This window comes from Pelmatolapia mariae, linkage group LG6 (assembly GCF_036321145.2).
Source record: "Pelmatolapia mariae isolate MD_Pm_ZW linkage group LG6, Pm_UMD_F_2, whole genome shotgun sequence".
NCBI classification, from domain to species: Eukaryota; Metazoa; Chordata; class Actinopteri; order Cichliformes; family Cichlidae; genus Pelmatolapia; species Pelmatolapia mariae.
In genome coordinates this window covers 13,648,696-13,720,784 of record NC_086232.1, presented here as the reverse complement: position 1 = coordinate 13,720,784, position 72,089 = coordinate 13,648,696, and the positions used below count along the sequence as shown (strand labels likewise).

General features: G+C 40.5%; 1 protein-coding gene and 2 long non-coding RNA genes across 5 annotated transcripts; 2 read left to right on the top strand and 1 right to left on the bottom strand.

Moving 5' to 3' along the window:
* Positions 1–13,432: 13,432 nt before the first annotated feature.
* Positions 13,433–22,252, top strand: LOC134628480 (uncharacterized). 2 transcript variants are annotated; one of them, XM_063475160.1, is made up of 13 exons: positions 13,433–13,526; positions 15,790–16,059; positions 16,224–16,553; positions 16,849–17,118; positions 17,283–17,612; positions 17,919–18,200; positions 18,365–18,694; positions 19,022–19,291; positions 19,455–19,787; positions 20,084–20,365; positions 20,529–20,858; positions 21,506–21,760; positions 21,934–22,252. In XM_063475160.1, the coding sequence occupies exons 1-13, from the start codon at positions 13,454–13,456 to the stop codon at positions 22,023–22,025; spliced, it is 3,447 nt and encodes a 1,148-aa protein (XP_063331230.1). In that variant the 5' UTR covers positions 13,433–13,453; the 3' UTR covers positions 22,026–22,252. The 2 variants fall into 2 exon arrangements, with proteins under 2 accessions (XP_063331230.1, XP_063331231.1); XM_063475161.1 differs by lacking the exons at positions 21,506–21,760; positions 21,934–22,252 and having other exon boundaries at positions 20,084–20,369; positions 20,529–20,704.
* A 15,863-nt stretch (positions 22,253–38,115) lies between these two features.
* LOC134628993 (uncharacterized) lies at positions 38,116–40,219 on the bottom strand. Its single transcript, XR_010094042.1, has 3 exons — positions 40,109–40,219; positions 38,806–39,144; positions 38,116–38,563 (listed from the first exon to the last, which is right to left on the bottom strand). It is a non-coding gene; the product is annotated as an uncharacterized LOC134628993 (long non-coding RNA).
* Positions 40,188–62,111, top strand: LOC134628992 (uncharacterized). 2 transcript variants are annotated; one of them, XR_010094041.1, is made up of 6 exons: positions 40,188–40,375; positions 57,016–57,091; positions 57,811–57,932; positions 59,880–59,953; positions 61,623–61,868; positions 62,004–62,111. It is a non-coding gene; the product is annotated as an uncharacterized LOC134628992 (long non-coding RNA). The 2 variants fall into 2 exon arrangements; XR_010094040.1 differs by lacking the exons at positions 59,880–59,953; positions 61,623–61,868; positions 62,004–62,111 and having other exon boundaries at positions 40,236–40,375; positions 57,811–58,091.
* Positions 62,112–72,089: the final 9,978 nt, after the last annotated feature.

The window sequence follows — 72,089 nt, the reverse complement described above, 5'->3', positions numbered from 1 at the left end:
TAAAGAATCTAGAAGTTTCCAAATTCTTTTTACTTGATGCTGAACGTTCGGTAGCTGCGAACAAACTGACGTATGGAGAGACAATGGGTGACTTGAAGTTTCTCTTGCCTATTTATGAGTTATGAAGCTGAGGATTTTATTTTATTTTATTTAGGTAGAAGAATTACCAGTAAAGTTTAAATCTCTTTGCTACCTTTTTGAAATTTATTATTGTTATTATTATTATTATTACAATAATAATGTCTGTCTGTCTTGTGTGAAAAATACATGAAATTTTAAAAGCTGTCTAGCAGTCTTCTTGAAAAAAAAATGACACAGCCACATAACAGAAAATTGAGTCATTGAAAGTCACAGCACATTCGAGCAAAACAGCCATTAAATTCTCACATTGTGAAGGACTTTAAATACCTCAGAGTACACAACGATAATAAACTGGACTGGGTTAAAAACACCACTGCACTCTGCAGGAAGGGCCAGAGTCGTCTCTATTTTCTGAGGCAGCTGAGGTTTTTCAACATCTGTTGGACAATGCTCAGGATTTTTTATGAGTCTCTTGTGGTCAGTGCTATCCTCTAAGCTGTTGCATGCTGGGGCAGCAGGTTGAGGGTCGCAGACTCAATAAACTGATCCGCAAGGCCAGTAATGTTGTGGGGACGGAGCTGGATCCCCTGAAGTTGGGTTCGGAGAGGCAGATATTGCCCAAGATAAGGAAAATATTGGACAATACATTCCACCCACTTCATGACGTGCTGGCCAGTCACAGGAACATATCCAGAACGACACAGGAAATCACTCCTGTACAGCTCCTCCATCTAATGCACAGTACACACTGCAATAGTCACATTAGTTTTGCTTCTTAAATTCCTGAGCATAAATTCCCTTTATCCATGAGCAACACTGGCACCTCATTCACAGTTTCACCCAACACTTCCCCTTTTTAAACCCCCAAGAGCTGCCGATTCGAGAGACCGGGAACTGATACAATCAGATACACTTAAGATATAACATCAGTCGTACTGCACGCTGCCTGGAGCTTTTGTTATCATATGTTTGAAGTGAGAAAATGTACCATAAAAAGGGTCAATTTGAATTTGATAGCTGTGGTCTGTGCGATAAGTATAATGATGTCCTCATCTTGTGGTGACAGATCCGGTGGGCATTACCCTCTGTCTCTCGTTTCCTTTTTTCAATTTGGTCTGTGACTTTTGGGATAAATAAAGTGTATATTAATGCTGTCCTGCCATGCTTAGCACTCTGCTTTGTCTCCAAGAGACTGATTCTAGATACAGAGCTGTGCATTTGAGCGTAGCCTGATTCTATCTATCCAATACTTCTCTAGCCAATAAAACATAGTGCCAATAAAGAAATTTCCAAAATATCAGTGCCTGAACAAATGGGGGTTGAGTGAACATAACATACAAAAAATTAAATAGCCTTATCCTTTTAGTAGGCATCCTTTCCTGTGTTTCCTGTGTTTCCTGTGTTCATGTTCGGTGCCTCATGTGGAGACAGTCTGGCTCTGTAAATTGAAATGGCAGAGCACAATGTACACCCTTGATGTCTTTGTCTGTGTGGAAATCTGTTTAACCCTTTGTGTTGTTATTGTGGTTCTGGAATCCTCTTTGCAATGGCTGACATGGATCCAAGTGGCGCAATCTTTGACCTTAACTGCTGTCTGGGTTTAAAGTAGAACCTGGAATGATCCCTACAACTGTTTCTGCTTACAGATGGTTCTCCAGAGAACTCTTTTCAGCACCCAGTCACCTGTTTTGAAAGCATGTAGATTTGTGTGGTCGTGTTGTAGAAGGGCTGCTTTAACTAGGGATGGGTATTGATAAGATTTTCATGATTCTGATTCCATTTTCGATTCTGTATAACGATTCGATTCTTTATCGATTCTTTTATCGATTCCTTTTTTTTTAAAAGGAGAACACTAAGGTGGATTAGCTTAGAACTTTGTTTTATATCTTCTCTTTGAACAAGATAGAAATTTAGGAGTAGCATGGCCTTACAAACCCAACAGTGAGATCTTAAGAGATCCAGCCTATGGCTCTTCAATGGGGTGTCACAGGGTCCCCAGGAAAAAAAATTGTAAATGTAAAATAATAAAATAAATATTCTTCTGTAGCAATAATAAAGTATAACATAAATTATTCTGTAGCAATTACACAAGAATATCCAGAAATCTCCCTGCCTACAATTAAACACATTCACTTACCGAAAATCGGGGGCATCTGCTGTGGCAAATGGGTCCAAGCCTTTTACCACAAACTAAGTCACTGCTCGGTGACATTCTGGCCTGAAAGGAGACGCTACCGGTAGACTGCAGTGAGAACTGCCAGCATCTGAGCCAGCCAGACTGTCTGTCTCTCTCATCATGGTCACCTAAATGCAGCGCACAGTAATGGCAGGTTTTGTAATAAGGCAGATCGCGCTAACATAATATGCACTGTTCGTTGATTATTTACCTGCCGCATTAACGGGAGAGGACGTGCAAACGTTACCGCTGCTGCTGGGTTGAGATTCACGAGTCCGGAGCGGAATTAAAAACACGACATTCATTTGAGGTTATCGCGTGTTTTGTGAGCAAATGCTTTTGCATATTCGTAGTGTTTCCTCCCTTAAATGAAATATCTACTTTGCAAGTATTGCAAGTTGCCCTGTTGTCTTCCGTTCTCGTAAAGTATGACCAAACTTTTTAGCGTTTGGGCCGCCATGTTTCCTACCAGGTAAATGACACTCCGCAACGCGGTGACGTCATTCGGGGTGACTGGAATCGATAAGGGAATCGTTTGCAAAAATGGCAAACAATTCCAAGGAATTGAAACAGTGGGAACCGGTTCTCAAAAAGAACCGGTTTTCGATACCCATCCCTAGCTTTAACTGTCTTGAATTCCTGGTATGTAGAATGATTTCATTTAATCCGACAAATTCATCAAGCGGTGCGGCTTCATAGCTTACAAAAGCCGTACTAAACCACTTTTTGACAGATTTTTGAGCGCCGTGTACCACATAAAATTGGTTCAAGGTCATTAAGCACAACCAGAATTCATACATAAAGTGCACCGGATTATAAGGCGCACTGTCAATTTTTGAAACAATTAAAGGATTTTAAGTGCGCCTTATAATGTGGAAAATACAGTAAATTAATTGAAATACAGTTTGTTTTCTACTACAATGATCTGCCCTCATATGCGTGTACATGGGTTGAACCAGAGAATGGGGGGTGAAAAGAGGAAGTGCAGAACTGATACAGTTGTCCGTGAAGGTTCTCAGTCATCCAGGTTATTGTAGTCTAAGGAGCTTGGAAAGAAAAGCGTCTGGACCTCTTTAAATTTCTTGAAGACGTTTCACCTCTCATCCGAGAAGCTTCTTCACTTCTAAGCGCAATTGGTGGAGAGTTCCAGATTTTAAGCCCTATGGGAGTGTCCGCAAGACGGTCATGGAGCCCCTATAAAGAAGTCCAGACGCTTTTCTTTCCAAGCTCCTTAGACAACTGATACGGTTGTTACTGAATGCATAAATACAAGGCTGGTACTTGGTACTTACAATAGGCAGCATTCGAGGAGTGTTAGGAAACAGTGATAAAGGTCTCAGGGAAGGGAAGAGGAAAGGAATGTACCACCCATTCATTTTTACTGTGACTTATGAGCACAAAACTTTCTTCTTTAAGCCTGAACTACCAAACATTCAGTATTGTTGCCTCTAAATCTGGACTACCTCTAATCATACAGACATGATATACATAAATGTATTTTGTAGCTGTATTTTTCAGCCAAGCGGTCAGAGTATACAAAGGAGCTGCAAAGTGATTTAATGTTCTAACTAAGGCCTGTAGAGTCTAACATATAGCATAAAGCTTCTGCTTTTATACAGGTGATCCCACTTGTTGATGATCAATTATTCAGGTGCATTTGATTAGCACCTCCTGGCTGCCTGTTACGTCTGTTGCCGTAATTATAACATGCAAATTTAACATGCAAATTTGAGTGTGCAGGTGCTCCTCCGTGGTTGGTGCATCCAGGGTGGATGGCTTGCACCGATTGGCTGAGGACTGGGAGGCAGCGGATAAGAAGAGACCGCCAGGGATTGCCAGGTCATTCATCCTCTGCCCAACCCAGCCGGCAGACCGTTCACTATGTCACTATGTTAATTTGATGTAAGAGCATGTAGGGGTGGACCGCCTTTTTGTTTGATCAGTTTTCTCCTGTTTTTGTTAGGCAGGGAGGAAAGTGATTGTCGTTTGGTTTAGTTCTTTTGAGTAGGTAAGTTGTGTTTATTCCTGGGATAGGCTACCTTTTGTTTGTTGTTTTGGCCTTGGGTTCACCCTGAAGTTATGATATGCTCCCTTCCTTTGTTTAATTGCACTTATTGTAAATAAATCACTGTCACAAAATAGTAAGTGTGTGACGTGCTGCTTGGGGTTGGACGGGGATGGATCACCCTTTATGTTGTGGTCTGGCCGCGCCTAGACGGGCCATAACACTGCCTCTCACACTTGATTCTTATGGAAGTAGTCAGGATGTTGTTAAATGAATAATGACTTGTTAATCTTTCTTTTATTATTGAAGATTATTTTTATATTTGCTGTGTATGTCAGGGGGAGATTTCTGAGTTGACTGTAAGCAATCAACATTTACCTTCAAAAGTAAAAGCAAATATATTCACTGTTAAAAAGGCCTACAGCACTCTGCACTTGTTCACATTATGTTCTGTAAAGTCAATTTAAAATGAACTGTGGGTGGAAATATAAATGGGAACCCCATTAGGAGACAGGCTTGACCTGCTTCTTTCAGGCTCCCTGACCGGTGACTCGCTACACTTTGGCTTTCACAGTTTGCAAGATTAAGAAAAGAGAGAGGGTGTGTCGTTGATAAAAAGGCCCGACTGCTGAATATTGTTCTTCTGCAACAGAAAAACAAAACAGGGAACTCACAGAGCCCATTCCCTCTCTGACCACCTTTGGACTTTGTGTTTGAACATTTTCATCATGACATTTGACCATTTTTTTTCTTCTGGTTTCCTCCTCAGTTACTTTTCTGTGCATCCACCAAGTGTCCAGCTGTGGTAAGGATTGATCTCACTTTTATTTCAGGTGTCAGTGTCTGGTGAACAAAATAAGCAGTTAAATTGCAAAGTGCACATTATTTTTTTTATCTCCAAGAAAATCTGTAATAAATGACAAAAAAATAACAACATGGTGCGCGTTGGCAGCATTTCGGTTTGATATTAATTGTGCTGTCTCAAACGTGTGTTTCTTACAGATTCTAGCTGCACAGACAATCCTGTGTTCACTCCACCTGCACTGATAGTGAAGTATGGTGACCCAGCCAATGCTACATGTGTTGTATGTGAGGTGGGATGCCATGGAAATCTTTTTGGTTTGGAGCACGCTGTGGGAAAAGTCACAGAATATGGAACCATCTTGTTCTGGACAGTTGACAAACTGACTGAATGGGAAATATCTGTCATGTGCTATTATAACACTGATGCTGGTGATCAGTGTTGTAGCACTCTCAGTATAAATGTGTATCGTAAGTATGTTCATGTGACACTTGCTAGTGAGTTTATACTCATAATCGGAATTTGATTTCTGTTTTATGTGTAAATAAAAAGGCATTCTGCTGATGTTTTCAAGCCTCTAGCTTGCATTCTGTGTTCTTTACATTTTTGTTTCTTTCCCTGTCTTCTCAGAGCCTCCAGAAAGTGTCTCCATCAGCTTTGTAAACCACACTGGGATGATGTTTGAGAATCAGCAGTACACCCTGCAGTGTAGCGTACAGAACGTAGCTCCTGTTCAAAGCCTCACTGTGACCTTCTACAGAGGAAACACAGCACTGGGTCACCTACAGTCCAACAGTGAACATAAGAAACCTGTGAATGAAACCTTCACTCTGAACATCACTCCCAGTAGAGAAGATAATGGAGCCCAGTACTGGTGTGAAGCCAAGCTGGAGCTGGGACCAGCTGGACCACAGCGCCCTCCAGTGGTGACATCAGAAAGTGTCAATCTTACAGTCTACTGTGAGCATAAAATAATGAACATTTTCTTTTTAGAATGTTGTACCTCACTGGTTTAGATTTCTTTACATTAATTTGCCATTCTGGTTGTTTTCTCAAGGACAGAGTGGAAATTCTCTAAAATCCACACCAAACAGCTGACAAAAAGAATCAGCTGATGGTTAACTCAATACATTTTTTTTTTTTTTTTTTTTTGCCAGAAATTCAGAAAACCTGGATTATATTTGTGTCATTTTTTTTTTCATTAAAAAAAAAAAGACTTTTCCATTATAAATTGATTCAGATATGGTACAGAGTTCAGCAGACATTAAATAAATGATGTCATGATGTTTAAAAAAGAACAAATATGTGCATAAATTAGTAATCTATGTTAATTTTGCTAATATATTGTCTTCTGTTTCTTCTTCAATCATCACACAGATGGGCCTGAGCTAAAGGAGCCACCAAATCCAGATGTGATCACAATCACAGAAGGAGACACTCTACACCTGAACTGCTCCTCTGTGGGAAACCCCAGCCCCTCATACACCTGGACACTTCCAACAAATAGTCCTTCCTACAGTGGCAGCGTTCTCACTATTAAATCTGTCGGCTTTGAGCATGAAGGACAGTATATCTGCACTGTGAGCAACACAGTAGGGACTGTCACCAAGGAATTTAACATTGATGTACAAGGTGAGTGTTGTCAGATACTTCCTGGAAAATGAATCACTGAAGTTCAATCACAATATTACTTCACAAATTAAGTTCATTGTGAGTGTTTTGGTGTTTTTAATTTGCCTGGTATAAATGATTCTCCTTTCCTTTCTTTACCCAACCCCTGACCCCACCTCAACCCAATTCTACAGTCAACTCCATCCCATATATAATATCTGGGTCAATACTGGGAGCTCTGGTCCTTGTCGGACTGTCAGTGGGATGCTACTGCAAACTCAGTAAAATTATTGTCACTGTCAGCTGAAGAAATGACTGAATGGTTAAAATATATTTTTGATTCTGATTCTGATGAGCAGCTTGTAACTGTCTGGCTTCTAAGTAAACTTGTTTGGAAAAAGCACATTTCCAAGGGAAGGTCTCCACATTTTTCCATCTCTTTGTTTAAATGTTACAGGTGTTGTGGAATTTTGTAAATAAAGGCTGCAACACGGAAAAAAGCTGTGGTCAAGCTATTTATTACTGCCGCAGGAGAGCCAACACACACATCAAACATTACAGTTCACAGTCATGCCAGCTCTGCCCTTGGGATGTCTCAGCTCCTCTTTTATACCCCCGACACACAACTCTGTATCTTTTAGTTACAACAGGTTTCTGTCCCACGGGCTGTGGCTGGACAGAGAACAACTCCCACAGTCTTTTACCAGGAAGCTCCTGCACTTGCGCTGAGTTTCATTCTTCTGAGCAAAACAGTGAAACATCGTTACACCTAGCTAAGCAGTTTTGACGAGGTCTTACTGACGCATGCACACTTTATCTAAGCATACAAAGGTTATACCAAATCATACAGTGAGATTCTAAACACACAAAGAAAATGTGAGGATGAACTAGAATTTTTCCATAACACAGACATTCATGTTCTATTGGCTGTTGATGAGCAGTTGGTGTTCAAACTGGGCCCATGGGATCTTTGAGGGTCTCTGCTAGATAAATGTCCCCTCTGTTCTTCACCTGTTGGCTGACTCTATCCTTTATCATTCTCTGCTTGATAATGCAGGCTATTTTCACTCTAACCTAAAATATTTAATACATCTCATAGGCATTCTTGCAATCTCTTACTTGACACCTCACAATGTCTGCACATTTTCCAAGGATTAGTCAGTTCCATTTTTCCTCTTGAGTTGAATTAGATAAGGGTTGTTCTTGGAATTAAATGTCCTCACTGCTCAGTATCTTGAATTTTGTCCTTTTCTATTCAAGATGCAACATAAAAGGGACTTTTAGTCATTATAGCTCACAAAGTTTGCTTTGTTTGTGCTGTTCCATTGTCAAGTTTCAAAAGCTCTTAAATGAGTAACGTTGGTGCTTTGCAAAGTGTTTCCACTTCTTCTCATCTGCAAATGTAATGTCGATAAACAGCAGATTAATCTTCATGTATCCGATTCAATTCCATCATACTTCTGTATCCATGTGTATCCACCCTCAAGCCTTGTCCTCTGTTCTGTTTTGCTTCTGGTCACTTGCTTCACTTCCCTCGTCTCACTGTCATTCAGTTCAGTTGGTGTTATGCCTATATTCTGTGTCTCTGGAAATATTGTGTTACGTTCCCCTAAAAGGGGAAAGGCGATGAGGGAAAGTAACAAAAAGTGTCCGGGTCAGAAAAAGGAAACAAGGAGGCAAAAGGGTTCAATTAAAGAGTTTTATTAAGGTTTCTATTAATAGCTCAACTAAAACAGACGGACAAGCTGCCATCACAATTTAAGGAAACAAACAAAACTTAAGTGTTGGTCAATAAACTGAAAAGTCAAAAAAGAGTTTAGTCACTGAACGCAATTCACTACCTGCAAACACCAAACACGCAGCTCACTAACTGCAACCACTCACATGGCACTCAGGCACCAGAGCTCACCTTTCTCTGGGCTTAAATACCTTTAATTGCTGATGTGAGTCAGCTGTACAAAAGAAAAAGGTGGCACCTAAGGCAGGAGAGCTGGTAAGACAGGCCCACACGGGCAACTTCAGGAGGAGGCCCTGCTGGGGCCGTAACATATTGCTGTTAATAATTCATGTGTTTTATATTCTATACAGTCAGACTTCATTGAAACGGTAAGATTGATCTTATTCACTTTTTGGGGATCCTGTTCTAACTCCTGTCACTGCTAGGATCTCCTTCCTCTATAATGGGTCATCAGATACTTTTTCTTACTGTGGACCCATTGTAATTTTTTATAGTAGATAGTAAATAAAGAGAACTTTTCTGTCATTTAGTTGTTTATCTTTCACTTAATTACATTACTAAAGCATGAACAGCCATAAGAGAAGGTCATGCTGTAACACTTAAGAAACAAAAGTCGAAAAATGTTTCTCTCCTGGCATTCAACAGCTGTCAAACCTTTTTGTAAACCTCAAAGTCATTTTCATCTTTATTCACATTTCTGCTCTTATTCACAAGCACTTTGTTATTTAGTTTCCAGTCTCTGTAATAGATCTGTCCTTCTGATGGCCTTGTGAGGATTATCACCACTTCTGGTTTAACTCTCCTTGCCTCTGATGGCCCTCAGGCTTTTATTCGAGGCTTTGTCTTGTCTCTCCTGACATCTTAAAGTCTTCCTCAAGCCTTTTTGCCATCAGTTTCAATCTCAGTAACTTTTCCTCACCATATTCTGTTCATGTATTATGTCAGTCTGTGTCTTTAACGTTCAGCTGCAGCTAATGTCATATGACTTATTTTTCTTAGAGGTGTTTCTCCCTGCCACGGTATGACTGGTCTTATTTTTTGGTGGGGGGGACTCCACTTTGCTCTGTAGCTTCATCAGAGTTCAATCAACAGCTGCTTCCTTCTTCCTTACATCTTTTCCTTTCTTTTCAACTCTCGTCAATCACTCAGTGTTTAAATTCTTAGTATTTTTTAAAAAAGTGCTTCTCAGGTGGGGTATCAGCCCCTGAATTATGCTCAGGTCACACTTTTGGAATAGGTGCTGCTATTTCTGCAACCAGATTTCCTCATCCAATCTTTAATAACTGAGCTGCTGGTCATCATCAAGCTATTTGGCGTACATCAGTTTTGACTCTGATGTCATCTTTTTACCTCAAAAAAGTCCTGGTAAGCCATGACATAGAGCTGGTGGTGGTAACAAACCATTTTTATTCTCATTTCTGTTCGTCTTTACAAAAAACTTTGTTCTCTAAACGTCTTGATGCATTCTCAATCATCCAGGAAAGTAAATCTCCAAAAGTTGATTCTGTTCATCTGGACGTAGCGTTTTGTGGGAGAAACGTTTCGTCACTCATCCAAGTGACTTCTTCAGTCTCAGCTGACTGCAGGTTTCCAATCTTATAAACAGTACATTTGCATAATGACTGAAACCAGCCCACTGAAGGAACAATGGGCTGGGAGGTCAGTTCCTTAATCATAATTATGCAAATTCTCATGACCATTGATCAACAACCACTGACCAAAACCCACTGATCAAAGACCACTGATCAAAGAGCACTGATCAATGGCCATGAGTACCATTCACAGAGAGTTGGGGAATGGCTGCAATCACAGCATTGTAAGATGGCGAAAGATGTACCCTTAGGCCCCATCCTCGATTCAGAGATGGTCTTTCCCTTTTCACGTAAATGGCCTTCTTGACTCCGCGCTCAAACCAGCGTTCCTCCCTGTCCAGGACTCTCAGCTGAAGAAGTGTCTTAGAATACATCCCTTGACAATCATCAAACTGCATATCTCTGTATCTTTGCCTCAATAAATGTCTTGCTGATGCTTTTGGTTTATTTTGTTTAGCTTAAGTACAAATTTCAAATTTCTAGTTTAGTTATTTCATTTCAGATTCTCGTGTTTGCTTGTGATGGGCACTATGTTTAAACAGTGTCAACCTTTGGTTAGAATGGATGATACATATTTTCCACTGGTAGTTACATCATTTTAAACAAACCAGCAAAATGCACAGTCCTTTAAATCTATGCAACAAGGTTTCTAGAGACCATCTAAAGCAGAGTCGGGCAATTAATTTAACATGACAAACTAGATCGCATCACTAAGCTGAACTCAGTTCTGTTTAATATTAATTTGATCTTTTTTCAAAGTGTTGGTGAGAGTAGAGGCCACAGTTAGGCAATTAAAAGATAAAACAGGCAGTGTTAACCAATATTCACCCAAATAACTGTGAACAACATTTGCACATTGTTATTACATTTCAAAGACTTAACTTTTTACAAAGTGTTGTGACTATTTTTTATATAGAGCCTTTTGTCAACCCTAACTGAGCCAGCAAGGGTTCAGCTGATGTTTTCCACCTATTTGATTAGAGCTCAAAGCCTTTCCACTACCAGGCCAGCTCACCTGAGTGTCATCAACCCTATGAGCTACAGTATAAATGGACCAGCTCTGCTATATTATCTGCCTCTCAAGAGTGGTAACCAGACTCAGTTGTACATGTACAATAACAATAATGGGCTATTCTATTGTACTTGAAAGATTGCCACCCTTAGGAGGAAGCTCATTTCCACCACTTGTATCCATAATCTCGTTCTTTTGGTCACAACCTACAGCCCGTGACCATAGGTGAGGGTAGGGATGTAGCTTGACCAATATATTGATATGATCTGGTGCAGAGTCCACATCACTGCACCACTCCATTTGTCGATCTCCCGCTCCCTTCTCCCGTCACTCGTGAACACGACCATGATATACAAAAACACTTCTCCACTTGGGGCAGGAACTCGTCCCTGACCTGGAGTGGGCACTGCACCCTTTTCCAGTTGCAGACCATGGCCTCAGATTTGGAGGTGCCGATTCTCATTCCCAGTGCTTTGCACTCAGCTGCAAACCACTCCAGTGTGAGCTGGAGGCCGTCACCTGATGAAGCCAATAGAACCACAACATCTGTGAAAAGCTGAGATGAAATTCTGAGACCACCCAAGTGGAAGCTTTCCTGGCCTAGAGTGTTCTGGTGCCACGTGCACTTATGGACACCCTTATGTTACAACATAGTGTTTGCACAGAAGTCCAGTAACAGAACACCGCTCGGCTTCAGATCTGGGAGGCCGTTCCTCTCAATCACGCCCCTCCAGTCTCACTCTTGTTTCCCACATGAGCATTGAAGTCTCTAAGTAGGACGACAGAGTCCTCAAGTGGACCCTCAAGAACCCCGTCCAGGGAGTCCAAGAAAGCCAGGTACTCTGGCACAAACGACAGTCACAACCTGTTTCCCAAGGCGCAGGAAACAGACCCACTCAAAACCCCAACGTACAGGGAGCAAGCCGAGGAGATACTCAGATAAACACCCCAGCCCACCGCCTTTCATCATTGCAATAAGATCATGATGGTGTAGGCATTTGATTACTAAAGGGAGGTGTTGAAAGGAGAAGAATTTATTCAAAAAGTAAGTTCAGGGCTCAAAACACAAGTGTACTTTTTTTTTCTTAGTCCTGCTGTGAAAATATACAGTTGAGACATCAGGTCATATACCAACTTCAAATTCTTTCCTTTTTGTTACTATATTTTACCTTTTCAACTGTGTAAAGTATAAAACAAAGCTTTTAATTAAATTGTGACCATGTGCATCTTGTTTCTCTACCTGATTAGTTCTTTTATAATGTGAGAAAAACAAAATACAGTACACAGGCAACAGATTTATTCAATAAAACAGACAAAACATGATCCTGGTACTAAATGCTATATAATGCAATATGTAAATTACTTTTTCCAAAAACATTTGCTTCAGTTGCATGCTGTGTGAAAAGCTCTGCCGGTTTTAAATGTGAATACTGGACAGAGAGAGAGGTGGTGTTTATGATGTCCAAGATAACAGGACCTATAGCTTCTCGTGCCAGTGAAGGCTGCTCAGTCTGAGCAATTCAGGTGAACCTTGGAAATGACCAGAAATCTTCATTTTCTGATCTTTGGTGTCAGCAGACCTGAGTCAAAGTGGTTCGGGATTCATCTCCCAAACTGACTCTCTAGTCAGAGTTTCCAGAACATACGGCTCTGTCTCTACACATCCAGCTGAGCGCATGCTGTGTATGTCTAATTTTAAGATTTACTTTTTTAACAGTCAGATTACTTTCATAAATGCTTTGTATGTCAGAGGGAAAACATGGATTTCAGTGAAGCTTAAAAGAAGAGATATAAGTGATACGTCTGCAAATCTGCATATTCACTGTGAACCCACTGTTTGTTAAATTTATCTTGTGTTTTTGTTTTATTGTTCTTCATTTTGTCATTTTTCCATTACGTGTTTTATCCTATTGTAAAGTGTCCTTGGGTGTCTTGAAAGGCGCTTTATGAATAAAATTGTTTATTATAATAATTATTATTATTATTATTATGTGAGAGTCTGTCTATCCTAGTAGTGTCAGCATCTGAACAGACTATAACCAGTCAAGGGCTGACTTACAAAACTGCTATTTTTACTTTTTCCCTAGTGCCTTGTTAAAAAGGTGTAATGCTCCATACTTACTCAGATTATGTAAAGTCAGTTGCAAAAAAAATTCTGCAGTGGGATACATGGGAATCACCCCAGGAAGTAGACCTGACCTGCCTCTGTCGGCCTTCCTGTTTGGTGATTTTACAACACTCACTTTCACTGAAGGCATGGTTGTTATAACAAAATGAGCGGATGCACTGCTGGAAAAAAAACAGCCTTTACTGCCAGCATTGTTCTCTGCAACAGAAAAGCAAAGCAGGAAACTCATTTCCTTTCCAGCGACCTTTAGACTTCATATTTGATCATTTTCTTCAACATATTTGATTTCCAAAAATCTAGCTGGGACAATGTTTTTTCATTTTATTCTTCTGGTTTCCTACTCACTTACTTTTCTGTGCACCCACCAAGTGTCCAGCTCTGGTAAGTGAAATGTTTTCCAGATATAAAAAGATATACAGACTGTTTATGGCATAAACAATTTATTGCTTGGTTTGTTATTTTCATATCATACAGCTGCTAAATGTTAGCCTGATGAACTCAGAGGCATTTTTACAAGTAATCTAATGCAGAAGGATTAAATATTTATTTGAAGGCAACATGAGAAACTGGATCTGTTGTGGAGGGCAGCACCAATAATCTGAATTCAGTTATGATCAGGATTAATTTACTCTATGTATAAAGTGCTGCTGGTAAGAGCAGATGTTACAGTTAGAAAATCAAAAGGTGAAATAGATAGCATTAGTAGTAGTAATATAATGGCAATTATTAATGGTAATAACAGTAATTTTATCAGTATTTAGCCAATATTGCCCAAAACAGCTAACAACAATATGAGCACATTTTTGTCAAATTTCAAAGACTTTTCATTTTTTACAAAGTGATGTTGCTATTGTTGTTAGGTCTGCGCTTCGCAGGCCCCGCTGGTTTAGAGACTTATTCCCGTGAACAAAGCAAGACAGAGCTCGATCCATTTTAACTTGCAAGCGGAGCCGATCGGACCAGGGTCTTGGAGCTGCAAGCTCCTCACCTGATCCCAGACAACTCCAAACTCCGGTCCCCTCTCGCAGCTCTTTTATTAACTCAGTGGTCACACAAACATCTCATTAATTGTGCAACAGATAAATCACTCACATGTGAACATGTGTCGTTTGTGTCTGCAACAGTGAACTGTGATGTGTGTGTCTATGAGCATGTGATGTGATCAGTGATATGTGTATGTGTGTCTGTGTAGAAAACAGAAGTCAGCATTCATGCTAAAGATCTAATCATCTTGTTAAAGATCTAATCATCTTGCACAATGACAATCATATTGATCCACAATTCTCTAACAAATGTGTTTGCAGTTTAATTTATCTGCAGTTTTTCACCTGTTTTCTTGTTCAGTCTGTTTTGGGCTTGAACAACTGCATTAAAGTCAGATTGAACACTGTCAAACACTGGAAATTCTGTATCTGGATTTGTTAAACTTCATACTGAGAGTGTTTGTTCACATATGAAGGTAGATCCAAAAAGAACAAAGAATAAAAATCCAGCAGCGATGGGGAAGGAAAGAACTAAATGGTAGCGATGCACCCCAGGAAATATCACATTTACCAATACAAAGGTTTTACCAGTTGCCAAGGCACACAGGCTTATTATTGACAGGCAAATCAATTTAAATAATTTTATTAAACAAAATATGGAGCTGCAGCAAGGAAAACAGCAAATTAAGTGGCAGGACCAAAAACAATTAAAAGATGACCCTTTATTACCATACACGGCTTATAAGATTCAACGATTCACTGCCACTATAATGCCTTTGTGAAAATAGCAGCTCAACAAACTACATAACAGACCTCAAGGTGGGATCCAACTCACCACCCTTTAACAGCCAAACGATTGCCAGGGGAAAATGAATCCGATCAGCATCGCTGTGGTGTGGCTGTGAACGTCGCTACCGTCTATCCATCCATCATGATGGGAATGAGAACCAAATGTCAGGAGCCTTTGAATAGGCTACAGCTGCTCCTTATAACCAACCTCTGATTATAAAAGCTAGTCGAGGGGTTCGTGCAGCTTATACAGCTCTAACCCAGTATATTATTTGTTTATTTAATTAAGTAAGTAAATAAATACAAATTAAAATTACAATGCATTTTTATCTCAACTATAAGATTGTTTATCTTTTTTAGCAATGCCACACTTTGGGACTTGATGCTTTTATTATTCATCTTAGATATTTAATTATTTCCTGATATCTCATTTTATCAAATTAATCCACAAAGTTTCAGTAGAACAGCTTAAGTCATTCTTGGAATTGGATCTCCAAAATCGCTGGACCTCTTCCGGAGCGATGGAAAAAAATTCTTCCTAAAGATGTTTCTTCATTTGGTGTTTTGCTGATGGCCCAGAAATCAGACAGTAAGGTTTCTGCAAACAGGTTCATGTTGAGGAGATGTTTTGCTTACGTTCATTTCCCTCTTTAGGTAACTTTTCTTTTCAAAGTTTTCTTTTGGTTTGCTTTTTTTGTTTAAAAAAAAAAAAAGCGAACCTTGAATCTTCCCGGACTTTCAGTTTCCAGTTTCACTATTCTGATCAATTAATTTCTCCTCTTGTTTATCAACTTTCTGAAGATATAAAATACACCCCATGAAAATGTTTATGCTGATCTACCAAATAACAACATTTGATGTGTTTGTTACAGATCCTAGCTGCACAGATTATCCTGTGTTCACTCCATCTGCACTGGTAGTGAAGTACGGTGACCCAGCCAATGTTACATGTGTTGTATGTCAGAAGGACTGCAGTGGAGATGTTTTTGGTTTGGAGCACGCTGTGGGAAAAGATACACAAAATGGAACCACGATGTTCTGGACGGTCGACAGACTGACTGAATGGGACACATCACTCCTGTGCTATTATACCACTGATGTTGGTGATCAATGTTCTAGCATTCTGGATATAACCATCTATCGTAAGTATGCTTACTTTAGAACATCAGACTTTCTACTGAATTTTGCATCATTTATTATCAGAATTTGATCTCTTTGTGTAAATACACAGTTAGATGGATTCATGCTCTCAGCAGTTACTGACTAACATCTACCTGTGTTACTCTTTCTTTCCCTGTCTTCTCAGAGCCTCCAGAAAGTGTCTCCATCAGCTTTGTAAACCACACTGGGATGATGTTTGAGAATCAGCAGTACACCCTGCAGTGTAGCGTACAGAACGTAGCTCCTGTTCAAAGCCTCACTGTGACCTTCTACAGAGGAAACACAGCACTGGGTCACCTACAGTCCAACAGTGAACAGAAGAAACCAGTGAATGAGACCTTCACTCTGAACATCACTCCCAGTAGAGAAGATGATGGAGCCCAGTACTGGTGCAAAACCAAGTTGGAGCTGGGACCAGCTGGACCACAGCGCCCTCCAGTGGTGACATCAGAAAGACTCCGTGCTATAGTTCACTGTGAGTCTGACTGAAAAAAAAAACAAACATCAAAGTTAAAATTACAAGTTACTTGTATCTGTGCTTCAAATCTTTTTTAAGTTGGATTATCACGAGAATACGATTTCTATCCTTATCTAATATAACTACTTGTATTATACTGTATACTGTACATTATGTTTTGTATAAAGAGCATTACCCTGCAAGGTAACTGCAGCAGTTAAATATAATGAAGTGGAATAAGTGGTAAAATATTACCCACTGAAAAATAAATATCAAGTATACTACAGGGGTTTTTTTTGCTTTGTTTTTACAGATCCTAGCTGCACAGAGTATCCTGTGTTCACTCCATCTGCACTGATAGTGAAGTACGGTGACCCAGCCAATGTTACATGTGTTGTATGTCAGAAGGACTGCAGGGGAGTTTTTTTTGGTTTGGAGCACGCTGTGGGAAAAGATACAAAAAATAGAACCACGATGTTCTGGACGGTTGACAGACTGACTGAATGGGACACATTTGTCGACTGCTATTATATCACTGATGTTGGTGATGATTGTAGTAGCATTTTGAATATAACCATCTATCGTAAGTATGCTTACTTTAGAACATCAGACTTTCTACTGAATTTTGTATAATTTATAATCAGAATTTGATCTCTTTGTGTAAATACACAGTTAGATGGATTCATGCTCTCAGCAGTTACTGACTAACATCTACCTGTGTTACTCTTTCTTTCCCTGTCTTCTCAGAGTCTCCAGAAAGTGTCTCCATCAGCTTTGTAAACCACACTGGGATGATGTTTGAGAATCAGCAGTACACCCTGCAGTGTAGCGTACAGAACGTAGCTCCTGTTCAAAACCTCACTGTGACCTTCTACAGAGGAAACACAGCACTGGGTCACCTACAGTCCAACAGTGAACAGAAGAAACCAGTGAATGAATCCTTCACTCTGAACATCACTCCCAGGAGAGAAGATGATGGAGCCCAGTACTGGTGTGAAGCCAAGCTGGAGCTGGGACCAGCTGGACCACAGCCCCCTCCAGTGGTGACATCAGAAAAGCTCACTGCTATAGTTCACTGTGAGTCTGAGGGAAAAAAAAACATAAAACTTACATTTACAACTTACTTGTATCTGCGCTTCAAATCATTTACAAATCAATTTTTAAATTTTCCATTGGGTTATGACGAGAATACGATTTCTATCCTTATCTCTGACCAGTGAGACTGATCTTTTAATATAACTACTTGTAATATACTGTATACTGTACATTATGTTTTGTATAAAGAGCATTATCCTGCAAGGTAACTGCAGCAGTTAAATATAATGAAGTGGAATAAGTGGTAAAATATTACCCACTGAAAAATAAATATCATGTATACTACAGGGTGTTTTACAGATCCTAGCTGCACAGAGTATCCTGTGTTCACTCCATCTGCACTGGTAGTGAAGTACGGTGACCCAGCCAACGCTACATGTGTTGTATGTCAGAAGGACTGCAGTGGAGATGTTTTTGGTTTGGAGCACGCTGTGGGAAAAGTTACACAAAATGGAACCACGATGTTCTGGACGGTCGACAGACTGACTGAATGGGACACATTTGCCATGTGTTACTATAACACTGATGCTGGTGATCAGTGTACTCACATTCTGGATATAACCATCTATCGTAAGTATGCTTACTTTAGAACATCAGACTTTCTACTGAATTTTGCATCATTTATTATCAGAATTTGATCTCTTTGTGTAAATACATAGTTAGATGGATTCATGCTCTCAGCAGTTACTGACTGACATCTACCTGTGTTACTCTTTCTTTCCCTGTCTTCTCAGAGCTTCCAGAAAGTGTCTCCATCAGCTTTGTAAACCACACTGGGATGATGTTTGAGAATCAGCAGTACACCCTGCAGTGTAGCGTACAGAACGTAGCTCCTGTTCAAAGCCTCACTGTGACCTTCTACAGAGGAAACACAGCACTGGGTCACCTACAGTCCAACAGTGAACAGAAGAAACCAGTGAATGAATCCTTCACTCTGAACATCACTCTCAGGAGAGAAGATGATGGAGCCCAGTACTGGTGTAAAACCAAGCTGGAGCTGGGACCAGCTGGACCACAGCCCCCTCCAGTGGTGACATCAGAAAAGCTCACTGCTATAGTTCACTGTGAGTCTCAGGGAAAAAAAAACATAAAACTTACATTTACAAGTTACTTGTATCTGTGCTTCAAATCATTTTTTAAATTCTCCATTGGGTTATGATGAGAATATGATTTCTATCCTTATCTCTGACCAGTGAGACTGATCTTTTAATATAACTACTTGTAATATACTGTATACTGTACATTATGTTTTGTATAAAGAGCATTACCCTGCAAGGTAACTGCAGCAGTTAAATATAATGAAGTGGAATAAGTGGTAAAATATTACCCACTGAAAAATAAATATCATGTATACTACAGGGTTTTTTTTTTGTTTGTTTTTGTTTTTACAGATCCTAGGTGCACAGAGTATCCTGTGTTCACTCCATCTGCACTGGTAGTGAAGTACGGTGACCCAGCCAATGTTACATGTGTTGTATGTCAGAAGGACTGCAGTGGAGTCTTTTGTGGTTTGGAGCACGCTGTGGGAAAAGTTACAAAAAATAGAACCACGATGTTCTGGACGGTTGACAGACTGACTGAATGGGACACATTTGTCGACTGCTATTATATCACTAATGTTGGTGATCACTGTAGTAGCACTCTGAATATAACCATCTATCGTAAGTATGCTTACTTTAGAACATCAGACTTTTACTGAATTTTGCATCATTTATAATCAGAATTTGATCTCTTTGTGTAAATACACAGTTAGATGGATTCATACTCTCAGCAGTTACTGACTAACATCTACCTGTGTTACTCTTTCTTTCCCTGTCTTCTCAGAGCCTCCAGAAAGTGTCTCCATCAGCTTTGTAAACCACACTGGGATGATGTTTGAGAATCAGCAGTACACCCTGCAGTGTAGCGTACAGAACGTAGCTCCTGTTCAAAACCTCACTGTGACCTTCTACAGAGGAAACACAGCACTGGGTCACCTACAGTCCAACCACAGTGAACAGAAGAAACCCGCGAATGAATCCTTCACTCTGAACATCACTCCCAGGAGAGAAGATAATGGAGCCCAGTACTGGTGTGAAGCCAAGCTGGAGCTGGGACCAGCTGGAACACAGCGCCCTCCAGTGGAGACATCAGAAAAACTCCCTGCTATAGTTCACTGTGAGTCTAAAGGGGGAAAAAAACATCAAACTTACATTTACAAGTTACTTGTATCTGTGCTTCAAATCATTTTTTAAATTCTCCATTGGGTTATGATGAGAATATGATTTCTATCCTTATCTCTGACCAGTGAGACTGATCTTTTAATATAACTACTTGTAATATACTGTATACTGTACATTATGTTTTGTATAAAGAGGATTACCCTGCAAGGTAACTGCAGCAGTTAAATATAATGAAGTGGAATAAGTGGTAAAATATTACCCACTGAAAAATAAATATCAAGTATACTACAGGGTGTTTTACAGATCCTAGCTGCACAGAGTATCCTGTGTTCACTCCATCTGCACTGGTAGTGAAGTACGGTGACCCAGCCAATGTTACATGCGATGTATGTCAGAAGGACTGCAGTGGGGATGAGTTTGGTTTGGAGCACGCTGTGGGAAAAGTTACAAAACATGGAACCACGATGTTCTGGACGGTGGACAGACTGACTGAATGGGACACATTTGCCATGTGCTATTATTTCAATGATGCTGGTGATCCGTGTACTCACATTCTGGATATAACCATCTATCGTAAGTATGCTTACTTTAGAACATCAGACTTTTACTGAATTTTGCATCATTTATAATCAGAATTTGATCTCTTTGTGTAAATACACAGTTAGATGGATTCATGCTCTCAGCAGTTACTGACAAGCATTTATCTGTGTTACTCTTTCTTTCCCTGTCTTCTCAGAGCCTCCAGAAAGTGTCTCCATCAGCTTTGTAAACCACACTGGGATGATGTTTGAGAATCAGCAGTACACCCTGCAGTGTAGCGTACAGAACGTAGCTCCTGTTCAAAGCCTCACTGTGACCTTCTACAGAGGAAACACAGCACTGGGTCACCTACAGTCCAACAGTGAACAGAAGAAACCAGTGAATGAAACCTTCACTCTGAACATCACTCCCAGTAGAGAAGATGATGGAGCCCAGTACTGGTGCCAAACCAAGCTGGAGCTGGGACCAGCTGGACCACAGCGCCCTCCAGTGGTGACATCAGAAAAACTCCCTGCTATAGTTCACTGTGAGTCTGAGAGAAATAAAGACGTTCTTTGTTCTGTTCCTCAGAGTTTAACATTTTGAGCATGTTTCATGTCACTGGTTTGGTTTTCTGTCCTTGTGAGCACTTTGAGGAAGAATCGAAACAGTAAAGAAATTGTGTTTTAATTCTTCCTCATAGTGCTCATCACTGTTAATGAACAGGCTCTAAAAAGCATCATCAACAAACTGCTGACTGACACAAGCTGATGAACATAGTGGAGGATTTAGCTGTTTACCTGTAAAATGTTTCCCTCAGAAGTTTGTGGAAAGCCAGAATAGAAGTAAACTTTGTTTGTGGACATTAAAAAAATAATAATAGTAATTGTGTTTAATTCCTAAATGATAAAAGGTCGGCTTTACTATTTGTTTAAATGTGGAATCAATACAGAGTATTAAGAGAATTAACCTGTAAAGTAAGCAGAGCAGTTAAACATCATGAAGTGGATAAACTGACAACAGAGTATAGCAGCACGGAGTGAAAATAAAGTACAGTGGGCTGAACTGTCAACAATACCTTCTGTTGTATATTACACCAGAAATGTCTTTTAATTTATAAGTTATTTCGATATTGCTGAAATTTTGCTTGTATTTGTATGCTTTGTATTTTTCCCTCTATCAATCATCACACAGATGGGCCTGAGCTAAAGGAGCCACCAAACCCAGATGTGATCACAATCACAGAAGGAGACACTCTACACCTGAACTGCTCCTCTGTGGGAAACCCCAGCCCTTCATACACCTGGACACTTCCAACAAATAGTCCTTCCTACTGTGGCAGCGTTCTCACTATTAAATCTGTCGGCTTGGAGGATGAAGGACAGTATATCTGCACTGTGAGCAACACAGTAGGGACTGTCACCAAGGAGTTTAACGTTGATGTACAAGGTGAGTGTTGTCAGATACTTCCTGGAAAATGAATCACTGAAGTTCAATCACAATATTACTTCACAAATTAAGTTCATTGTGAGTGTTTTGGTGTTTTTAATTTGCCTGGTATAAATGATTCTCCTTTCCTTTCTTTACCCAACCCCTGACCCCACCTCAACCCAATTCTACAGTCAACTCCATCCCATATATAATATCTGGGACAATACTGGGAGCTCTGGTCCTTGTCGGACTGTCAGTGGGATGCTACTGCAAACACAACTGAATGGGACACAGCAAACCCAGTAAAATTATTGTCACTGTCAGCTGAAGAAATGACTGAATGGTTAAAATATATTTTTGATTCTGATTCTGATGAGCAGCTTGTAACTGTCTGGCTTCTAAGTAAACTTGTTGTTTGGAAAAAGCACATTTCCAAGGGAAGGTCTCCACATTTTTCCATCTCTTTGTTTAAATGTTACAGGTGTTGTGGAATTTTGTAAATAAAGTCTGCAAAATGGTAAAAAGCTGTGGTCAAGCTATTTATTACTGTCGCAGGAGAGCCAACACACACATCAAACATTACAGTTCACAGTCATGCCAGCTCTGCCCTTGGGACGTCTCAGCTCCTCTTTTATACCCCCGACACACAACTCTGTATCTTTTAGTTACAACAGGTTTCTGTCCCATGTGCTGTGGCTGGACAGAGAACAACTCCCACTTTTCCTACAAAGCTCCTGGCACTGAACTTCCTTCTTCTGAGCAAAACCATAACACAGACATTCATGTTCTATTGGTAGTTGATGAGCAGTGGTGTTCAAACTGGGCCCATGGGATCTTCGAGGGTCTCTGCTAGATAAATGTCCCCTCTGTTCTTCACCTGTTGGCTGATTCTCTCCTTTATCATTCTACTATTTTGCTTCTGGTCACTTGCTTCACTTCCCTCGTCTCACTGTCATTCAGTTCAGTTGGTGTTATGCCTATATTCTGTGTCTCTGGAAATATTGTGTTACGTTCCCCTAAAAGGGGAAAGGCGATGAGGGAAAGTAACAAAAAGTGTCCGGGTCAGAAAAAGGAAACAAGGAGGCAAAAGGGTTCAATTAAAGAGTTTTATTAAGGTTTCTATTAATAGCTCAACTAAAACAGACGGACAAGCTGCCATCACCATTTAAGGAAACAAACAAAACTTAAGTGTTGGTCAATAAACTGAAAAGTCAAAAAAGAGTTTAGTCACTGAACGCAATTCACTACCTGCAAACACCAAACACGCAGCTCACTAACTGCAACCACTCACATGGCATTCAGGCACCAGAGCTCACCTTTCTCTGGGCTTAAATACCTTTAATTGCTGATGTGAGTCAGCTGTACAAAAGAAAAAGGTGGCACCTAAGGCAGGAGAGCTGGTAAGACAGGCCCACACGGGCAACTTCAGGAGGAGGCCCTGCTGGGGCCGTAACATATTGCTGTTAATAATTCATGTGTTTTCTATTCTATACAGTCAGACTTCATTGAAACGGTAAGATTGATCTTATTCACTTTTTGGGGATCCTGTTCTAACTCCTGTCACTGCTAGGATCTCCTTCCTCTATAATGGGTCATCAGATACTTTTTCTTACTGTGGACCCATTGTAATTTTTTATAGTAGATAGTAAATAAAGAGAACTTTTCTGTCATTTAGTTGTTTATCTTTCACTTAATTACATTACTAAAGCATGAACAGCCATAAGAGAAGGTCATGCTGTAACACTTAAGAAACAAAAGTCGAAAAATGTTTCTCTCCTGGCATTCAACAGCTGTCAAACCTTTTTGTAAACCTCAAAGTTATTTTCATCTTTCGCATTTCTGCTCTTATTCACAAGCACTTTGTTATTTAGTTTCCAGTCTCTGTAATAGATCTGTCCTTCTGATGGCCTTGTGAGGATTATCACCACTTCTGGTTTAACTCTCCTTGCCTCTGATGGCCCTCAGGCTTTTATTCGAGGCTTTGTCTTGTCTCTCCTGACATCTTAAAGTCTTCCTCAAGCCTTTTTGCCATCAGTTTCAATCTCAGTAACTTTTCCTCATCATATTCTGTTCATGTATTATGTCAGTCTGTGTCTTTAACGTTCAGCTGCAGCTAATGTCATATGACTTATTTTTCTTAGAGGTGTTTCTCCCTGCCACGGTATGACTGGTCTTATTTTTTGGTGGGGGGGGGACTCCACTTTGCTCTGTAGCTTCATCAGAGTTCAATCAACAGCTACTTCCTTCTTCCTTACATCTTTTCCTTTCTTTTCAACTCTTGTCAGTCACTCAATGTTTAAATTCTTAGTCTTTTTAAAAAAGTGCTTCTCAGGTGGGGTATCAGCCCCTGAATTATGCTCAGGTCACACTTTTGGAATAGGTGCTGCTATTTCTGCAACCAGATGACCTCATCCAATATTTAATGACTGAGCTGCTGGTTATCATCAAGCTATTTGGTGTACATCAGTTTTGACTCTGATGTCATCTTTTTACCTCAAAATCCCTCAAGCCTTAAAGTCCTGGTAAGCCATGACATAGAGCTGCTGGTGGTAACAAACCATTTTTATCCACATTTCTGTTCGTCTTTACAAAAACTTTGTTCTCTAAACTTTGTATAATAGCCTCTCCTGGCCTCCAATTACCTCTGAGCCTTATTATAGGCTCTCTTCTTACCTCTCATTATGGACTGATAGCTCTCAAGCCTTTGTTTCATTGCTGACTTCATTAATATATTCCAGTCATTTTCTTGCCCACCTTGTGTGAGCCAATCAGCTCCCATTCCATATACTTTAAATCTCGTTGCTCTTCTGTCATCCTGCCGGTCAGACTCTCATTTGTGTAACCTTTGTCTCACCGTTTTCTCTCAGAGCTCCATCCAAGCCTCCATCTTCATCTCTGGGGGAGTCCCATCCAAACTCCTGTCACTGCTGCGATCCTGTTGTGATTTGATGGGTCATTGGCATTTAATCATCAAACTGCGTATCTCTGTATCTTTGCCTCAATAAATGTCTTGCTGATGCTTTTGGTTTATTTTGTTTAGCTTAAGTACAAATTTCAAATTTCTAGTTTAGTTATTTCATTTCAGATTCTGGTGTTTGCACGTGGTGGGCATTATGTTTAAACAATGTCAACCTTTGGTTATAATGGACGATAACCAATATCCACTGGTAGTTACATCATTTTAAACAAACCAGCAAAAGTGCACAGTCCTTTAAATCCATGCAACAAGGTTTCTAGAGACCATCTAAAGCAGAGTTGGGCAATTAATTTAACATGACAAACTAGATCGCATCACTAAGCTGAACTCAGTTCTGTTTAATATTAATTTGATCTTTTTTCAAAGTGTTGGTGAGAGTAGAGGCCACAGTTAGGCAATTAAAAGATAAAACAGGCAGTGTTAACCAATATTCACCCAAATAACTGTGAACAACATTTGCACATTGTTATTACATTTCAAAGACTCAACTTTTTACAAAGTGTTGTGACTATTTTTTATATAGAGCCTTTTGTCAACCCTAACTGAGCCAGCAAGGGTTCAGCTGATGTTTTCCACCTATTTGACTAGAGCTCAAAGCCTTTCCACTACCAGGCCAGCTCACCTGAGTGTCATCAACCCTATGAGCTACAGTATAAATGGACCAGCTCTGCTATATTATCTGCCTCTCAAGAGTGGTAACCAGACTCAGTTGTACATGTACAATAACAATAATGGGCTATTCTATTGTACTTGAAAGATTGCCACCCTTAGGAGGAAGCTCATTTCCACCACTTGTATCCATAATCTCGTTCTTTTGGTCACAACCTACAGCCCGTGACCATAGGTGAGGGTAGGGATGTAGCTTGACCAATATATTGATATGATCTGGTGCAGAGTCCACATCACTGCACCACTCCATTTGTCGATCTCCCGCTCCCTTCTCCCGTCACTCGTGAACACGACCATGATATACAAAAACACTTCTCCACTTGGGGCAGGAACTCGTCCCTGACCTGGAGTGGGCACTGCACCCTTTTCCAGTTGCAGACCATGGCCTCAGATTTGGAGGTGCCGATTCTCATTCCCAGTGCTTTGTACTCAGCTGCAAACCACTCCAGTGTGAGCTGGAGGCCGACACCTGATGAAGCCAATAGAACCACAACATCTGTGAAAAGCTGAGATGAAATTCTGAGACCACCCAAGTGGAAGCTTTCCTGGCCTAGAGTGTTCTGGTGCCACGTGCACTTATGGACACCCTTATGTTACAACATAGTGTTTGCACAGAAGTCCAGTAACAGACCACCAGATCTGGGAGGCCGTTCCTCTCAATCACGCCCCTCCAGTCTCACTCTTGTTTCCCACATGAGCATTGAAGTCTCTAAGTAGGACGACAGAGTCCTCAAGTGGACCCTCAAGAACCCCGTCCAGGGAGTCCAAGAAAGCCAGGTACTCTGGCACAAACGACAGTCACAACCTGTTTCCCAAGGCGCAGGAAACAGACCCACTCAAAACCCCAACGTACAGGGAGCAAGCCGAGGAGATACTCAGATAAACACCCCAGCCCACCGCCTTTCATCATTGCAATAAGATCATGATGATGTAGGCATTTGATTACTAAAGGGAGGTGTTGAAAGGAGAAGAATTTATTCAAAAAGTAAGTTCAGGGCTCAAAACACAAGTGTACTTTTTTTTCTTAGTCCTGCTGTGAAAATATACAGTTGAGACATCAGGTCATATACCAACTTCAAATTCTTTCCTTTTTGTTACTATATTTTACCTTTTCAACTGTGTAAAGTATAAAACAAAGCTTTTAATTAAATTGTGACCATGTGCATCTTGTTTCTCTACCTGATTAGTTCTTTTATAATGTGAGAAAAACAAAATACAGTACACAGGCAACAGATTTATTCAATAAAACAGACAAAACATGATCCTGGTACTAAATGCTATATAATGCAATATGTAAATTACTTTTTCCAAAAACATTTGCTTCAGTTGCATGCTGTGTGAAAAGCTCTGCTGGTTTTAAATGTGAATACTGGACAGAGAGAGAGGTGGTGAGAGAGATAACAGGACCTATAGCTTTTCGTGCCAGTGAAGGCTGCTCAGTCTGAGCAATTCAGGTGAACCTTGGAAATGACCAGAAATCTTCATTATTCTGATCTTTGGTGTCAGCAGACCTGAGTCAAAGTGGTTCGGGATTCGGGATTCAAACGGGATTCTGTTCTGTGTTGGTGAGAGTAGAGGCCACAGATAGGCAATTAAAGATAAAACAGACAGTGTTAACCAATATTCACCCAAATAACTGTGAACAACATTTGCCCATGAAATACACTATATTATGCTATACAGGTCCTTCTCAAAAAATTAGCATATTGTGATAAAGTTCATTATTTCCTGTAATGTACTGATAAACATTAGACTTTCATATATTTTAGATTCATTACACACAACTGAAGTAGTTCAAGCCTTTCAGTGTTTTAATATTGATGATTTTGGCATACAAAACTCATGAAAACCCAAAATTCCTATCTCAAAAATTAGCTTTCATTATCAAATCTGTATTAAATAGTTGTTGTTTACATGTGAAGAGATCCTTTTTCAAAGGCTATTTCACTGGATCATCTTTTCTAAAGAATCTAACAGGTTAAATTAGGATAAAATTATTGTCAGCAGTGACTGAGTCTGCCATCTCACCTACCAGACAAGAAGGTTAATATGAATGTCCATGAGATCAGTCTCACTGTGATTAGCACTGGATTAAGTTACTGCTACTAAACACTGAGCATGCGTGTCAACAAAAAACAGAGATTTATAGCAATTTTTCCTCTTCACACAGTTAGCTGGTAGGTGGCCGGCATCTGACTGTGGGGTAAACTGCTGTATATGTGTCACGGTACTGGATCTGCGACCCATTGTTTTGTCTATTTTAGGGGTTTTTTTGTTAACTGTATTTTTCTCCATGTTTCTGTTTTATTTTGAAAGAGTCTGATGCGTTCTTGTTCGTTGGTGTTAGTTTGACTTTCTCTGTGACGTCATGTTTCATTTCAGTCAGCTGTTTTCCTCATGTGTTTTCACTTCCCCTGAACACATCCAGTGTGTTCATAGTTGATTATAGTTTTTCACAGTCTGTCTTGGTTGTACCTAGTTTTTCATAGTTTCATGTTACCTGCCGTGACACATCAACATGTGGCCATGCAATAAAAGCCTTCCTTAGCCATATCAGTAAAGGGTTCTGTAACTTCATGATTAGTTTGCGGTTTTTCTTCCTTCACTTTGATTTGTGTTTGTGGACATATAATGTGTGTAGCAGGGCGTGGTTTGTGGCCCGGTTGCGGGGGAGGCTGACACAGCGGAGCTCCATCAGTTCATCACCCCTCCCCTGCATAAGACGTGCCGGGACCTGAGGTTGTGTTGTTGTATGTAGGTGTAGCTGGCAGCTGCGGCCGAGGGTTGGAAGAGACATAAACTGAATAAAAAGTGTAGTAAAGTGCGATCTGTGTGGTCGGGTCCATCATTCATTGTCACTATGTGCAATGTACACTTTCCATTAATCTCACAGTGGAAAATTCCTGGAAATCGAAGCCAAATGTTTATCAATTGAAGAATCAGACTCCTTTTAAACATTATATTTGTACTAAATGTGTATGTAAATATGGTGTCTGTATATTTATGGCCTATATTTGTGACTGTGTTTCTGTTGTAGTTTATTCCTGTATGAATATTAAAAACTTGACTGAAAGTATTAAAAATGTATTTACATTACTTTACAGAAAAAGGGAAAAATCGTAGGACTGTGGGGGAAAGAGTGATTACCTCAGTTAAACAACTCATGTTAATTATATTAGGTTCATCTTTAAGGAACTCTGCATGTCTCCAAATAGCTTTGAATGTCTTTGAAATGAGAATAATACAAATAGAAAAAGAAAAAAGTGGACACGTGCAGACAAAGTAAAGAGATGAATATTCAGTAAGCTATAAAGATTCAAAGGTCTCTCAGTTTTTCTCAAATGTGTGTGAGGACTGCTTGTTTGTATTCTTGGATGCACTTAGTAAATCTAGCAGCTCAGCTATTTGTTGTTTTTAAAAGTTGCAGGAAGAGTGAACTTCTTAAACAGTAAATGAAACAAAGCACAAATTCAAAAAACTTTTTTCTTTTTTTTTTTTTTATTTGTGTTTTTTTTTTATTTTTTAAACTCAAAATGTCCTGTTGTAATTGGACTTTTTGAGTTAAGAAACAGCACCAAATCCAAACAACACTTCCCTCATGGTGCTTTATATTGTAAAGTCAAGACCCTACAATATTGCACAAAGACCCCTAGAGCAAGCACTCTGGCGACAGTGGGAAGGAAAAACTCACTTTTAAAAGAGAGAAACCTCCGGCAGACCCAGGCTCTGGGATGGGGTGGCCATCTGCCTCGGCCAGTTGGTGATGAGGGAAGGAAGTTGGGAGAAGAAGAGTAGTTATTTTTAACCACTCCAGTTTCAAAATTAAATTTTGGAAAGCCCAATTGAAATGAATATTTGAAGCCAATTTAAGAGTTTTCTCACATAATCACATGCACGTGTCAGTTAGATTTTAGCGTGCACATGAGAAAGCCCTAAAGATGATGTTTTGGCTCCTCAATTTTGCATGTTTTTTGAAGCTGCTGACGATTGCTTCATCCATCACTGGGTTTCTTGACCACATTAAAAGTATTGGAGAATCCCACCTGTCATGGAGTTCATTGTATATTGTCAGGGCGAGTAGTTCAATGTTCTCCAAGGACATTTTGTACTTTTTTGACAAAATTTTGTTCCAGATCTTCTGGAAAAGCCTCTCTACAATAAACTCGGATGCTACTGGATTCATTGTCATCGTCTCATTTCCTTCGCTCATGGCGTGCATTACCAGATCTTTGGTCACATTTTTTACAACTTCCTTGTACTCTTGCCTGTCTTTAGACACACTGAGTACTCTTGCTGGTAATGCTAACAGGTGTTTGGTGAAGATTGAGATGGTAATATTGTCGAGCTGTTCCCTCAGATTAAAAATCAAAAGGTTTTCTTTGCAGTTGTGTGTTTTGCAAAGATCCTTGAGAATGGCCTTGCCCACACTAAAAATGCTGTCGTGGGATAAATTCAAGTGTTTCTCCTCAACTTCAGGCCAGATTTTCTCAATCAGACGATGGCTGATGCAGTCAGGAGTGAGGCGCTCTGTGAAGATCTTGTATTTGGAGGAGACTTTTTCTTTGGCCAGTAAAACCACCAACTGAATAACCCAGTTGACGCGCACCTTTTTCTGCAGCTTCAGTGTCTTTTCCAAAGCTGATATTTCAGCCTGGTTGGTCTCATCTTTAAATACAAACTGCACTTCTTCTAACACTTGTTTTTCCTGTTCAGTTTGTTTCTTTGCGTCCTCTACCACGGTCTTCTCCTCTGACAGTGCTGCCTGCACTTCATTCACTGCTTTTTTGGCCTCTTCACACTCTTTCTTTGCCAGTTTGGTCGTTTCTTCAAGTGCATTTTTCACTTGGTTCAGTTCAGCTTTTTCTGTGGCGTTTGAAACCATCAACTGAACAACTTTGTTGACACACAACTTTGAGGAGGAATCTGGGGTTGCCGTGTCTTTTGTCTCGGTCTCAGCCTCCGCTAATGGTTCTGTCTGCTCGTCCACTTTTTTCTGCATTTCTTTTCTGTCCTTCACCACTTTCTGCTCTTGCAGGACTTTCTTATTTTCTTCCTCCTCGACCTCCAGGTCGCCCAGTGTACTCTTTGGCAGAGTGCACACTAATTCTGGTTTTGGTTTTTGGTCGCTCATTTTTGACATTTAAGCTACGATGTTACAGTGACTCATACATTCAGATATGACTGAGGGTAGCAGAACAAAATCTCATCCAGTGAATCGCTCGTGACTATAAGTAAGAAACGTGCTGGTCCAGTGTGGGTTTCACCTGCTATTTAAGGACTTGAGTTGACTGTGATGTCACGGCCTGGTTCTCTTGCCTTTCATCGTTGAAACAGGCCCCGCCCACAACAACGTTCCCTATTGGCTCATTGAAAATATGTAAAGCCCACAAAGAACGGGCTTTCAGAGATTCTGACGTCATGGCCCATTCTCTCTCCTTTAATGTTTGAAACAGGCCCGAAAACCATTTTCACCACTTACGCAAAAGCTCTTATCTGTGGTAGAAAACCTTTATTTTCCACGCTCTCTTCACATCCATCCGCCTCTATCACGTCTTTTTGCCCACTCCGAGATTATTGCCTGTGGTCCTGTGGCTTACTCATAATGTTTCAAACAAGCGGGCGAACTGATCTATTAATGTTTCCGACACACAGTTTACGCGCTGATTTTCAACAATGAATAAATGAAGTCTTCATTTTCTGTGTGTTATACATATAATGAAAAAAGCTGAACTCTCCTCTGTTTAGAAAATAATGCAATTTTTTAAATAACCTTAAAGACGATTTGAAAATAAGTTATTACACTTTAAATAAGTAAATGTCACAAAAACAAAATCACAATTTAACTTTATCTCATCAGTGAGTCTCACTGGCTCAACAGCACATACGCACAAACCTGTCTTTATTATTATCATCATCAAGATTATTGGTACTATTTTTGTCACCTTTTGGTCATTCTTTACAATTCTCACATAATATGTGGGTGAGATAAATACGGGAAAAGTCTGCTATGTCAACATCCCATGAAATATCCCTGCTCAGCAACAACTATTCAGTACTTCCTTCTTTCCCTCCTTCTATCAGCAAACCAAAAGTGCTATAAGGAGGGAACATGGTGTAAATGAGATTTTTAATTATTTTGAATTTAATAATCTAAATTGTATATGTATACACAGTGACAATGAAAGCAATTCAGTTCCCAGCAGTAGACACAGTGATACCTGCTGGTCTCACCTGCATATGCAGCCAGTGAAAAGCAGACGACCAGAATCCAGCAGAATGTCACAGATTTGCCAGCATCCATCTCAGGTTGTCCTGCAGATCCCAAATTCAGAGTGTTACATATTTTGAAAGAGAAGCTGAGTCGACTGAAAATACACAAGAAGTTTGTTTTACCAAAGCTTCCAATATGATCCACAAACATAAACCAAGATTTACAAATGTGTTCGTCTAACAGTGAATAGTGATTATTTACCCTCGAAAATGTTTATGTTCAGCAAATATGTGAAGGAATTACCTGATATGACAGGATATCACATGTTAGATGAGAGCACAAAGTGCTAACAGTAGCATAAATGTGGGTATGTGACGTGACCTCTATGGAGCGCCGTTTCTAAAGTGAAACATGCTGAAATTAACGGCAACATTTTTCCACATTTAACTCAAAACTCTACAAAAACATGTTTTTTCAGGCCATTGTTTACAACATTTAGTAAAATATTTCTAAATTTTCATATTTAAAACAGAATTTAAAATGTTAAATCTAAATGTTAAATGTTAAATCTAAATATTATATTAAATCTAAATGTTAAATCTAAATATCATATTTAAAGCTAAATGTTAAATGTAAATGTTACAGGAAACTAAATATTTAGATAACATGCAAATTTATTGTACGGATCAATGGAAATACCAAAATAAAAGCCGGCATTTTTCAGGTGGGAAGATATCTCCCATTCAGAAGATGCCTGCAGATGCTGGTATTAATGGCGTCTTCACTAGCGATCATTCCACTAGGCAGACTGCATATGAAGGAGTTTCAGCAATGACTAGCATCACTGAGACTGAATCGAAAGCACCATATTCACCGCCATATCAGAGTCACAGCAGACTGTGCTGTGGCACTCCACTGTTGGAGAAATCCCAGATTTCTCACTCAGGGGGTGTCACTGGGGCCTGTCACAGCCAGAAAGATGGTGACCACGCACGCGAGTCTCACGGGCTGGGGTGCCACAGCGACAACTGGGGGTGCTCACATAAACTGGCTAGAATTGCTAGTAGCGTTTCTAGCACTGAGACACTTTCTTCCCCTTTAAGAAGCCGCCATGTTCTGAACAGAACAGACAACACCACTGTTGTGGCGTACATCAACAGAAAGAGAGTCCTGTCCTTTGCACATGCTGGCTCGCAGACTGATCATGTGGAGCAGCATCAATCTGTTGCCACTGAGCGATACACACATTCCAGGAGCTCTGAACTTGAGAGCAGACTTAATGTCCAGGGGAAACCCGCAGTACGGGGACTGAACCCTGCACCCACATGTGGTGACCCAAATCTGGACCCGCTTTGGCCAGGCACAGGTCAACCTGTTTGACTCAATGGAGAACTCTCAGTGTCCACTGTATTTCTCCCCGAGGGACCAGGAGGCTCTGCTAGAGGTAGATGCATTAGCTCACAACTGGCCACATGCTCTGCTTTATGCATTTCCTCCACTGGCCTTAATTTCTCCCACTCTAACCAGAGTGACGAGGTCCCATTGGTTAGCGGAGATTATGCCCCTCTTGTGGAGCGAACCTTGGCTTCTCCCTCTCCGACGAGACCTAGTCTCCCAGGCCAGGGTATGAATCTGAGTATGGCAGGACTCCCCTGCTGGTGGACGATGCCGAGGTCAGCTGCGAAGCTATGTTATCTAGGGGACTCTCAGCAGCTGCAGTCTCAACTTTACAATCGCTGCAGCACATATGCAGCTAAATCGCTGGACATGCTTGTAGGCAAGAAGTGAAGCAGCTCATGGCGGTGAGAAGTGAGGGGGAGGGCAGACACAATCTGACCATGTTTAACATTTAGATTTATATTTAAATTTAACATTTAGATTTAACATTTAACATTTAGATTTCACATTTAAAATTGTGTTTTAAATATGAAAAGTTACAAATATTTTACTAAATGTTGTAAAAAATGACTAAAAAAACATTTTTTTGTAGGGTTTTGAGCTAAATGTGGAAAAAATTTTCAGTTAATTTCAGCATGTCTCACTTTACAAATGCCGCCCCATAGATCTCTGCGTCTTGGGCATTTAAAAATAGTACACATATTTTTAGACATCTGTGCTCACAGGAAGCAAAATAAGAATCAGACTTGTGAAACAGAAAGTAAATTGTGTGTAGATTACTTAGAAATCAGTACAATGGTTTTGCTTGTGGTCGAATTGCTTTGGATTTTAAAACACTGCATAGATTGAAATACATATTTATGAGTCAAAAGTTACACATCTGAAGTAAAGTCTGTAGTGAGTTCAGCACACCTACAGTAACCAACACTGGTGATCAGAATAAGCAGTCACACAAAGCACAACTTGGCAAGTTTAACCAGGGTTTACTGAGTAAGTAACGTTAAAGTATATGTTGTGTATTTTATATAAAATCAGCAGCGTGAGAGAAAAAGCTAAACTACAGTATTGTTGATCTCCAATCTGATTAAGTTACCGTGGTGATTTACCCCAGCAGTACAGAGACCCTGAAGTTACCTGGATCAGATGAAATCCTGGTTGGTAGCACAGCCTCAGGACTCACTGCTCCTCCTGCTTGAAGGTGATCAGGTGGAGATTGTAAAAGCATAACTGTTAACAGACGTATTTCAATGTTGTTCACATGTAAACAAGCACTTCAAGTGGGAACTATGGGTCAGATTCTTACAATGAAAAAATGTAATGCATGTTGTTATTTTGTTTGTTCGCTTAAATGGGAAATATTCTAGCTAGAAATAATCTAGGTAAGACATGTGAACAGACAACCCACAAAAACACACACAGATACACACACTAGTATTACTAGAGCCTGTTCTTTAAGAAAGAAACACTTGTGATCTTCTAAATCCTTTGTCTTGTTTGCCTAAAACTACACGGGTCGTTTACTTTACATTCAGAATGAAAGTGTGCACACGTGTAATGAAAACAAAATCCATTAAATCATTATTGTCATCTCCAGTCTTTCCCTTGTGCAGTAATACAAGGAACGATTCGCTGTCAGCTCATTTTAATCTCAAGTGTTTGAAAGTTTAGTGTCTGATGACACTTTGTTTATAGACAGGATTTTAATCACTATTTCAAAGGCTGTGGGCTACAGCCATTGCTCTAACACTGTGTATGAATGCAACAGGCCTCAGTGTCTGACAGCATTAGCATTGTTAGTTACCTTAAACACGCTGAATCCACCGCTGCACTGTGAGGATAAGGGCTCTGTGTCGCTCCAGTGTTACTTCTTATTCTTCATATGTCACAGCTGAAGACTTTACAAGGATAAATAACAAGCGACGTGCAGGAACAAGACGCGCACAGCAAAAGGAACCAGAGCCTTTATGATAGGTTTCTGCTGGAATGGCCAGTGACTCAGCAGAACCAGTAAAATGAAGGTAAACTGCAAAGACAGAAGGAGTAAAGAAATTTTCATTGCAAAGAATAAATAAAAATATGATCCCAAATTTGATTTTGAATCATTTCACTTCTTTTCTTTTTAAAACGACATTAAAGAAGATTTAGTACATCACAAAAAAAAAAAAAAATCTGAATTAATTTTTTTAATGGTGTTTTTTGTGGACTGTAAAGATTTACAAATGGTGTCACATTTCTTGTGAACTGGGCATCTTAACAGCTGCAGGGCTTGAGGAGAACACACCCCATGCGCGCGCACACACACACACACACACACACACACACACACACACACACACACACACACACACACACACACTCACAAAACTCTGCAAGAGTGGCATGCAGCAAGAGAATAAACACACGCACACAGGCGTGCACACACACACACACATGTCGGGTCTTGCTATCTTCGTGGGGACATCTCATTGACATAATGCATTCCCTAGCCACTTGCCCTAACTTTAATATTTAAAAATGAATGCCTAAACCTAACCACAGGACATGTACAGACATGCCTGTGCCTCCTTAGTACCAATACAAGTTGGTATTGATGTTTATAACATGTTTATGACAGATTTTTTCAATGTGAGGTTTTTTCAAACTGTAGACACAGATCTGTCTGTTTAAATGCAGAATAAGAAGAAACTGTGTGACAAACCTGGCTAAAGAAAGATCCACTATCAACTATGCAGTAATTTTCACATAGTTTTCAGCTGCCAATCAGAGGCAGCCAATCACTCAAACATGTTTTAATATCAAACTAAACAGAGAAAATTCACTCACTCAAACAATCATCAGGGTGGAGTCCACAGCTGTGCTGCAGCTGTAGTGCTCACACCTGAACATAGTCCTTGTTCTTAGCCAGGCTCCTTCTTTCTGCCTTCCTCAACTCCTCTTCCTGGATCTGCTCTTCTCTTCCTGAATGAAGGTGAGAGGACAGACTGCAGGTTTCTCATCTTTGCTCAGAAACCCAGGAAACACAGCAAGCAGGCTTTAACTGTGAGATTTACAGAATCCAGACAGTTCTTTAAACTCTAACAACTGTGACAAATGATCACAAGTCATTATGTTGTTATTATGTTTTGTTGGGCGACCTTTACAATGAATGATGGTGTGTTGTTGTTTTTGTTTTTCACAACAATCCTCTCAAATTCAAAGTCTAAGCTCAATTCCTTGAGTCAGGCCAAGCAGAAGCCATGTTTGTACAGTTTTTGGCTTTTCTGCTACTGTAGAGAAATTAAACTAGTGTTTGACAGACGGATCCAAGAAATCGTTGTTAAAAATCCCTGAATCAGAAAAGGCATCAACTACTAGGGTGATCGTGGCTCAAAGAGTTAGCAGTTTGCCTTGTAACCGGAAGGTTGCCGGTTCGAGCCCTGGCTCAGACAGTCTCGGTCGTTGTGTCCTTGGGCAAGACACTTCACCTACCTACCCTACCCCCTACTGGTGATGGCCAGAGGGTCCGATGGCGCAATATGGCAGCCTCGCTTCTGTCAGTCTGCCCCAGGGCAGCTGTGGCTACAACTGTAGCTTGCCTCCGCCAGTGTATGAATGTGAGAGTGAATGAATAGTGGAATTGCAAAGCGCTATATAAATGCAAAGTTTCAACATAACTGTTCTTTATAAATTATTTGTAGATGTTTTGTTGTCTGCAGCAACAACCTGATGTTTTTATGCTGTAAATGTTCTCTTTGAATAGTAAAAAAAAAAAAAAATCTATAATTAATGTGATTTCTTTTGCCTGCTCTCTGCATTTTACCGTGCAGACAGTGATCCTGCAGCGAGAGAGGCCTCAGTTATGGATGACATCATCACTAAAGAGAAGGAGGTGGATCCAGTTTACACATCTGCTCAGTAAAGTTTGTTTGAGTCCAGCTCAGATTATTCATCTTCAGTTCAAAATTATTCATGAAGCACCAGGAAACAACAACAACCATCTGAAGGTTCTTTTACAGGAAAAATTTGTAAACAGAAAATCCCTGAAAACTGCATGAACTGAGTCAACAGGTCAGAAAGTTTCTGATAAAACAGAAAGAAAACTAAACAACATTCATACTCATAGAAATAAATCTATTAAATACAGTGTGCTGTAACAAAGTTAAGAAGTGTGTGCAGTGCTTAAAGCTGTATATAATAAACATTAGAAGCTTCTGTGACATAAACATGAGTGTTTTATCTGTTTAAAGTGAAGCAGAAGGTAGTTTGATATTAAAAGCAAAGTTAAAGAGATGTTAGCTCAGCAGGAGGTCGAGAGCAGGAAGTAGCAGCTACAGCTCACAGTATAAAGACAAGTTTAGTCTGATATAAAACTAAACTTCTTATGAAGACTTCAGCTGGTGTTCATTGAGGTTGATGAGCAGACAGTGAGGAGCTAAAGGGACAACTTTCACTTTGGGCCAGTTTTCTACTTCTTTAAAACTATAATGGGCGTTTAAACATGAAATATGAAAATATCTGCTGGTCTGTTTGTTGATGTCACATCACAGAAAAAGAAAATTAAAGAAATTCATAAAATTTTTCTTTTGGCACTTCTTGATGGCACATGTGACATTTCAGTCTGCTCCCGTTTTAATTACATGATTGAAAAAAAAATAACACTCTTAACTTAAGCACAAAAAAATCTATTTGGAATAAATAAATGTTTTGTCTGAGTTCAGTCAGTGCGCCCCAGGGTGGCTGTGGCTACAATGTAGCTTGCCATCACCAGTGTGTGAATGTGTGTATGAATGGGTGGATGACAGGTTGTGTAAAGCGCTTTGGGGTCCTTAGGGACTAGTAAAGCGCTATACAAATACAGGCCATTTACCATTTCACAAAAAGTTAGGCTATTCAGGATACCCTGAATGCTTAATGTCACCTCTGAGATGCTGGAAGAGAAGCAAGAATATCACAGATCAGGTGAGGGGAAAAAAAAAAGAAGCTCTGACACATTTTAAGCATCTGGAGGCTAGTAGGAATCCTGATTCTGTTGTTGATGGGTCTGTCTAGCACAAACCCACCACTGGAACGAGACAATTCAGTTACACAGCAAAAAGCACTGAACACCAAGCAGAGCTCTTTATGTTTCTCATGCACGAGGGAGACCAACTGGACAAACGCAGTTCCTTCTCCTGACCTCAGTTGCTGTCGTCCGCTCCCTCGTAACACTGATCTTTTATTGAGGTTACATGAATATGCATAGATTCATTAACACATGACGTCTTACATAGGTACACATGTGAACAAAGAGTACCGTGTGTGCGTGAGTAGGTGTGTGTAGACTACTAAGGATCACACATCCTATCAATATTACATTGACTATAAACTCTAAGCATATATGAGTAAATACTTCTAAGCATAAATGACAATCAAAATATAAACCTGACAGTTGTTGTTCATGTTTTCAAGAAAACAACACCACAATAACGACGCACAGAACAAATAGACAGATCGACTTTCAGTCCAACAGATCTATCCTCTCCGTGTCCCCCAGCCTCCTTCCCTCCATCCTCCTTCCCTCCATCCTCTGTGTCTCCTCCTGTCTGACCTGCAGGTGAGAAACAGATGTGAGGTGTCAGCTGTCAGGTAGGTGATGATTGAAGAACAGAACAGAATCCATTTCCTCTTCAAACTGCTGTCAGACATTATCTACTGCACTCTGATCACATCACTCAGACCAGCTGCTTTCTACAAAGTCTCATCAACAACATCTTTAGAAACAAACATCAACAACCAGGAAGCAGCTTCACCTCTGATCACACACACACACACTCAACTCTACTCACTCACCTGGAGAAACACTTAACCTGATGGTGGTGATGCGCTTAGTCTTCCTCGGGTTCTTTCTTCTCACGAAGACCCGACACTCGTATGTTCCGCTATCAGCAATCGTCACATCCTTCAGAATCAAAGACACGTCTCCATCCTTCATCTGTCTGTCCTGCAAATCCAGCTGGTTCTTAAAAGATGGATGCTGCTCTGGAACAAAGTGCCTGTTGCAGTGAGCAAGGACATACGGTGTCTTCAGGTCAGCTCTGCGCCACTCTACTGTGTAGTTCTTGCGGTTGATTGGAGCTCGACACGTCAGTGTGACGTTCTGTCCAGACTCAGCTGTGATGTATTTCTGGACTGAAAGAGGAAACAACACCACATAAAAATGTGGTTAAAGGTCAAAGTACAACTGTTCACTTCTACAGCAGCCAATCAGAGAGAGACTATTGGCCCGTGGTTTATGCTGGTTGAATCAAGTGAACCTGACCATCAGACCTGTTAGAACAAGTATACAGATGAATAAAAATAATCTATAAACAACTGTTCCTTCTGTGAAGATGACATGAACTTGTCCAGGTTGTTTTAAGTAGGCTGACATTCCTGAGAGTTTTCCTCCTGTTTTCACCATGAGAGCTACAAGGCCATGAGCCTACATGAGCCTCTAGTTTATACACCAGGTGCACTGAACCTTACACTGGCAAAGAGCCTGCACAGGCTGCCTGTGAACACAAGTTCATATAGCATAACTGGAAATACTGTGTGCACTTAAACTTTCTAAACGAGCTAGTGGTTGAGCAGGGAGAGCAAGTTCTCCAGCTGCTGCTGAACTGAGCTGCCTAGCTCCCTGGATTTGCACCCTGAGCATGCCATCCTTGGCAGCAGTGTGTGGCACTGCAAGATTTGTTATCAATCCCATACCAAGTAAATAAAGGGTCTGTATCACCAATACTTTTTAACAATTAAGGTGGATGCATCATCAAACTGCTGAATCTGAATTAATCAGTTAAAACCCAGGACAGAAATAATACAACGATTTAGTCTGTAGCACATCTACTTGTAGTTTAAATACAGTAATCACACAGTATCTCTTTCACAGTCAACATAAAAGGATAATTATAGTCAATCAAATCTGAGCCATATTATATTCAGTATATTTGTTTTAATTCTAGTAAATGTTTTCATTTAAATAACATGTTTCAGGGAGCTAAATTAATTATATCAAGGTCTTTGCATAATTTATACTCTTTCAGTTGTCTGAAGTAAGAATAGGGAAGTTTGCAGTTTGAAAATGTAAGTAATGTAACTAAAATATTACTATTACCACAGTTATAGATATTATAAGATAGTCTCCGCACACTGGTGAGTTCAGCTCCAGTTCATACTGGCTCGTGCTGGTTAAGAAGAAGAGGGAGGAGCAAACTGTGTGATCGGTGAAATCGAAACTGCTTCGTGGCATTTCCTCCCTTTAGTCCGCTCGAGGTGAAAAGGAACGTTTGGTTTTATTTCGTCGTTAACGGATGGAAAAAAAAGATTTGGGATATCCAGTACTCGAAGACGACAATGACTTAACTACCCTCGGCGCGTTGGGGTAAGTAAAACACAGACATATTAATTGAGGAGATTATTTCAGGCCTGGTTACAGAGCAGATGAAGTCCAATATTTATGGCCGTGCTAGGCTCTCGCTGTTGTATTTCCCGTCTGCACTGTTCGCACGAAATGTGTCACGTCATGTTCTACACTGGCTCGTTTGCGTAGCACTGCACAAGGAGCTGCACTGCACTGCACAAGGGAGGAGCAAACTGTGTGATTTTTTTTAACTTATATTTATTTATATTTTAGACATATAGTCAAGTAAAACAGGAATCACATAAAAGATAACATTGTGGTATTACAATGAGGAACAATGAGAGTGACAGGGACAGTGAGACAAAAGTGAGTACAAAAATAAAATAAATTAAGGTGAACATAAATAAATAGAATAGAATTCAACTTATTGTCATTGCACATGTCACAGGTACAAGATAAGATAAGAGATAAGATAAGATAAAACTTTATTAATCCCTCGGGTGGGTTCCTCTAGGAAATTCGGTTTCCAAAAGCACAGCACCGACAGAAGTTACAGAGCAACTGAACGAAATGCAACTACAAGGCAACGAAATGCAGTTTGCATCCATCCAGAAGTGCTTTAGCCATGATATAAATATATTACAAATATATATTAGCAATAATATAGATATGTGAGTATACTACAGAAATTATATTACATTACATTATATTACAGAAATGGGTCTAATATGGTTATAATGTACACGGTATGATGGTGTGTTTTGAATGTGCTATAACTATAAGTATGTACAGGCTATGAACAGGATATAAATATGAAAAACTATACAGAATATGAAATAAAAAAACTATATAGAAATATGAGATATACAGCTATACAGAAAACAAAAGTTTGCAAGAGCCAAATCAAGTTAGCAGTTTCAAACGGTTACAGATGTTAAGAGTCTTGAGAGCCTTAGTGTTTTTTGATGAGGAGATTGTCCTTATATACTGTGCGAGGTCCATTTTTAATACAAGGAGTTCAGGCTTTCTGCCGAGGACTTTGCTTTTGTGTATGTGAAATTTTGCCAAAAATAAAACCAAATTTATAAAGAAGAAAGCATCATTGTCCTTGTCTTTAAAATTATAATAGCGAAAGATAACATCCTTGTAGTATAGTTAAAATTAGGGAGAACAGAGTCAGTAATAAACTTATGGAAATCATTCCAGAATTTGAGAAGGGGGGAAGGAGCAAACAGATTTTTTTTTAATTTAATTTAATTTTTATTTTTTTTTGAGGAGCAAACTGATCGGTGAAACGCCAACTGCTTCGTGACCAGTGTTGGGCAAGTTACTTTGAAAAAGTAATTCAATTATAGTTACTAGTTACTTCTTCAAAAAAGTAACTGAGTTAGTAACTGAGTTACAATATTCTAAAAGTAATTAATTACTTGAAAAGTAACTATTGCGTTACTTTAAAAAAAACGTTTAACCCTCTGGGGTCCAGGGTATAATTGGCCATTTTTAACTACTTTTGATTTTCCCTCCACATTTTACCTTTAAAAACTATTTACTTTGTCTTGTTTGGTATCATCCTTTTCAGCACAACCTCACGTGCCTGAATTTACAGTCATGTTTTCATTTTGACATACTGTATTAACACAATTGATCTAAAGTCAGACAAAAACCATAAAATCAGAGTAGAAAAAGTTATATTTTTTTACTGTAACAACCACAAACATCTTTAATGAATCATATTTCATAACTTTAAATGCAAATATTAATTGTCAATTTTAAAATTCTATGCACAAGTTTTGCAAACAACAAAGTTATTTGCATTCATTTACCTTTTACCCTTTTTTAAAATAACCATTTCAAACTATTTACAGAACAATCAGCTGTTCTTCAATAAGATGCCACACAAATTATTTGTGCCACTCCAAAAAAATAATTTCTGTCCACTATAAAGGAGAACATCACAACCTGATACCTGCAGGTCTGACAGCAGCAGGTGTATCACTCCTTTTTCTACCTGGAGACAGCAGTCACCTCATTGTTCTGACACACAACACAAAACTATCCACAACACTACACACTAACTACACAAGACAACACATGAACTACACACTCTAAACACGCTAAACGTCACAAATCTCTCACATCTCAAAACTTGCGCTCTCTCTTTTTCTGCTCTCTCTCTCTTTCTCTCTCTCTCTCGCCGTCACTCCTAAAACTTCCGCTGTTTTTCTTTTTTTGCTCATAAGCAGAGAGTGCTTGCTAGCGCTAACGTGATGAAACTATTGAGGAAAAAACGCCGCGTATATATTGTTTATCATGACTCTGGTTTTACGTGGCCTATCAACATAATTTAAAAACTGGTATATGTCACCTTGTTGCTTTGTCTTTAAGTGGTCATGTGATTGGCTTACCACGACTACTTTATTCTTCCTCAGTCAAACAGCAGCACTCATGCGATTGTTTTGCCCCCTTAGCTCCAGGTGTTGTGCTAAACAGTGATCGTGATTGCCGTCCGCGGGAGCGCGCAGCTGCTTAAAGCTGTAGCGTCCAGATTACTTACGTAGTCAGCTACTTCCATGCAACTGATATAAGATGCGGTAAGCTGAACACAGCTTCAACCGTCTGTTTGTTGAAAAATAGTAACGGACCGCATTTTCTTGTTAGTAACTGTAACGGCGTTGTAACGATAGGAATAGTAATTAGTTAGATTACTCGTTACTGAAAAAAGTAACGCTGTTAGTAACGCCGTTACTTGTAACGCCTCTATTCCCATCACTGTTCGTGACGTTTTCTCCCTTTAGTCCGCTCGAGGTGAAGGAGAACGTTTGGTTTCATTTCGGTCGTTAACGGATAATGTAGAAAAAAGATTTGGGATATCCAGTACTCGAAGACAATGACTTAACTTTGAAGTTATAACTATTTGTATAACTGCGTCGAGGTTTATTCAACCTCCAAAACAGCATGTTGTCTGCCCGACGTTTGCCATCGGGCACAAAGGCCTGTAACTTCTACAGCCTCGGCACGTTGGGGTAAGTAAAACACAGACATATAAATTGAGGAGATTGTTTCAGGCCTGGTTACAGAGCAGATGAAGTCCAATATTTATGGCGGTGCTAGGCTCTCGCTGTTGTATTTCCCGTCTTTACTGCTCGCAGTTGTGCGGACAAAATGGTGTCACGTCTATGTAATGCTGGGCAGACACTAGGGATGGGTATCGTTTAGGTTTTATCCGATACCGGTGCCAAACCGGTACTTTTGAAACGGTGCCGGTGCTTAAACGGTGCTCAAACCGGTGCTTAAAGAATGGAGAACACAAAATTGGTCCAAAAACCTCTCATGTTCAGCTGTTCTTCTTTTGTAAAAAGATAACAATGTTAGCCTTTTCTGCAGCTATGGGGCATATATGGTATCACTCTTGGCTGGAAGCAGTGATTAAACAATGGAAAAAAACACAAACTTTGTCCAAAAACCTCTCATGTTTAACTGTTTTCCACTTTTTCTTTGGTCATTTTAGCCTTTTTGGCCAGGGTGAAGGGAGCATCTGCCGTCAAACAAGAAGACAGCTGCATATAACTACGACGGTGTTTGCTAGTTCATCTTACATGCATTAATGTAATAATGTGGTTAGCCTACTCAACGTAAATCACACACGAACAACATTAAGCTACTCACGCAGAGACGAACGGCTGCTGCTGCCATCATCATCTGTCATCATTTCTGCTACACTGGCAGGGCTAGGGGCCAGGACTCTACTCTTCGGGTTCTTGGGGGATGTTGCTAACTCCGGGTCCGATAACAGGCACCACACCCGCAGTAGATGTGCACGGTGTGAGGTCTCGCAGCAAGCTATCAAACACGGCGTATTTCTCGGCTTTAAAAAAACCCCGCTATGCGTCGCCAGGTGTTTCATCGGATTCGAGGTGTTACCTCCTTTGACAGTATCACAGTATCAGCTTAAAGCACTTGTTGCAGGCTGCTGAGTTTGCATATTTTTCTGTGAAGTACAGTCAGACTTTTGATTGCTTCGCCTTGGGCATTTTTAATCTGTAGCTCTGCTCTAAAAGAACGTACGTACCTGGACCCGCCTACTATCCTCGGAAACGTAAAATGATTGGCTAGAATTGGCTCAGGAAAAAAAAAAAAAGCACCGAAATAAAGCACCGAAATGTGCGCCTGCTTTTCGGTCTGGTTACTACCGTTTATGTCAGAACCGGTACCCATCCCTAGCAGACGCTGTGCGATTTTTTCAGTTGCGCGATTCAGCTCCTGCTCAAACTGTACGATTGACTCGCAGAGGTTAGAAGTTCGTAGGTCACGATGCAGGGTCTCACATAGGGCTGCCACGATTAGTCGACTAGTCACGATTACGTCACCCCGCAGTTCTTCAGCTGAGACACCTGAGTTAGAAAACACAAACACTGCAGTTGTCTTTTACTCGCGAGGACGGTCACAGAGCGCTCGTACCAGGAGACACTCACGGACTCGCGCCGTGTCACCGTCTGCGTCCTTTATTTATACAAGTCTGTGTCTGTGTGTGTGTGTGTGTACAAAGATAACAGAGTTATTCTAAGAACTTAGAGCTGAGGTTCCCCTTTTCTAAGTCTGCATGTTCTTACAGAAAGAAGAAGCTGTAAGTTGTTTATCACACAAAAGTACATGTCAGAAGTCACGTAGACATGTGGATTGCTTAGTGATCCTAAAAAAGCACATTTCATGAAGCTGATCACACTATATAAAAACAATTTTCCTCTGACACCACCCGAACACGCAGTTCTACAGTATGGGGATATTTTAATAGAAAAGGAAGTGATTCAGTCGTTTGCCGGCTTTGTAAGGTGGAAATGGCCTATCATAAAAACACGACGGCTATGCACCAGCACTCAAACCACGGTGGTTTGTGCTACAGAACAAACCACCGTAAGTATCCGGTTGTGCCGTCTCAGTTGTTCTCCTGGCTGAAGTTTGGTCCTTTTACAGCATCCTGCCACGCGATTACATTTGTTCCTAACCACCGAGAATCCTCACGTTAACTTTTATCGAGTGGAAAAAAAGTTAGCTTGTTTATATTATGCTAACATAGCTGTGTCGCTAGTGGTCACGTAGCACGTCATTATACACCAGCTAGCTAAACTTCAGTAACCCTACAAACGTCACTGCTGTTTCGTTTTCTGTCTTCATTTATGTTGGAAGTGATAACAGAGCTGTACATTTTAATTTGTTTCCAAAACCCCGCAGTCAGGACATGGTATATTGTATTTAGATAGAAGCTAGCGAGCTAACTTCCTGTTAACTTTAACTCCGTTAAATGTCATAAATTCTGTTTTCATGGATGCCTGGATGTTAAACTCAATTGTTACACCTGGTAGAGCAGAACGCTGATCATTTTATTAAAGATGAAAGACTTTAGACAGTTTTTCAACTCTCAGTAATACCATAGTGATCGTTTGATATATGGACCTGCAACGGAGTTCAGGCCCAGACACGGCTAGTAACGTCAGACTTAACGACCGCTGGATTTTACCCTTTAATTCATCCCAATGTTGTAGCCAAACATTGTCCTGATCTCAACTCCCCCCAGTCTTGTGCAAAAGCTTCTTCGATCTTGTCGCCAAGCTAAGTTAAACTAACTCCCAGGCGTTAATGCTAATAATGCTAGTGTCTTCTATTTACACCGCTGCTGCAGTTTTCAAAATACATTTGATGAAAGTCAAATCCCACCTGCAGATACCAACACGATCAAGCAGGTAAAGAGCACCGCATAGATCCAGCAGGAGTTTCCGGGGCCCATCTCGTGTCTTGGTCTGCCGATCCTGAGATTAGAGTGTTCTGAAGGGTCTTTTTTATGCGATGGGACTGTGGGCCATCATGGGAGGTCCTTAAAAAGGAACTTGAATGTGGGAATGGAACGTGAAAAAACTGCCCTTTTTGATAATTTGGTAATAGTAATAATAAAAAATTGATCTAGAGTAGTTTGTGTATTACACAGTAGTTAAATCGTTGTATATTTATTTCTAAGTCAGATATTCAAAGAATAGTTTTGAGTGCAAGCCTCACCTGCCTTACCTGTATTTGTTTTTAACACTGCATGCTAATCAGTCATATCCTAATATGTATGACTATATATTTATGAAAAAGAATGGATATTTCAAAGTTAAGTATATTTTACCTATCTGATTTTTTACATTGTGGTTTCAGTAATTTCATGACAAGGCTGGCTGTGTTATATGTTTGAAGTCTGTTATATGATTGAAGTGATCAAAAGGACTGTAACAATTACGCTGTTATAAAGACACTTCAAAAACAAGTCATGTCTGTATAGTCTAAGGAGCTTGGAAAGAAAAGCGTCTGGACTTCTTTGAGTTGCTTGAAGACATTTCTAAGGGTCATTTGACCCTTAGAACTGAAGAAGCTTCTCAGATGAGAGGTGAATAGTCTTCAAGCAACTCAAAGAAGTCCAGACGCTTTTCTTTCCAAGCTCCTTAGACTACAATGACCTGGATGACCGAGAACCTTCACAGACACAAGTAACATAAGCTTTAAATAAACGACATGGAGCACAAGGTGCAAACATTGCATTTAAATATAGTGGAATAAAAGCAGAAGTTAGGGCTGTGCGATATGACCAAAATCTCATATCCTGATATAAGATATGTATCATCCCGAATTTGTGTTATATATCACAAATTTTAGAAATAAGGTCCTGGATTTGTTTTGACTGGTCTTTCTGTTCATCATCATTCATTTAGTTTATTTTAAACAGTCTCAACAGGATATTGAGCTTTATTGTGAAAGGTTTATGTGGAAAATAAACAAGCGGAGCCACACGCTGGGTTTACCGTCGTTGTTGCTACTGACAACGTGTAATAACAGTGGCTTTTCCGTCCGTAGTGTGGTTATTTTAAATATATAAGAGAAAGAGAGAAATTTAAGAAATTAATATAGCCACTACAGTGACCATCAAAACAATGAAAAAATATTGCAGCAAACAGTTTATTTTGCCACACCACGAAACAAACGATAGCGTGTAATATGAAACGATAGATGTTTATATATCGTCATCTGATATATATCATTATATCGATCAGCCCTAGCAGAAGGCTGTACTGGAGAGCATCATAAGGTATGACCGTGGTATGGTGATCTCTCTGAGCAGGCAAAATTTAAGCCGCTACGTCTTGTGCAACTGGGAGGACTCAAGACCTCTCCCATTTATGATTGGTCTGTAATCACACAGGTACAGAGTTCTGTCAGACCAGTCACATCTCCTTCTTTCTGAGTATGAGCTTTTTTCTTTCTGGAAGATACAGAGTCCCAAAATGCATCTGAATCGCTTTAATAATTGTTTTTTACAACAGCAATCAAGTTTTTAAATAACAGTTTTTAGAGTTATTTGCAATATGAGTATATACTTACTAGTATGTTTGTCCATCCATCCATTTTCTTTTGCTTATCTGGGGCCGGGTCGCAGGGGCAGCAGCCCAAGCAGAGAAGCCCAGACCTCCCTCTTCCCAGCCACCTCCTCCAGCTTATCCAGGGGAACACCAAGGCGTTCCCAGGCCATCCGAGAGATATAATCTCTCCAGCGTGTCCACCGATCTCGTTCTTTCGGTCACTACCCACAGCTCGTGACCATAGGTGAGGGTAGGGACGTAGATCGATCGGTAAATCGAGAGCTTCACTTTTACGCTCAGGTCTCTCTTCACCACAACAGACTGGTACAGCGTCCGCATCACTGCAGCCGCTGCACCAATCCGTCTGTCGATCTCCCATCACTTGTGAACAAGACCCCGAGATACTTAAACTCCTCCACTTGGGGCAGGAACTCGTGCCTGACCCGGAGTGGGCAGTATGTTTGTAATTATAGATAATAGATTTTATTTTTAAAAAGCATCTATTTCTTTCTTATTTCTTTAATGTTTATTGACTCTGTGAAGGCAGCATTTGTGGCAGTACTTGAGTCCACAACAAATTTCTCTAAAGGGAAAAAAAGTATCAATGATCCCATTGTAGTTCTTATTTGTTAGATGATGTTTATAGTGAGTGTACTTCTTTGCATGCTGGTCAGTGTCTTTGTCCCTTTGTTGTCACCCTGCTGGGTCCATAGGAGCCTCTACCATCACCCATCCACTATATGTATATAGTGCTGCAGAAACTGTGCAGCCCCCACCCCGCCTCTACATGTTTGCACTGAGTAGGAGATGCTCTGTATCTCATTGTACATCTGTATAGTGGCAATAAAGGTATTCTATTCTATTCTATTCCTTTTATATTTAAACTTTATGAAGTTAATGATTTCATAGTTTGTGTGACATTCTGCTGTGTTAACCATGCAGCACCTCTGTGCTCCGTCAGTCCAACAGCCTCCTCCTCAGCACGCTCAGCTTTCACTACATTAGTGTTCAAAAGAGGAAAAGCTCATGAAATAATCTGTACTTCAGTTCTGTAGTGAGACCAAGAGTTAGCCTGTACCCAGGGTCAGTCCTTCATACTTCAATGTTTTCTTTTCCACCTTTTTGTTTCTGTGTTCTGATGTTGGATTGTGTTTCTGTTGACTGGTGGGCCTAAACTTGATCTTGGAGCCTGGGGCTCCTTGTTTATTTAATAACAAATGACTAAATATGGTCGTGAGTTTGTCCACAATATCCACAACAAGATCTTTAGCCAGTTTCCAAGTGCTATGTGGTAATCTAACAAACCAGTTATTTTCAATGCGCACCAGCCGTGCAAGCAATGGCAGCAGCCCATTTGTTGATTTTCATTTCTGACACTGTATTGCATAATCAACTGTCTTAATGTGACCGGCCCCTTCTCTACCTTTGCTGTACACTCACCCAGAAAAGTGGAGCTGAAAGGCTGAGACAAAACAATGAAAAAGTGTGGAGAGAATTTACCTCAGAAGAATTGCAAACGAGTATGATATTATTCATAAGCGTAAACAAAGATTTAGAAATGTGTGCAATGATTTGTGTGTAACTTTTGAGGACTCTCAGGTGCCACAAACAAATATGAAGCAATCTGACCTCATGTAAAACTATTTTACAATTAAGTACATCTGAACCTGAATACTGATCACTTACACACGATTTAAATGTCAGATATCTAAAACTACACATAACATCTGTCTCTCTGTGGACTAATCGCCTGATAGGTGCAGATGACATTGGTCGTGTCCAAATTCATGGGCTGCATCCTCCTGAGGCCGCATTTGTAGACCGATTACGTCACAGCGACGCGCCGAAGGCTGTCCAAATTCGTAGACTCCTCTGAATGCAGCCGACAAATGCGTCCTCCTTTTCCCCGAATTTGAAGGATGGGTCGGGTGTGTCCTTCGTGGCCTACCATATCCCAGAATTCATAGCACGGCCCAGCCAAACTCCAGTTTCCAACAATGGCAGCCGCTACCAAGTTTTAAAATTACTCATATTAATGTTTCTGGGTCACAAAATAAACTTTTAACATATTTTCAGGCGAGAAAGTAGCTGTGTAAACATCAAATATCTGCTCGGTTTATCAAGATATCGCATATTTGCAAAAGTGCTTCGACGTTTTCGGAGACGTCTGCTACCCACCAGCTCGATAGCTAGCCGGGAGCTCGGGGGTCACTGAAGCCGCTGAGAACGGCACAACTCCCGGCACATCATTTTCAGATCACCGCAGACTTTCGCTACTCGGGTTAAACGTAGTATATAAGTACCTGAGACAACCTAAAAATGTTATTGTTGGGCTTTTTTCAGTGTTTTGTTTGTTCGTGAGTAAATCGGTTTGGCTGAGATTAAAGTTATTAGATTAGATTAGATAAAATAAAACTTTATTAATCCCAAGCTTCCTCCTTGGTTTTTACACAGCTGACTAAACGTCAAACAGAAAACTGATTAAACAGAAGTATGAGACGGTCGAGAACTTACACCAGTGTCCTGTTATATTTTACAAAGCAAGAAGCAGACGGTCGAGTTTATTAAACTCCACCGAGACAGCGGTGACGCTAATCAGAAGGCTAGACCGTCCAATTTCTCCAGCCGTTTACTTCCGGCATACCCGACCTCCTGAGGACCCGGCCCACGTAGACCGCGAAGGCCGGGTCCTCAGGAGGATGCAGCCCATGAATTTGGACACGACTAGCAGCCGGTGTCCATGTGGGCTTTTAGGCACTAAAGTGCAGCTTGTAATTTCTGTCACATGCTGCAGTGCAACAAAGAACTAAACCAACAACAGAGCTGGGGAGTAGCAGAATACATGTACCGGCATTACACTTTTAAAATACAAATATGAGTAACTGTATTCCATTACAGTTACCATTTAAATAGGTGGTAATCAGAATACAGTTACTGTGTTGAAATAAATAGAATACACAGCGGTCATTTCATGTGCTAGGCTATGCCCTCTCTATGCCTTCTCCAATTTTGGTGCTTTAATGCAGACAGGCACATGTTTAGCTCAGTTGGATGAGCATGTAGTCATATCACATAGCTGAGAGCAGCCGGCCCAGGTTCAAGTATGACTCACGGCCCCTTTATTTATTATTTTTTTAACTCAATATTCATCTGGGGCTAATACGGTTTCTCTTATTCTGATTGCTGCAAACCCAAATAAAACACATAATAAGAGGCTCTAATGTAAGTGTTTTGTTAATGTTGGTGGCATCAGTTACACAATGGATCCAGAGCCGGCACAACATGCAGGGTCTGACAGGGTCAGCAGTGCACGGGCAGGAAATCATTTCCGACACCATAAAAAGAATGGGATGGGCGAAATCATAGGTATCTTTGATGAACTGTTGCTGTGTGATTTTTATTACTATTAATGAACGCTACTCGCCACTGAGCTAACAGTGTAAGCTGCCATTAGCTGAGGCTGAGGTTAGTTATAGACTGCAGACTGTTAGACTGTTTCTCAATACTCAAGTACGCGAGTCTGGACTTCGTAATTTCACACGGGAGTCCGGGCTTCCCGTGAACGCAGCGTGATGGTTCTACTATTGGAATGGCAGTGTACTTGATGACATCACGGCTCTGGCGTTTTTACTGCCATCCCCTCTTCATTGAACTGTGATTAATATTTGCAATGGAAATTACACAAGACAAAAAAAGATTGACACATGATGTAGTAGCTTTCTTTAAAAAAAAAAGATAATTTGAACTGATTTGAATTGAACAAATATTTAAAATATAATCTGATCAGCAGCTTTTAGGATCTCCCTGTATTTTTTTTTTTTTTTTTTTTTTTTTCTATTAAACCTGTCCCGTTTGGTTCTTTTGCCATCAGAATTGTTGTCTAAAGGCGAAGAAAGATGCCCAACGGATTTACTTTACCAAATGGACCATCCCAGCCTTGCCGTAATGGTCCATTTGATTTACCTTTTATTGTTTATTTTATTTTATTTTATTATTATTTTTTTTTACTTGCTAGATACGGGACAGGGGAAAAGAAAAGGGAGAAAGAAAGAGGGGGGAAAAAAACAAAACAAAACAAAAAAAAAAAAACAGCGGAGAAGAGGGACGGGGATAAAGGGCAAAAAACAAAAACCAACAAAATAAGCAGACAAAAAATACATATATCGATCACCTGGATCACCTGTTGAGAAAGAAAAAAGAAAACAAGCAGAAGAAAACGAGAGTAATAGAATAAACAACATCACAATGATATATGGGAATAAAACACTAAATACTTAATATTAAACATTATTGTGCAGCACGTAAGATCGACAGCGCACAGTGTGCTTTGAGGTAGGAGCCAAAAAGGGTGTAGTTTGTGTGTGTGATCACCTGTGTGTACACCTGTGAGCATGAGCGCGCTTGTATTTAAAAGGTTCCTGAATGTAATGATCTGCTAGAGGGTGTGGGGGGCCACAGTCCCATCCTCCAGGGCATGAAGCAGGTATGGAGGAGATCAAAACTCCAGACATCCAGAGGCCCCCAGAACACAAGAGACCAAGGAAGACCAACAGAGGGGCAGCCGCGCCACTGTCCCAGAAAGAGCTGAGGAGAGTCCCAGATGAGGGGTCACTCAGCAGCCGCGGAGCAGAAGCCAGGGGGGGTTGCAGTGATGTGCCCGTGAGCTCCGCCGGCAGCCAGCTGTGCCTGAGTGACCGAGCCCCAGGCCGAGAGGCCGAGGGCACCCCACCCCCGAAGTGGCCCGAGCGAGCCCCAGGTTCCAGGCCCGGATAAGCAGCCACCAAGGAGTGAGCCGGTGTGTACCCGGACGCCCACCCCCGGACACAAAGAACCACCAACGCACCGATGTCTGAGGGCGTCCGCCACCGGCAGGGGAAGTGGTGGGGGGAGATAGGCCTCCAAACCTTGGAGGGCCTGAGATGTCCCCAGAGAGGTGGCGTCTGATACCCAACCTGACATATAGACACAGACATACAGGCACACTCAAATACAAACATCCACTCCCACCCTCATGCTCTCATAGGCAATTACTCCACACTCAACCAACGTGGAGACAGACATAAAGAGACGCTGTACACACAATCACACTCCCCAAGCCTACTCTAAGAACCGGGTCTAGGTACCCTTGCCCCTGGAGGGGGAAACTGCACCCAGACCCAGGTGGTGTTACCCTTTTCCCTGCAGTGGGGAGAAGCAGACTGCCCCGACTCCGCAGCAGCAGGGAGGCCCCACACACCAGACCCCAGTCGGACGGCCAACTCCTCCTCCTAGCCCCCCCGCTCCAGCAGGCCGCAGAGACCGGGGGTGTGAGAAGACTCCAAACCTCCCTCCACCCGCTCATATGTAGTGTTGATGTATGTGTGTTCTAAGGTGCAATTAAAACCCAGGAGGGCATGGAGCTACCTGCCAGAGAGCAGCAGGTAAGTGCATAGCCCCTCCTGATAGCCCTCAATGTCTACGTGTATTTAAAATTGAGAGGTGGGCAACTACGCCAGGGGTGCGGTGTACACCCTGATGGTAATTTGGAGTCCGTGTTGTGAGCCCACCCCCAAGATCCTATATGTATGTGTTATGAGAGTGTGAGTAATGTGAATGTCTAAGTTGTGAGATAAAATTGAGGCAGAGGCAGCCAGAAGGGGACAGAGGGGGGGGATGCCTCCTCTGCACCCTGGTGACACACCCCTACCCCAAGGCCCTGCATGTGTGGGTGATTGTGGTGGAGCGGGAAGAGGGAGGCAGCTGGAGATGGGGAGGGAAGAAAGGGAGGGGCAAGTGACCCCTCCCTGGGGTCAGCTCCCCCGCTGACCCCAGTAGGCACCCCCATGCTCTGCAACCCGCCAGGGAAAGGGGGCCCAGGCCCATCCGGACCAGGGCCCAGTGCAGCAGCGCCGCCCGGCCCCACAGAGCCCGGGACAGCCCACCCGACCCCACTACAGAGAAAACTGCACCCACCCCATCATCCACTCATCTTCCAGACTACACAAGACAATAGACGCCCAGGCTGAGATCTTCCTCCACCTCTCCTATATCTCCCCCTCCTGCAGAGAGAATTCCTGAGGAGAGGAAAGCTCCTGCAAGATGTGACAACCTCCCCCACCAGTTGAAGAGTCCCCCAGGTGGCTCGATGCACCGGCGGCGCCCTGCGCCAGGACTGGGCCCCCATATACCCACCCGCCCACAACCCCAGCAACACACCAACCAGGACCCGAGCCTCCGATCTCCCTGTATTAACATGCTGTTTTTAGACTTGATGGATAGCATTAACAACCTGCTAGCTGTGCAGTTCCACATGATATTATAACAGACAAAAAGAAAACATATTACTGATACAGAAATAGTTTTCTATACGAGATCACTGAGAAAGTGCAGCCTTATCTAATGTCCACCCTACTGTTACTCATTTTATTTTAAGATTTAAAAATCTAGTTGGTATTTGTACGGCAAGTAACCTTCAGTAATAGTAATAAATCACACAGCAATAGTACATTCATGTAGTTGTAAAAAGCATGGTAATATATTAAGTAATCCAAAGTATTCACAATACGTTACTGTCATTGAGTAACTTAATGGAATACGTTACAAAATACATTTTGGGGCATGCAATCTGTAATCTGTAGTGGAATGCAATGCAGTAAATTACTTTATATTAACTAGCGTTCTGGTCAAACAATTGGTAGAGCACATTTTCAGGCCCTATATCTAACTGAGGCTCGCACTGAAATTGACGTACCTTGTTGAGTCTTTTCTACTAATTGGTTTTTCATCTGTAATGCCAAAAAAATCCACCAGAAGGCACTGTGAATGGAAACTGTTGGCTCTTCTTATACCTCTCCCAACTAGGAAGTCGGAAACAAAAAACATCCAACATATTTTGAGTGTTTTTGATTAAACTAGGGTAGGAAGATATAATTTTTTGATATATGATAGTGTTAGAGGACTTACTGAACAGATGTATGTCACTTGACAGCATTAAAAAAAGTGAAATTAAATGTTTAATAATTTTTTAAAAAAGTGGTCAATCAAACGGTTGATTTGTCCCTTTATGGTGCTAATGCAACCTAACCTAAATGTTATTAAAATTGATTATTTGCCATAAAATCAGACCACTAGACCCATTTTGTTTATCCATTGCTATTGATGAATCACATTAAGTATTAGCATAGCAAGAATATGCTGAAATAATTTCCTTAGTAAGTCATTTTTGTAACTTTCTGAGTTAATATTAGTAAATATTGTAAAAATCAAAAATAACATGTGGAAATCACAAATATCACAACTGATGACCTTTTAACCAAATTACAGTAGCTGGTAAATTAATGTTACTAAGTTTTCAAAATTATAATTTCATGGTGAACAAGTACTATATGTACGCTAAACAATTGTATATCTAAAAATCACATAGTCCTGTGGCATGATACTCATGATACCATCCACCTTCAACCACAGTGTGTTTGAGGTCATGGTTTCATATGAAGCCACAAGGGCTGGCACTCTCCACCAGTATATTGCCAACAAACCAGATGAGTGGGGCTTTAAATTGTTCTGCCAAGCAAGTTCATCTGGCATCATCCACGACTTGCTGCTGTATCAAGGGGGGGTCTACATTCTTCAATGCTCCCCCCAGTGAAAAGGAGCAGAAGCTCCCTCTAAGGGGCCAAAGTTGTAAGAAACACTATTCAAACCCATAGAAGAACCTCAGCTCTTCACAAGTTTCAGCTTGGTCCAGAACTTGCACACCGCTTTGGGTGTCAGGTGCATTGGTACTGTATGACCAAACTGGACCGGTGGAGCTCCCCTGATGGCAGACAAAGACCTGATGAAGAAGGGCCATGGAGCCTGTTATTACAGGTCTGATGAAGGTTTGATTGCAATGAAATGGTTTGACAAGAAATGTGTGGGTTCATGCTTCTTTCATCGGTCAAACGGTGGAGCAAAGAGTCCAATGCGAAAATCACCATTCCATGCTCATCACTCATCCCTGTATATAATTAGCATATGGGAGGAATTAAACTTTCTGATATGCTATTACACCTGTATAAGACGAGTTATAAGTTACAAGTTAAGGAGATGGCATATTCCACTTTTCGGATAGATCCTTGACTTGAATACCTGGTCTACAATAGGGACTGTGCCCTACTGGAACAGAAACTGATGGCTCTCAAAAGGTTTCCACCTGGCTGTGTCTGAACCAAGTTAACAAGCCAGCATATAGAGTTGGACAACCACAATTCAGCTGTCCAAGACCACAGAATAAATGCTACACCCTAAGACCCCAACGACCAAAACCACAAGCAGATGTGCTTGATTTGCACGGTTTTTATTTTCTTTTTTTAAAAACAAAACTGATTTTGCACAGTAGCATTTAATCAGAAGTGGCCTGCATGTGAGTATTTTGTGCTGTAGCACATTTTTCACATTTGCAGATGAAAAAACTATGTATTTTGTTGTTTGATATAATACTTTCCTTTGATGGAATGAAAACAGCAATGTTCACTGGCATGCTACTAGAAATAAACTGTATCCAATGCCCTGGATAGTTTTTGTTATTAATTTCATTATAATTTGGCCCCTTTATTTGATTTTTTTTCAGATGTATTATCTAATGTACTTGTATTTGCATGACATTTCATACTTTTACCATAAAGGGTTTGTTAGACCGTTTGTTAGAGATCAATATTTTAAAAACTACAGGGTCTATTGAAAAAAAAATATTGATTGTGGTTATTACTCACCCAAATCAATAAGAAATGCAAACAAAAAATTTTTCCATTGTTTTTTTGTTGGTGAGGACATTAAAGGGTTAACAATCAACAGCTGAAAGAATACGATTCAGTTAAACTTACACATGTCTATCCAAATACTATCTAAATTTGAAAATATAAAATACAATTTAAAAAAAGCCTTATGATATAAACAAGTCTTTTACAATGTCTCTGTAGAAGGTGTTAAGGATGAGTTTGTGGAGGCGCACCTTCTTCAGTCGTCTCAGGAAGGAGTGTGTACTATGTTACTCTTTAGGACATTAGTCCTTAGCTACACCAACAAGTCCCCAGCAACTGTTTATTTATTAATGTCACAACTTATTTTATTACAACACTGGTAGAATAAACAGTTTTTACTAAATAAAGTTACAAGTTTAAAAGTCAGTAACTCACTTTAAACGTTCAGAGGATTCTGGGAAATGCAGTCTTCTAATGACAATGTGTCTTAAATGCTCTTTGTTGGCATAAAAGTCAATCCTGCACTGACGTCCTCTGTGTGTGTTTTATTGTGCAGATCCAGCTGCAGTCTGTTCAGCAGTGAGAACTGAAGACGTCAGTCAAAGAGAAGGAAAAACAGTCAGAGCTGAGAGGTACAGCTGCTCTTCTTTTAGTACAAACATGATAAATCTGTTGGCTCAGAAATCAAACTTTTCCTTTATGTTTAAGATTGAGTTGCTTTTCAAACCATCGTTACGAGTGCTTCCCAGAGACGATGAGTGAAAGAGCAAAGAGTAAATTATAAATCAAACTACGGCAACACAGACTCAAGTGTCATGTAGTGAATAACTTCCAACAGCTGCATGAATAAGATGGAGTTAAAGTTTATATATTAGTCTTTAACAATGATTTAAAAGAAGACACTGATGAGGCGAGCCAGATTTCTTCAGGCAGGTCATCCCAGGATCGAGGAGTCCTCACAGCAAACATTCAGTCGTCTTTAAGTGTGAGCTGGGAACAGTGAACAGGTTTGTGCCTGCAGCATCTCAGGATGTACACACTGACTTGGACACAAGCACCAGTTCTAGTAAATATTCTGGTGCCAGTAAACTGTTAAGATGGAGCATTTTAATGTTATTTAATCAGTTTATTTTTCATCTTACAGTTAAAATGTATCAAATCAACATTGTGTGTCTCTGCAGATGCTGTGTGATCTGACACATCAGCAGAAAATGTGTCAAAAGTTCAATAAGTTACATTATTGTAACTGTGATGCGTTCACTGACATGTCCTCATGCTTTGCTGTATATAAAGAGAACAGAGAGGCTCTGCTTTGTGCTTATATTCTCCTCCTGTGTGTTTGTGTGTGCAGACTTTCTACCAGAGCCAAATGTCATCTACTCCTCACTGAAGTCGTCCACCAGTCCAACCACTGGAATCCAGCTGCTGCTCTCTAACTGGTCCACACAGCAGCTCAGGCCTGACACATTCACTGTAAACACACTGGTTTATATTCTGTTTGTTCTCCTCATGAAGGAAACCTCATACAACCACTGAGGGCAGAAAGTTCAAATGGAGAATTTTTGTTATTATTTTCTTTTATAAAGAAGCTGGAAAAATGTTACTTTCTTAAACTACAGGTCCTTCTCAAAAATTAGCATATTGTGATAAAGTTCATTATTTTCTGTAATGTACTGATAAACATTAGACTTTCATATATTTTAGATTCATTACACACAACTGAAGTAGTTCAAGCCTTTCAGTGTTTTAATATTGATGATTTTGGCATACATAACTCATGAAAACCCAAAATTCCTATCTCAAAAAATTAGCGTATCATGAAAAGGTTCTCTAAACGAGCTATTAACCTAACCATCTGAATCAACGAATTAACTCTAAACACCTGCAAAAGATTCCCGAGGCTTTTAAAAACTCCCAGCCTGGTTCATTACTCAAAACCGCAATCATGGGTAAGACTGCCGACCTGACTGCTGTCCAGAAGGCCATCATTGACACCCTCAAGCAAGAGGGTAAGACACAGAAAGAAATTTCTGAACGAATAGGCTGTTCCCAGAGTGCTGTATCAAGGCACCTCAGTGGGAAGTCTGCGGGAAGGAAAAAGTGTGGCAGAAAACGCTGCACAACAAGAAGAGGTGACCGGACCCTGAGGAAGATTGTGGAGAAGGACCGATTCCAGACCTTGGGGGACCTGCGGAAGAAGTGGACTGAGTCTGGAGTAGAAACATCCAGAGCCACCGTGCACAGGCGTGTGCAGGAAATGGGCTACAGGTGCCGCATTCCCCAGGTCAAGCCACTTTTGAACCAGAAGCGCCTGACCTGGGCTACAGAGAAGCAGCACTGGACTGTTGCTCAGTGGTCCAAAGTACTTTTTTCGGATGAAAGCAACTTTTGCATGTCATTCGGAAATCAAGGTGCCAGAGTCTGGAGGAAGACTGGGGAGAGGGAAATGCCAAAATGCCTGAAGTCCAGTGTCAAGTACCCACAGTCAGTGATGGTCTGGGGTGCCATGTCAGCTGCCGGTGTTGGTCCACTGTGTTTTATCAAGGGCAGGGTCAATGCAGCTAGCTATCAGGAGATTTTGGAGCGCTTCATGCTTCCATCTGCTGAAAAGCTTTATGGAGATGAAGATTTCATTTTTCAGCACGACCTGGCACCTGCTCACAGTGCCAAAACCACTGGTAAATGGTTTACTGACCATGGTATTACTGTGCTCAATTGGCCTGCCAACTCTCCTGACCTGAACCCCATAGAGAATCTGTGGGATATTGTGAAGAGAAAGTTGAGAGACGCAAGACCCAACACTCTGGATGAGCTTAAGGCCGCTATCGAAGCATCCTGGGCCTCCATAACACCTCAGCAGTGCCACAGGCTGATTGCCTCCATGCCGCGCCGCATTGAAGCAGTCATTTCTGCAAAAGGATTCCTGACCAAGTATTGAGTGCATAACTGAACACAATTATTTGAAGGTTGACTTTTTTTGTATTAAAAACACTTTTCATTTATTGGTCGGATGAAATATGCTAATTTTTGAGATAGGAATTTTGGGATTCCATGAGCTGTATGCCAAAATCATCAATATTAAAACACTGAAAGGCTTGAACTACTTCAGTTGCGTGTAATGAATCTAAAATATATGAAAGTCTAATGTTTATCAGTACATTACAGAAAATAATGAACTTTATCACAATATGCTAATTTTTTGAGAAGGACCTGTATTTTTTTAGTTTTTATATGAAAAAAAATTTCTTCACCAGGCATTTCAGAATAAAAGCATGACCAAGACATCATTTATACGTAAACGATAATAAATGGTATGCAACTAAAATGTAGATGTAATCCATGTTTTCATGTCTTTAGTAACTTTCCTGTTATTTCTAAGTGTGCTGTCATCTCCACAGCAGTGATCTGGTTTCTCTGCAGGTTCAATAAACTTTGGTCTCACTTGATCTTCTCGTGTGAGTCTGTGGGTTTCACAAAGATGTCTGATGGAAAACGTGAGTTGTTTTCTTTTCCTGATGGGAACATAGAACCAGTTCTAGATTGGTCACTGACTCTATAAATACTGAGGTACGACCATGAACACAGCTTTCTGAGCCCTCATGCAAAGTCCTGGTTGAGCCAGCTACACCATGACCAAGTTATTTATATTTTGTTTTCTTTTAGTAGCATCAAGAGACTACAGCTATTCAAACTTGTTATATAATGACAATTAATGTCTAAATGTTGTCTCTCGTTACAGTTTCAGAGTCAAAGTGAGAAAGTCAGTAGGCAGGTCTTCTGTCAGGTTTTTAATGCAGTTTGATTCTTGCTTAGATCCAGTTTACACATCAGCTCAGATTCAGTTTCACTGCAGAATTATTCATGAAGCAGCAGGAAACAACAACCACCATCTGAAGGCACTTTTACAGTAAAAACATGAGAAACAGAAAGTCCCTGAAAACTGCACGAACTGAGTCAACAGGTCAGAAAGTTACATTAAAAACACAAACATGAAACCTCATCATCCACTATTGTAACGTGCATTAGAAGTTAATAAATTAAATACAGAACAATAATAAAGTTAAGAAGTGCGCACAGTGCTTAAAGCTGTATATAATCAGAAGCTCCTCTGATATAAACATAAGAGAAGCAGCAGGTAGTTTGATATTAACCTCCTAGAACCTGGCGTCTGTGATCCACACAAACATGTGGTCACAACTGTGAATGAAGTGGTGTGATATATGGAGGTAATTGTGCATGTTTCACTTTGCTGGTTTACTGGTATAATGAGGTTCACAAAGTCAGACTAGTTTTGTATTACAGGGGAGGTCATATCACTATGGACAGTAGAGGGCAGCAGAGTGCTGTGGGGACTACAGCTGGGCCTGTAACACATCCACACGTGGACATCACATTTTGGGTCGTCTAGAATAAAATACAGAATTTTACTCTACAAGGGCCTGATATCCACGTACGAGGACATTATACTGCCACTGTTCTATCGAAATTTAACACGAATGTCCTCAGATGTGGATCCCATTTTTCTCAGAAACAAAAACAATCTGTTAGTTCTTTGTTTTCACATTCATCAGGTCCCAATCAGCCCAAATATCAAAGAGAAATTAAAAATGCCATGAAAGAGTTTGAGTGTTAGGAGGTTAAAGTAAAAGTTAAAGAGATGTTAGCTCAGCAGGTGGTTGAGGTCGAGACTCTATAATGTACGTTTAAACATAAAACCTGAAAATGTTTCCTGGATTGTTTGTCGACATTTTACACCAAAGAAAAAGAAAATTTAAAAATAATTACAAATCTTTTTTTGGCACTTGAGTCTGCACATGTTTCACTTACATGATTGGAAAACTACAACTGTCTTTATCCTGAATGCTCAGTGTCACCTCTGAGAAGCTGGAACAGCAGGAGACTCAGATCAGCTGGAAAAAACTGAAACATTTCAAACAGACTCAAGTTTAAATGGGGGCTGCTATGAACCCTGCTTCAGTGGGTTACATTATCTGTAGATCAAAAAAACAACAACAGCAGCAGTTGCAACAATAATAGCAACTGGAAGACCAACTTTTAGTCCAACAGATTCATCCTTTATCCCTCCATCCTCCTTCCCTCCTGCTTCCTTCTCTTCTGCCTCCTTCCCTCCATCCTCTGTGTCTCCTCCTGTCTGACCTGCAGGTGAGAAACAGGTGTGAGGTGTCAGCTGTCAGGTAGGTGATGAGTGAAGAACAGAACAGAATCCATTTCCTCTTCAAACTGCTGTCAGACATTATCTACTGCACTCTGATCACGTCACTCAGACCAGCTGCTTTCTACAAAGTCTCATCAACAACATCTTTAGAAACAAACATCAACAACCAGGAAGCAGCTTCACCTCTGATCACACACTCTACTCACTCACCTGGAGGATCAACAACACTCAGGGTAATGTTGCTGATGGGTTCACATGAGGTTGTTCCTGCCACAACGATGCAAATACGTGTATGTTCCATTATCAGAAGTCGTCACATTCTTCAGAATCACAGACACGTCTCCATCCTTCATCTCTTTGTCCTGCAGAGCCACACGGTGATTATACGATGGGTCCTGAACATCTCCGTTGGGCTTCTTGTTTTTCAACACAAAGACAAATGTATCTCTCAGGTCAGCTCTGCTCCACTCTTCAATGTCACCGTTGTTGTTTGGAGCTCGACATGTTGGTTTCCTGGTCTGAAGAGGAAACAACACAGAGCAGAGATGTTAAAGTTCAAAGTACAACTGTTCGGTTTTCTATTGCCCATTTGTGAGGTACGCCTGCTGCTTGCTGCATAGGGATGTGAGGGGCGGGACGGAGCAGCGGTGTATTCCCTGATTGGCTGGAGCAGCATCTAATAACCAGCTTGCAAAATAAAGCAAAATAAAAACAAACCAAGAAACACAAAAACAGCAGACTAATAATTTGCACCCATGTGTTTTCTAAACTCTATCACACACATATATGCGAAAAGTGAGTATGAGGTCCCTTGGTGCACCTATTTCTCCAGCTGCTGTGCTGAAGTTCACCCAGGGCACCAAACAGCCTAGGACCGCCTCTGCAAACCACAGCGACAGCATTGTAGCGGGGGACATTCGCGTGTTTGTAAATGTGTAAATAAAGTATAAGGTGCACATATATCAAAAAGTCAAGTGTTGCTCAAAGCACTGAAAACACAGACAAGTCATCAGGTATAAGTCACGCAGATTGTTTTTTTTTTTTTTCCATTTCCTCTTTACACGTCACTGTTTCTATAAATGTGATCAGGAAATGATCAGACAGGAGAGGATTTTCAGGAAACACTGTTAATTACATTTGGTTTCTTGTGTTTTTCACAGTTTACTCATTGAATTGACTTCCTGCAGGTTCCCCCCACCCCACTTTTCAGTTATTTGTAAAAAATGTTTGGAATCATGTATGATTTTCGTTCCACTTCTCACATGTACACCACTTTGTATTGGTCTTTCACGTGGAATTCCAATAAAATTGATTTATGTTTGTGGCTGTAATGTGACAAAATGTGGAAAAGTTCAAGGGGGCCGAATACTTGTGCAAGCCACTGTAGCTTCAGCTTAATTTCCTCATTAACCCTTTTCTTTGTAAAAAAAAAAAACATTGTCTTAGTCTTATCAACTGGAAACTTGGATCCTCACCTATACGACCATTCTTCAACTTTAGCAACTGCTTCCTGCAACTTCTTTACAATAAAACCAACATTCCTCCCTCTCCTCCATAAGGCTCCGTCATCAGCAAAAAGTAAACATCCCACCCCACCCTCTATGTCATTAAACACATCGTTAATCATTAGAGAAAATAACAAAGGACTCACTATGCTCCTCTGAGGAGTCCCGTTCTCTACAGAAAACCTCTCCGAATAATTCTTTCCAATTCTCACGTGTATCTGCCTACCCTTTAAAAAAATCCAAATCCACCTCTACATCCGCCCCTTAATCCCCAATTTACGGATTTTAATCAACAAACCTTCTCTCCACATCATATCATAAGCTTTCTTTATATTTAAAAACACTGCCACCACACACACTTTATTTATTTGAGCCCTCCTAATTCCATGCTCCAAACACAATACTGGAGCTCCCTCTTCTAAATCCACTTTGATACTTTTCATACTCTCCATAACTTTACAAATATGTGATGTTAAAGCTATCGGTCTATAATTACCTGGCTTGGTACCATCCCTCCCTGGCTTACGTATAGGCACCACCACAGCCTCTTTCCAACTTTGTGGCAGCTTCCCACCCTCCCAAACCCTATTATACAACTCCACTAACTGCTCTTTTGCTGACTCGCTCAGATGGTCTAGCATAATATAGCAAACCTGATTTTTCCCTGGCTGTGATAACTTATATTTCCGGAGCACTCGATGTAACTGTGACTTATTAAAAGGTATATTCAAAAGATCATCCACCATATCCAATAAATCTCTATTCTCTATAATTGTCCTGTCCTTCCCCCTACGCACTTCGTCACTAACATTCCCTGCGCCATGGATTTTAACTAGGGATGCACCGATACCGATACTGGTATCGGGTATCGGGGCCGATACTGTAAAATGTGTGTGTACTCATACTCGTAAAAGTTAACCGATACCATGAACCGATACTAACTTATTTCATTAGTCAGAGGGTGGCTGGTCATTTCTGTTGTAGTTTTTTAGATTGGCCACTAGGGGGACATCCAGCGCTAAACAGGCACAGGGTTAGGCGAGTGAGACTGGCAGCTTCAGATAAAAAAGAGAAACTGGAGGCTGCTGTAGCTAGGCTAAACAAAATGTCAGCAGTGTGGACCACAACAGCCAACTTTAACTCAGGTTTTGGAAAAGCGATGAAAAATGTCAAGAGAAAATCCACTGGCAGTTAAAACAACAGAGGCTCTGACTCATTTTATTTCTCTGGATGACCAGCCAATGCCGGTCGTGGAAAACATAGGATTGAACCGTCTTCTCAGCATACTCGAGCCGCGATATGAAATTCCCAGCCGCCCATACATCAGGGAGATAATGGTGCCAAAACTTTCTGAAGAGGTAAAGACAAGCAGTGTGTGCGCGATGTCAGTCCTCAGTTTAACGGCACAGTGGACTGATGATCCACGGGCAGATGAGGAGTTTGTTCGTCAATGCCAAATACTTTCGTTATTTTGTTTGTTCGTTTACAATATGGACACTCTGCAATAATTTAAAAGTTTATTTTATTCAAACATAATTTGTATTTATTTTATTCCAAACAGAAGTGTTTATTTATTATTCTGAAAGCTCGAGACAGTGCCCAATAGTTCAGTGATATTTTGTTAAATTACAATGTGGATACTCCGCAATAATTTAACAGAAGTCCTTATTTTTCACTTGAAATTTTTTTGTGGTCATTTTTATTAAGATTTTATTTTTTATCGGCAGAGAATAAAATAAAACCTGTCTTCCAATTCATTGCATTTGTGTGTGTGTGTGTGTGTGTGTGTGTGTGTGTGTGTGTGGTAGAAGTATCGGTTTTTGTACTCAGTATCGGCAAGTACTCAGATCCAAGTATCGGTATCGTATCGGTTTGAAAAAATTGGTATCGTTGCATCCCTAATTTTAACAAACGCTTTTGCCAACATGTTAACCTTTTCTTCATCCTTCACTGCTGTTACCTCTTTGTCCTTCAAGATTGGATAACCATACTCCCTTTTTAAACCATTCATCCTTCTAATCATAGCCCATACACTGAATTTTGTCTCCCTCCCCACTTATTTCGATATTTAATCACCTTATCACACTCCTCTGTCCACCATGCCACAATCTTCCTTTTCCCACTACCCCCTTTTCTCTTGATCGCTCTGCTTGCCGCTTCTAAAATAGCTTTACAAATTGAATCATTTAAATCATCCACCCCTACATCCACATCAATCTTTTGAAATAGGATAATGATCACTCCCTATTGTTGTTATTTTCATTACCAATGAATCGGATGCTAAAGTAAGATCAATAGCTGATTCAACCCCTGTTCTAACTAGAGATGGACCGATCCGATATTACGTATCGGTATCGGTCCGATACTGGCCTAAATTACTGGATCGGATATCGGCCTGAAATAAAAAATGTAATCCGATCCATTAAATATAAAAAAAAAAAAAAACACCTCACAAAACTTGCGACACGGCGTAACTCGGCTCATAACTGTAGCACGTCGGAGCAGTGTGGTCACGTGATCGAGTGGCTGTGTGTATTTGGAGCCTCGCTACCAAACAGGCATTTCATCTCCGAGGAAGTTATCCCAGAGAGAAGTAAAGCAAGTGTGTAAGTTCATCTCTGAATGTTTGTAAAGCGTTCCTGCGTTAAGCTTAACAACCGATATATGGAGCGACTGCCTCTTTTCTCTCTCTCTCCCTTTCCTGCTGCTGCTACAATCGTGAAACTGCTTAATGATCAGCTGATCGGCTTTTCTGTCGCGAGTCCGTCCCTCTTCTTTGTTTTTGGCCCACTTTGCACCAGAAAGAGGAAACCAGCGGCTGAACAACAGCAGCACGTTTAAGCTTGATAAGCTGTTGTTAGAATTTATTTAATATTACTTTCTAGACCAGGATCTTTTTCTACGTAGCTGACGGCTGGTAACTGTGCAGGGGCGGATCTAGCAAAGTTTAGCCAGGGGGGCCGATAGGGCATGAACAGGGAAAAGGGGGCACAAAGACATACTTTTCTTTCTTATTCTCATTTAAAATATCTAGCTTTAATAAATAATTATCTGAATCTTACACCCAAAGTTTTAATCTGATGTAAAATGTATAGAAGTCCATTACTGTATATAGTAACTGTTAAGTCTAATATACCCTAGTAAGCTATAGTACTTTTTCCTTTGGGAAGATACCATCTGTGAATTCTGCAATTCTGTTGAAGAAAGATGTTGAATCTATTTAATTATTCTTGAAAAATAATTTATTTCTGTGCATTTTTTTCACCCTGCATCAAATTAAAGTTGATTACATCAATTAAGCATCATGAGGTGGGGGGTGGTTCCCTATTTTTTTTTGCTGGGAGTTTGCAACCCTATTAGTTAGGTTGCTTAATATTTCTGCTAAGTACTCTTTAAAATACCAGAATAGGGAGGATGGAGTAGGTTTAAGTTTATTAGATTGATCAGTATTGCTGAACTATGAAACATTTTGGGCGCAGTGTATTTTTTACACACAGGTATAACAGAATAGCTTTAGTGTTGTTGTTTATTTAAACTTGAGTATGAACTTATACAAAATGCAGCAAGATATTAAAAAAAAGTTTTATTGATTAAAAAACACACTATATCGGATTCATATCGGTATCGGCAGATATCCAAATTTATGATATCGGTATCGATATCGGACATAAAAAAGTGGTATCGTGCCATCTCTAGTTCTAACATTAACCCTAGTACCAATCCCATCATTCAAACACACATAATTCTTCAAATCCAACAACTCTTCAATCACTTGCCCATTCCGATCACTACTATAGCCCCATAAAGAACTGTGAGCATTAAAGTCCCCACACCAGATCACTTCCCCCCTTAAATATGTATCCAGTTTCTCCACTTCTATTAGCCACCTGCATTATAAAAATTCACCACTCTAACGCTCCCAATTCCTCACCAAATTTCCAATACTATATACTCTACCTGTTTACCAATAACTACCACTCTATATTGACTCTATCGTTTCACAAATGTCACACAACCTCCTCCACTACCGTCCTTCCTATCCCTCCAAACCTCATCATATCCTTTGATAACAAAATCCAAATTAGGCTTCAGCCATGACTCCTGTACACAGATTATATCTGGTTATCTTTTTGCATTTTTCAATAAATTCTTTAAACTCTTGACCGTTTGCAATCAAACTTCTAGCATTCCACTGAAAAATAATCAATTTGTCCTCTCCCCTGATCCTTCCGCTCCCCCTTCCTTCTCTCCTTCTCAGAAACCGAAGAACCACTCCTTTCCGTTCACAACATCCTAGCCAGTCAACCACCTTCGCTCCCTTTCTCCTGCTTCTCCCTCTTCCTGATCTTCCGCTTCTCCTTCTTCTTCTGTATAGGGTTTATTGGCGGTTGGCAAACAGCAAAATGGTGCATTACCACCACCAACTGGTGTGGAGTGTGGACCGAAATGAAAAAAAAAATTATAAAATAAAAAAATTTAAAAAATAAAATATTCAAAATCTCCCGAACAAATGGGTCTGCCTTAAAAACCAAAATACAGCCTGATAACTTTCACTTATAGAGCTCACGCGAAATAAATCAAACAAGTCCAACTTCACTTTCATATAGTCCAGCTTTTTGATCAGTTGTCTCCTTTCCATATCATACTTCTGACAATGCAATAAAACATGTTCTATTGTTTCCTGTTCCCTACTGCAGTCACACTCCCCTGTACAGTGTCTACCTATTAAAAATAATGTGCTATTTAAGCCAGTGTGTCCAAATCTCAGTCGAGATATAATTGTCTCCTCTCTCCTGTTTCGGCCTGTACTTCTCATTTCCCCCACTTTCCTTTGGATATTGTACAACCATCGCCTTTTCCTCTCCTCCTCCTATTGCTTTTGCCACCTTTCCTTCATTTCGTGTCGTATTCTGCTCTTGAGCTCCGTCCTACTCACACTAATACCCATGTCTACCATCAGTCTCCTTGTTGCGACTTTTGCGGTCCTATCTGCCGTTTCATTTCCTTTAACTCCATGATGCGCCGGTACGCATAAGAATGTGACCACAAGTCCCATCATAACAAGTCTGAACAATGTTTGCTGGATCTCTATCAGAATGTCAGGTCTGCAGTCTGAGTGGCTGTCTTGCAAGCTGGCCAGTGATGAGCTCGAGTCTGAACATATCACAGATCTCAGTGGTTTCGTTTCCTCAATCCACTGGACTGCTAACAATATGGAAACCATTTCACCTGTGTATACTGACAAGTTGTCACTGATCCTTTTTCCCACCTTGATATTAAATTCAGGAACTATAAAGGCTATCCCACTTTGGTTGGCTGTATTCTTTGATGCATCTGTGTAGATTTAGACATAACTATAATACTGATTAATATATTCCTGCACTGTATGCGAATTTAAGATAACACCCCTCTCCTTGGTCTTTTTGTTTAACAATATGAAATCTACAACTGCATCAGGGAGCATCCATGGTGGTATTGTAGGCAACGGTACTGTTTGACATATGTTTATCTTGTCCAGATTAAGTTCAGCTGCTTTCTATCCCACTGTCCACCCAAAGCTCTTCAAGTCCGTTTTCTCTTTTTCCCAGCATGGTTGGAAAACAGTTTTTGTCGGATGATCCTGACCATGTCCTTGTAAACTTGCCCAGTAATTCAATGTCAGTTGCTCTCTTCTTATTTGTAATGGCATTTCCCCCATTTCAACCTGTAGTGCTGCTGCAGATGTTGTTTTGAATGCACCTGAGCAAAGTCTTAACGCTTGATATTGGATACTATCTAACTTACGAAGACTTGTTCTGGCAGCAGAATGAAATACTACACACCCATAATCTAATACTGATCTAATCAACCCAGTATATAAAGCTTTTAAAGATTTCTTATCAGCCCCCCAGTCAGTTCCCACTAAGCACCTCATTACATTCAACACTTTCTTGCATCTGTCTATTATTTTCTGAATATGTATAGTCCATGTCACCCTTTCATCAAACCACAACCCCCAAAATTTAAATTGTTTTACCCTTTCCAATTCCCGTCCATATAATGTGACCCTGACGTCAACCCCACCTCTTTTTCTTGTAAAAACCATCAACTTAGTCTTGTCAACTGAGAATTTAAACCCCCATTTATATGACCACTGTTCTATTTCAGTGATTGCCCTCTGTACTTTCTTCACCCAAAAGTCTAACCGTTGTCCTCTTGCCCACATTGCCCCATCGTCTGCAAAAAGTGAAAACCCCATTCCACCCTCTGTGTTCCTAAACACATCATTAATCAGCAGTGAAAACAATAACGGGCTAACTATGCTTCCTTGTGGCGTTCCATTTTCTATTGGCAAACTCTCCGAATAACTCCTCCCAATCCTTACTATTATTCGTCGGCCTTCCAAAAAATCCTTTACCCATCTGAACATTCGACCATTTATACCCATTTCCCTCATTTTTATTAATAGACCTTCCCTCCACATCATATCATACGCTTTCTCTATATCAAAAAAGACCGCCAGCACACTCTCCTTATTCACTTGTGCCTTCCTTATCTGATGTTCTAAACATAAAGCTGGATCCATTGCACCCCTCCCTCTTCTAAAACCACTCTGATACTGAGCCAAATATCCCTTCTTTCTACATAGAACACTAATCTTTCATTTATCATTCTCTCCATTATTTTGCAGACGTTGGATGTTAATGCTATTGGTCTGTAGTTTCCTGGTTTCGTATCTTCTTTCCCTGGTTTACGTATTGGTAGTATCACTGCCTCCTTCCAGCTTTGTGGCAACTTCCCTCCCTCCCAAACTCTATTATACAGTTCTAGTAAAACTTCTTTAGCAGAGTCCCTCAAGTGACTTATCATCGTGTAACAAATCTGATCCTTTCCAGGTGCTGTAAGGTTAAATTTCCTAAGTGCCCGGTTCAATTCTGTCTTTGTAAATGGCATATTCAATGAAACATTTGTGTCGTCAACTTGCTGCAGTATCTCCCTGTTCTCTGCTAGTGTAAGTTCTCTTCCCCTTTGACCTTCTTCACTAATATTACTTGAGCTATGGATTTTAACAAAAGTTTTTGCCATCATACCTGCCTTGTGTTCTTCTTTCACCGCTGTGGCTTCCCCTTCACTCAATACTGGATACCCACAGTTCCTTGTAATGCCATTCATCCTTCTAATCATTGACCACACCTTACCAATGTCTGTCTATCTCCCCACAGAACTACAAAAGCTCCTCCAACTGTCCCTCTTTGCAGTTGTAATGGTTCTTCTTACAATAGCTTGTGATTTTTTATATTCAACGAAATTCTGATAATTGTGATTCCTTTTTAACACCCTAAAAGCTTTATTCCTGCACCTAATTGCTTCATCACATTCCTTTGTCCACCAGGGTACAATCTTCCTGTTTTTGCCTCTTGTCAGCTTTATAGTCTGGTTCGCCGCTACCAGAATTGCACTACACACAGACGAATTTAGATCATCAACATCAACATTAACATTCATATCAATTTGCTGCATCTCCATATCACTAACTCGTTCAAACATCTCCCAATCTGCAGATCCAAAACACCATTTGTGTACACCCCCTGTATCATACCTCTCCACATTCATTGCTGTCTCAGTCTGTACGGGATAATGGTCACTTCCCACCGCTGTCTCTTTAGGTTACGTCCACACGTACCTGGGTATTTTTGAAAATGCAGATTTTTCTATGCGTTTGCACCTTTCGTCCACACGTAAATGGCGTTTTCGGTCACTGAAAACGGAGATTTCTAAAAACGCCTGCCAGGGTGGATATTTTCGAAAACTCAGTTTTTGCATTTATGTGTGGACGAGAAAAACGGAGAAAACGCAGCGTCAAAGGTGTGCGCCTATTTTGACGTCACACTGTACGCCACGTTATTGTTTCAGTGATATTAATTTCTACAATACTGTTACTGTTAATTGTACTCTCTGCAGTGTTTAAATGCTTAAATCTCCGTTTTCAAAAATGCCCGTGTATGTAGCCTTAATCACCTGCCATGAACAAACACCCGCCAAAGAATCCGACACTAATGTAAGATCAATTGATTATTCTATCTCATCCCTACTATTGACCCTTGTACTGCTTCCATGATTTAGGCAAACCAAGTTTTTAACTTCCATTAATTCTTCAATTACCGCTCCATTTTGATCATTGTACCCTCCCATAATGAGCTATGAGCATTGAAATCCCCACACCAAATTACTTTCCCCCCCAAGTTCTTCCATTACTTCCAGTGACAGTCTTTTACATGGGTTATAAAAATTTACTATCTTAATGCTTCCAGTTTTTGTCCAAGTTTCAACTACAGTATACTCCAGCTGTGTACCTTCTCCCACCACTCTATACTGAACTCCTTGTTTGACAAATATAACACACCCTCCACCTCTGCCCTCCCTTCTATCCCTCCGAATACCCTCATACCCTTTAATAACAAAATCCAAATTTGGACTGAGCCAAGTTTCCTGAATACAGATAACATGTGGTTTCTTTCCAAGATTCTCAATAAATCCCTTAAATTCTTGTCCATTTCTTATTAAACTTCTAGCATTCCACTGTATAACTATCAGACTGTCCTCTCTCCTGGTCCTCCTGCCTTCTCATCTCCCCCCAGTCTCTTATGAACTTGCTCCCAGGAAATAGCTTTTACACCAAAACATTTCTCAGTCCCTTTAACAATTATTTTAATCTTCTCTGTTTTGTTTTTTAACTTGGTCTGTACAATTTATTGCATATGCAATGAACAAAATCAGCCTCTCCACTGTGATTGCTGGATGGGTTTCATCAATCTGTTGTCGGTCAACCTTTGAAAGTTGTTGAACCGGTCCATTCCCATCTCTTGCCTTTTTTACTTTCTTGACCGCTTCTGCATAACTTATGTTTTGTACTGCTTTAACTTGCTCTATTTCCACAGCTGCCCTCCTAACTGCACATCCCCTGTATGT

Excerpts from the sequence above, each read along its gene's own strand:
- LOC134628480 (XM_063475160.1), top strand. The coding sequence starts at position 13,454 with ATGTTTTTTCATTTTATTCTTCTGGTTTCCTACTCACTTACTTTTCTG. Across the intron at positions 13,527-15,789 it reads CCACCAAGTGTCCAGCTCTG|ATCCTAGCTGCACAGATTAT; the intron begins GTAAGTGAAATG and ends TGTTTGTTACAG. Across the intron at positions 20,859-21,505 it reads ACTCCCTGCTATAGTTCACT|ATGGGCCTGAGCTAAAGGAG; the intron begins GTGAGTCTGAGA and ends ATCATCACACAG.